The sequence below is a fragment of the Humulus lupulus genome, chromosome 3 (genome assembly GCF_963169125.1).
Source record: "Humulus lupulus chromosome 3, drHumLupu1.1, whole genome shotgun sequence".
In the NCBI taxonomy this organism is placed as follows: Eukaryota; Viridiplantae; Streptophyta; class Magnoliopsida; order Rosales; family Cannabaceae; genus Humulus; species Humulus lupulus.
The window spans coordinates 252,471,953-252,544,041 of NC_084795.1; the positions used below are offsets into that span (position 1 = coordinate 252,471,953).

Consider the following 72,089-nt stretch of genomic DNA (forward strand, 5'->3'; position numbering starts at 1 on the left):
AAGATATGAGAAAAAAATACCAAAAACAATCATATCTCTATTTCTTTAGGTTTTTAACTAATCTATGATATCCTTGTCCCGGTTGGCGAGAGTCAAAAATACCACTAGTTAAATAGAGTTGTAAACTCATTTAATAATGGACACCACTATTAACAACCTACTATTCGATCAAAATAAGAAAACAAAATCTCTTATTTTATGAGCTAGACCCACGGTTTCAATAATCATAGATTTAGTCCTAGTAGTCACCGTAGAGGTGAGTCTAGTAGAATTTGACCTATAATTATCTATCTTTCGAAATCTAACCTTGTCAAAATAACTAATGAACACCTTCTGTAGGGGGACGAATCAAAGCGCCTCGAGGCCCCATTAAGCTATTGACTATGTTAAACCAACGGTGGAGATCGAATAAAATTCTTAAAATAAGCTCATTATAAAATTAAAAATAGTATTTTTATTATTTATTTTTAGAAAATTAATGACTATGGTTTTCCAAAAAAAATTAAACAGATTAAAAATTTTAAAACCAAAGTCCTATAATTTCTTATTAATTCTAAAGTGTCACACTGAAACAAATTCAATTAATTTAGAATTAATTTGTTGCTAATCAATATTTAGGTTTAACTAATATAATGAACCTATACAATTAAGTCCAACTCAAGTAAATGGGTCTTAACAATTGGGCTTGTATGGAGGAGGGCTGGGTCCAGTATGTCGTTCCCACTACAAAGGAACCTTATCTTCCATACAAGGTCCAAAAGACAGGAATTTAAACCTTCGTTTTATTAATTGTTATTAATTGATTAGGCCCACTATAGTCATGCAAAGCAAATGAGCCTTCACAAGTGAAATCACCCACAAGAGAGGAATTTAAACTTTACATTTTCTAATGGGCCCAAATAAAACCTATCATTTTTTGAATATTTTATTTGGCAAAATACCATATATCTAACAAACATATGGGCCACTATATGCATCTAAGCCAAATTGCAAAATACCACATATAGTGCAAACATACATGTTATAATTGGATGGGCCTAATCATGTTACTAAATGAGCAATTCTATGAAAATATACAAAAATACCACAATTAATTATCTAGAATTTATAAAAAAAAATTCAAATTAATTAAATTTTTACAAAAATAAGTCAATTTAAATGAAATTTATCAACAATTAACAATAGTTAATTTAAATTTCATTTATCAACAATCAACTTGGTTTTAGGTTAGTTTGAAAAAAAAATATTAATTTAATTTAAATAGGATTTATCAACAATTAACCAAAGTTAATTTAAATCCCATTTATTAAAAAAAATATTTTATTAATTGGCTGAAAAAAAATGATATTTTTCAAAATTTAACCAATTTTAAATTTTAAAATCAATATCTAAACTATTTTCAAAAAATATTTTGTATTGTTACAACTATTATCTAATATTTTAACCATTTAAAAATAATAAAATACAAATAGTTATAACAAGCCTAAAATATTTCAAATAGTTAAACAAATTCAAATATCCATAAAAATATCTAACAAACAATATTAAATTTCAAATAATTTAAATATTAAAAACTATAGAATAAAAAGATATTTATATTTTCAAATAAAGATTTAATAAAAATATCAAGAATTTAAATGAAAATATCTTAAATATCTGATATCATAATTATAATATTTTAATATATTAAAAGATTTAAAATTAAGTTGTTAGTCTAATTTTAAATTTGAATTTGAATCTTTGCAGAAAATATCTAATTATTTAAATCTCAACTAACAAAAATATCTTCTTTTTTTTTTTTAAAAACAATTTTAAATGATAAAACAAAAAAAGATATTTTTAGTTTTGATTATAAATAATTTATTTCTACAAATTTTAACTTTCTTAAAAAAAAAAAAAAACGTAATGAACAGTACCGTCCGTACGGTTACTGTTCACTGCTGGCTGTTGGCTGGGCGTGCGCACGTGCGCGGGCGGGGCGCGCGCGCGCATGGGAGCCAGGCCAAATTTTTTCCAAAATTTTTTTTTGAGCAATTTTTCAAACCAAAACCATTTTCTAATTAATTTTTACCATGTTTTACACAAAATAAATCATATATAAAAATTAATAGCATAGAAAACACAAAAAAAATAACCTAAAAATTGTTAAAATTCACATAAAATCAATATGTTCATAAAAACATGAAAAAACCATCCAATTATTCAAACATATCATATAATCCAATTTTAAACATGTTCATGTATGAAAATAAATATTACCAAAGGCTCTGAGGCCAGTTGTTGGAAAAATCTTATACAGGATCTTTATTTATTTTCATGTATATCTAATATTAAACAAATTAATACGAGATAGCCTAAAACATGTTTCTCAAATTGAATTCAAAGAGAAACAAATAATATAATACTTACAGTATACGCAACGGAATTAAGGAGTCCTTCCTTCAGTTTCTCTAACTTTTATATCCTCTTTGTCGCAGAGTATTATCAAGAAACTGAACCGATCTTCTATTTTCTTCACGATCTTCCAATGTATCATTAGAACCACCTAGACTAGTGTGGGCAATTCTCAACACATGAGATAGATATAGAGAGAAGAAGAGAAAATAACAAAGTGGCTTAGAAAAGGACTTATGTTTAGAGATAATATAAACTATCAGAAAATCTGACTTGTGACTTATCAAACTTATGTTTTGACTTCTCTCTAAGCACTCCTTTTATAGACTCAATTAGACCATTTAATTTAATTAAAAAATCAATAAAATAACAGCCATTTTGAAGCCCTAGGTCGAAATTACCATGGGCTATAGGCCCGTGAAATTTCCCATTTGATTATAAGCCCATTGGACTTAAAATCAAGGCATGTATTATTTTCTATTGATTTAATTAATTAAATAATTATTTAAATCCTTTATCAAATTAATTATTTATAATTTGAACCTTGATTTAAACTTATTTATTAATTTAGATACCAATTTATCTTAATTAATAAATCTGCCATAATTTCTCTTTTCTTCTCAAAATTACACAACTCTGTAAAACTATCCAAAATTGACCTGGTCAACTTTGATAATTCTAATTGATGATTAAATCAATTAATTGAAACTATCTAGATGATTTTATCCAAGGTACAATGGGGACCATGGGCCTATGAAATCAAGCTCCAATAAGTTATCATAAATCTAACAAATAAATTTACTAACTTATTAATTCCTCGTGACTCCACTATAGACTCGGAATTACACTCTTGAATTCATAGAACGCTCTATAACAAATATATATACGCTATTAATTATCCATTGTTACAACCATAATTGTCACTCAATCCACTATAGACTGTCTACAATGAGATAGGACTAAAATACCGTTTTACCCCTCATTGTATTTTATCCTTAAAACACTTAGTTCCTTGTAAATGATATTTCAGTAAACTAATTTAATTACTGAAATGAGATCTCTATCATTTATCACCTTGAACCAAACTAAAAGGAAACCATCGTTTCACTTCTTCATCAGAAGCTATAGATGTTCATATCTATGATTAACACTCCCACTCAATTATACTACTGAGTTCCCAAGATGTAAGTATTGGCTAGTCCGTAGGGTAAGCTGGTAACGAACAAGTCAAAGAACTCAAATAATACAATCAGTTAGAATACTAACCACTCAGAATTGAGATTGAATTGACCTATGGTCAACTATATGATATGACTAGAATAGATAATAACGGTATGTTTACTTATCTTATCAACTATCAATATCGGTCCTGTCCGATGTAACAAATACATCCGATCTTATCTACTTTGTTAATGTTCTGGAAAGAACATAACATTGTAATGTGTAAGTAGATCATATCGTAGATTGGCAAGTCAGTGTAAATCCGGTGCACTGACTAATCTTAGGATTAACTTATTTTGAACATATAATCATATTTATATTCCACTGTGATTACGTCACTATAAATAAGATTAGCTATATGCTCAGGATTTAATAGAAGTTTATATTAAACAAATAATCATGAAAATAAAACATGTGAGCAAAGTGATTGACCAAGTCAAAAAATGATATATATTCTTTTATTGATAATAAAATGAGATTACAAAGAATTTGGGTTTTAATTAGGGCATAAAATCCCAATAGAAACAACTCTAAATAATTAATACAGTTGTAGGCAGTCTAAATGGAAAAATACAAGTTTGAGCTATAGTCCTTGTAATTCCCTCGACCGTGGTGGTCGAGCAGCTGTCAATGTACACTCCGCCCCCAAAGCTCTCCAACTCATGGTTGGTCCAACTTTCCTTTGCCTTTACCTGCACCACGTAGCACCCGTGAGCCAAGGCTCAGAAAGAAAACCATAATCAACAAGCATAGACAGCAACAAGAGTATATAACAATCTTCAATCCATTTAATTCAATTAATAAGCAAAATACGAGTATTAAGCTAGGCAATGATAAACATATACTTTCAAACATATAACTCAATTTGTAATACAAATATTTAGGTATTGGTGCCCTTAGGCCGAACCCTCTAGTTATTTAGCTAATCCCGACTCGCTTAGGCCTAGCTGCATTCAGTACGCTTATCATCAGTCCCGGCACCCTTAGGCCGCACTTTTACTTCACACATAACAGATATATAATGTTAGAGAATATATTTTTATACTCAATGGAAATATGGAAAAACCAATTTACAACTCTATGCAAAAAAATATAATAGACAAGGTAATTGATTAAATAAACATTACAACTTAATTGCTCAAAATACAAGTAAATATAAAGAGGTAGAAGAAGAAGATTATAAATTCAAAACAATAATAATACAAGTAAATAACCGAATGAAAAGATCAATGGAAAAAACAAACTCTCATACAACCAAAGTGTAGAGTAGTGAGGATCACCAACTTGAACAAGGTTCAAAACCTTTGTCCAAAATCTTATTTCCCCCTATTCTCTAAGCACTAAGAAATCTCTCTAGAAAATAGCTCTCTGGAATTATCAAGCCTCTATGGTGTATTTTCCAGCCAAGTGCTTTGTGGATGGAGAATGGTGTGTCTTACAAGTGAGCATTAGGCTCCTATTTATAGAGGTTAAGATATCCCTTTGAATTTCAAATTCCACCAACCCCATGGCTGTTACCAATGTTTAATTGGATGTTTATGGAATTAAAATGGAGATTTGAGAGTTATTTGGGATGTTAGAAGCGTTCAATTTGGAAAAAACTGAAAAATCATATAGGTTGTCAGCCTCACTGACCGCGCCCAGGACTTTTCAATGGCCGCGGCCACATGCCATTTTCAGCACAAAAAGTCATTTTTCCAAAACGTTCCAAAACGTCCCAAATCCTTTCCCACATGATTGTGTAACCTCCAAACACCTTCCGGGAGTTAAAAACATGTCTCCAACAACCATATTTCATCATGGCTTTGTGAAATCCAATCTCAAATGTGTAACATATAATATACACATTATTTGGTAATATTTGGGAGTTACAAATTTGTAACTAATTTTGTAACCCCAAAATATGTCACATTTGGGCACACACATGTGTCTAATTTTTGTGACTCTCAATAATATGTTACAAGGTGTGATAAATCACATTTTGTCACATTATTTAATCTAACATTATATTATATAATAATATAACATTCCCCCACTAGATTAAATAATCACTTTTTGTAACACTTATTTAATCAATCAAAATGATATTAAAATATAATATTCCCTCACTTGATTAAATAATCACTCTCTATAGAAACCTTTGCATTGGTGCATAAAGTAAAATGTCTTTCGACTTGAATTTTACCTTAGTGTAATTATCACAAAGTTTGTTGAAATTTTGGTTGCCGAAGCATTGAACCACTATAACTTGATAACAAACCGGTGATAACACACACACATTTGCTATGTTCACTTGAGACCTCAATGTCTCACTTTTTCACCGTTAATGGTCATGTGCACATTCCATTCATAGACTTTTCTTGATAATGACTCCCAATTCTCATGAGGGGCGGCACCACCCCTAGGTCTATATAGGTAGAACTCTTACAGTATTTTTGTAACAATAAAATACTTATCTTTTCAAGACTGAGCTCTATTAAAAAACATTTCGGTTTTAACCCTTATATTGGTAACACACTAGTACTCATATCTCAGATGGGACAAAATTTGAGTACTACTACTATTCACTTGATTGACTTGTTATTACCTATTGAACCTAATACTAGTTTGGTGACTAGTATTGAGATAGGTTACCATCAACCGTGAATCTCTTTAGGGAGTCTAAGTCCCACCCCTTGAGATGTAGAAATGATTCTATTTGAATCATTTCTTTTCTCCTGTATGCATACTTTAAACACTCTCTTTATTTTATTCAAACTTTGTTACTAGCCATAGTTTGATTAAAATAGTTACCCCCTTAAAATAGTGATTTTGACCATAGTCAACACCCCCACTATTTTATAGTTTAATATCCAAGATAAACATTTGAATATTAATTCTAGAAACCTATTTTGTTTCTAGAATTCTCATTTATGTTTTAAATTGATTCCTTCTTGAATCAAAATATTACAAAACAACAACTTTAGACAACAAGCATGTCTAGATTTGTTCATCTATACACATATAGCCAATGTGATTTAGAATGTGGAATTCCAAATCACCTATTTGATATGATGACCAAATTAATCAATTATTGTCAAAAAAAGAAATTGATTAATTTTGGAGTATCACCCCCACATTTCTCACATAGTGATAATAAAATATCACTTTTAAAATAGAATTCTCTTCATTTCTATTAAGTCATTTATCTTCCAAGATAAGTCTAGACTTATAATTATCAAAGTTCATCATGAGTCCTCTAAGCCACATGATAAACTCTCAATGGAAATATGGAAAAACCAATTTATAACTCTATGCAAAAAATATAATAGACAAGGTAATTGATTAAATAAACATTACAACTCAATTGCTCAAAATACAAATAAATATAAAGAGGTAGAAGAAAAAGATTACAAACTCAAAACAATAATAATACAAGTAAATAACAGAATGAAAAGATCGATGGAAAAAACAAACTCTCACACAACCAAAGTGTAGAGTAGTGGAGATCACCAACTTGAACAAAGTTCAAAACCTTTGTCCAAAAGCTTATTTCCCCCTATTCTCTAAGCACTAAGGGATCTCTCTAGGAAATAGCTCTCTGGAATTATCAAGCCTCTATGGTGTATTTTCCAGCCAAGTGCTTTGTGGATGGAAAATAGTGTGTCTTACAAGTGACCATTAAGCTCCTATTTATAGAGGTTGAGATACCCCTTTGAATTTCAATTTCCACCAACCCCCATGGCTGTTACCAATGTTTAATTGGATGTTTATGGAATTAAAATAGAGATTTGGGAGTTATTTGGGATGTTAGAACCATTCAATTTGGAAAAAACTGAAAAATCATATAGGCTGTCAGCCAAATTGAAAGTCAGTGGTCGTGACCACAGGCCATTTTCAGCACAAAAAGTCATTTTCCCAAAATGTTCCAAAACGTCTCAAATCCTTTCCCACATGATTTTGTTACCTCCAAACATCTATAGGGAGTTAAAAACATGTCTCCAACAACCATATTTCATCGTGGCTTTGTGAAATTCAATCTCAAATGTGTAACATATAATATACACATTATTTGGTAATACTTGGGAGTTACAAATTTGTAACTCCAAAATATGTCACATTTGGGCACACACATGTGTCTAATTTTTGTGACTCTCAATAATATGTTACAAGGTGTGACAAATCACATTTGTATGACAAATCACATTTTGTCACATTATTTAATATAACATTATATTATATGAAATAATATAACATATAATTCACAAAACACATATGTTCAATTACAGGGAATCTCAGTTCCGTTTGCAACCTATTGGGTGTAGTTTTCTTACCTCGAGTCCCAAACGATGGATAAAGAACGGTTTCGAGCATGATCCTCAGTCCTGAGCCTTAACTGCAATGTCTCAAATTCCCTAATGTGGCTTAATGGCTGGATTAGGGGGCCAGGAAGACCATAATTGATTTAATATGAAATTATGTGATTATATGCATGATTATGTGAATTATATTATGATATGATGATAATTTCATGCATGTGGACCCACTTCTTATTAGAATGGCATTTTCGTAATTTTGACCTATTAAGGGCATAATTGTATATTTATGTGCATGTGTTGTGATTTATGGGTGAGACCACATTATTATGTGGATATGTTTGAGCTATTCGGTATGAGACGATCCTAGAATGCAAGTTAGCAGTTTGGTCATAACGGGGCTAATTACCGGGCTCGGGGTGAGTCTGGTGTAATTTTGTAATGCCCTGAATTTCCTAATAAGGGTTAGGACCTTGATTAGGAGGCCAGGAGGGCCATAATTAAGTTATGATGCTATTTAATGAACATATGCATGTTTATGTGAATTATATTATTATATGATGATAAATGCATGCATATGGGTGTATTTATAATTATAAGGGCATTTTGGTAATTTGACCGCTGTGGGCGTAATTGTGTATTTTAGGTGCATGTTTGTGATTTATTAATATAGCCACATTGTAAGGTGGATTGGTTCGAGCTATTCGGCGTGAGACGATCATGAAATGTAAGTGTTCGATCTAGTCATAACGGGTTTAAGTTCGGGGCTCGGGGTGAGTCTTGGGGTCATTTTGATGACTTAAGCATTACCGGGTATAAAAGGGTAATGGGATATGGTTTATTGGTGTTTGATAATTTTGAGATTAGCGGGAATTGGAGAGCGTTAATTATGATTAACGGTATAGGTTGAAAAGGACAATTTTGCCCTTGGGAAGGATTTAGAAACTTTTAGTGACCTAGGGGCGTTTAGGTCATTTGGTTTGGATTTATATTGACTTTGAAGGCTGTAGAAACCTTTAGACCAAAACAGAGCATCATCCTCATCACCTTTTTTCTCTCCCGTACATGTTCTTCCCTTCATTCTCTATGGAATTTTGAGAACCAAACCGAGGCAACAAGCTAGAAGAGCAAGGCTTGAGGACTTAGGACCTTGGTTCAATCAGTGAGGGGCGCCTAAAGCAAGATGGAGGTAAGTTCCAGCCATTAATTTTATGGTATACTCTGTTTTGGGCTTTAGTTTTCAGCTTGTTAATTCTTTGTGGAAAGTTGGAATTAATGGAAGCTAGGTTGGTGTTTGACTTGAGTTTTGATGAGGGTGAGTTGTAGATGAAGTTTAGTGGTTGAATTGAGTGTTTGAATGATGTTTGGGACTGGTTTAAGGGATTGGTTTCAAGGAAAAACGCAGGGGAAGAAAGCTGGTGGCTTGCTGGTTTGCATAAAGGGCAGCGGCATGGCTAAGGAGGGCCGCGGCCCATAAAGGCATTTTTGGCCAGAAATGGGTTTTTGACTTGGGGATGCTGGCCTTAGGCCTCGGGGTCGATCTTACTACCCGGTTAAGTGTGGATTGATGTCCCGGAGGCTAGATATTGGTTTGGGAACCTATGTTGATCATTTTTCTTGATGGTGTCCTATATTTGGTTATGACTATGTGACCGCTAAAGGAATAAAAGTTTATCGTTCTCAAGGGTCGTTCTTTTATTCGTTCTAGCCCGAATCTGAGGTAAGAAAATTGCACCCTGTGTATATGTGACATGCATGGCTATTCTTGATGCATGTTGGTTGCTTATTAAATGTGGCATGCATGGCTATTCTTGATGCATGTTGGTTGATCATTAAACGTGACATGCATGGCTATTATTGATGCATGTTGGATTGTTAAATATAATGCATATGATGCATGAGAAACATGTGGTTAGGACATGCTTATATACTGAATATGGTATCGTTCAGAGCTTGAGCCTCTGTGTTCGTGCATGGTCCTAATTGTACTTGTACCTATTGAGTAAGCATGCTGAATACCTTGAATATGGATATTGGACATGTGATATATGTTTGGTGGCATGACTTACTTGTGTATGGCACTGACTTATTAGTCAGATTCGACAATGGTGTTAGATCCATCTGTGAAGCTGTGATTTATTAGTCAAGTTCACAGTGAGTTGAACACTGGTCGTGTTTTATTGACCTAAGAGTCAGAGATGGCATAGCGTCATGAACGCTGAGCCAAATGAAGATTAGATCTAATCGATATCAGCAAGAATGACTCATATGGGGTATTAACGCTGGACCAATCCTAAGGTCGACGAACTTATAAGCGCTTGGCTAGTCTGAGACTAGTTATTCAGAGCCAGGGCATATGGCCTCGGTGACTGTTTGTCACATGGCTAGGGAACGCTGTTCCACAGTTATGACTCTAGAGTCAGGAAGAAGGTTATGTTGGTGACTAATCACCATGCACCTATCCTGTTAAAGCTAGTGAGATGCTCACTTATCTATTAAGCCCTGGTGATCCTATCGTCACATGGCTAAAGGGTGTTGTTCCCATATTAGTGACTTTTGATATCTGTTAAGCCCTGGTGATCCTATCATCACATGGCTAAAGGGTGCTGTCCCCATATTTGTGATAGTCACCTATTTGTTTGGACTGTTGGTCCTAAATAATTAATACAATCACTGTTGATATTATATCATGTTATATTGTGTTTTCTTGCTGGGCTTCGGCTCACAGGTGCTATGTGGTGCAGGTAAAGGCAAAAGAAAGTTGGACCATCCTTGAGTTGGAGAGCTTAGGTGATGACGTGTACATATGCAGCTGCTCGTCCGCCACGGCCGAGGTTTTAAGAGGAACTAGGGTTAAACCCTGTTTTACCGCGTAGAACGGGCTGTTGTAAATATTTTCTTGTAATAGACTCTGAAAATATAATTTTGGGATCCCGGCATATATATTAAACTTTCTAATGAAACGTTACATCTTAACCAAAATTTTTAAATCCCTAAACCACTAATCATACCTAGTTACACGATTTTGGCCAAATAACTCGATTAGCGAGTTTAGCAATGTTTACAAGGCACCCCATAACGGTCCTTGGAGTTGGGGCGTTACAAATTTGATGCTTAGTACATTACCAAGAATGAACGGGCAATGGGATATGATTTAATAATTATTTGAGGATATTGGGAATAACGAGAATTGGAGGACGTTAATTATGATTAACGGAATAAGTAGGAAATGACAATTTTAACCTTGGGTGGCTGTGAAGGTTTTAAATGACCATAGGGGCATTTTGGTCTTTTGACCATTAGATGTGTTTAAGGTTAGTGGTTGTAGAAGGGTCTAAGGCTGAAGGAAAATAGAGTTCTTTATTTCTCTCTCACTTTCGATCTTCTCTTTTTCTCTCTCTCGGGTTGGGACTTTTGAAGCAAACTTGAGGATTAAGGCTTGTGAGATTAGGATCTTAGTTCAACAGCTGGAAGGGTTCAATCTATATCTGAGGTAAGGTTTTTAGATTGAAGTTTCAAGGTTTGCTCTGTTTTTAGTTTGGTTTGTAAGCTTGATAGTTTGATTGAGTAATTGGATATGTGGTGAAGTTTTGAGTGGTTTTAAGGCTTGGGTTTTGTTGTTTAATTGGTGGTAATGTTGTATTGATGTTTGATGGTGATTTTGGGATGGTTTAGTTGAAGGTTTCGCTGAGTTTGAATTGAGAAATATGTAAGGGAGCTGGGTTCGTGGGGTTAAGTCGCGATCGAGTTCATGCAAGTCGCGACTTGAATCCATTCCAGAGCCTCCCCTGGTTTCTCTCAAATAGGCGCACCGCGACACTCTAGGTCAAGTTGCGGCTCGCCCCTGGCACCCCAGACATGGGCTCTTTGTCTTGGGGGCGCGTCGTGGCCCTTGGGGGGCAGGTCGCGGCCCACCCCTCCCTTTTGTGCTAAGATGGGTTTTTATGAGTTTTAAGCGCGGGTTTTTATTTCTTAAGGCTCAAGATCGAATCTACTAACCGTTTTAGTAGGATTCGAGGTCTCGGGAGCGGGGTTTAGACCATGAACCTTATATTACTTATTTTATTGATGGGATTTCATATTTAGTTATGACTGGGTGACCGCTAAGGGACTTAATGACCAATCGTTTTCAAGGGTCGTTCTTTTATTATTTCATGCTCGAACCAGAGGTAAGAAAACTGCACCCAGTATGTGACATGCATGGTTATTGATGAGGCATGTTGAGTGCTCTATTTATGGACATTGGTTGCATTGTAAATGCTTGACAGCTTTGCTTACTTGTGAATGACACTGACTTATTAGTCAGAAACGACATTGGTGTTTAGTATGGGTCGTGAAGTTCTGACTTATTAGTCATGATCAGCAGTAGTACTGAACACTGGTCGTATGGTATTGACTTATGAGTCAAGAGCGGCATTAGCGTATTTAACGCTGGCCAAACTGATTAGATCTAATCAGTATGAGCATTAAATGCTTGACCGACCTATTGGTCGAAGAAAACTAAAGCAATTGTCTAGTCTAAAGGCTAGTTACTTAGAGCCAGGGCCAAAAGGCTCAGGTGACTGAAACATCACATGGTTTAGGGCGTAGAGCCCCAGAGAGAGACTTATTAGTCACATATCCAGAGAGTGACTCATTAGTCACCTATCCAGAGAGTGACTTATTAGTCACCTATCCAGGGAGACTTATTAGTCATCTACCCAGAGATACTTATTAGTTATCTACCCATAATGACTTATTAGTCACCATCTGATTAGGGCTACAAGCCCCATAATGATTTATTTATATTGTATACATGCATTAATAAGTTTTCTTGCTGAGCCAGGTGCTATGTGGTGCAGGTAAAGGGAAAGAAAAGCTCACCCAACCTTGAGTGGAGAGCTTAGGTGGCGATGTGTACATATGCGGCTGCTTGATCACCACGGCCAAGGTGTTTCTCAGGGGAACTAGGGTTTAACCCTATTTTTTCCGCTTAGGTCGACGGGTTGTAGCTTTTACTCTATAATGACCATTTTGGATTGTAAATAACTTTGTAAACACTTTTATGGGCCCATGTATAGTTTAATGTTTTAAATAAAATATATCCATTCCTTTTGACCAAGATTTTCACCCTAGCCTATTGATAATACCTAGATGCATGTTTACAACCTAATGACTCATTTAGCGAGTTAAACACTATTTAAAGTACACATAGTAATGGTCTTGGGTTATCCATGGCGTTACATTTATGGTAACCCTTAGTCATAAGCAACAATTGATAACTATCAAATTCTAATCCAATTAAATGTTTTGGAAACAAATACTAGTCTTTGGGACCTCGAATTCTACTAAATCGGGTAGTAGAATTCATCCCGAGCGCTTAGATTTAAATCCTCGAGCCTCCCCGAGCTTAAAAACCAACCTAGGCTATGGCTTCCTAGGCAGGGCCGTGACCTAGCCCTAGGGGTCGCGGCGCACCTTAAGTCACAGGCGCAGCCTCTTGCTTCTGGGGGGAGGCGGGCCGCGACTTGCCCCCTAGGGTCGCGACATGCCCATAAGCCAGCAGCCCTCCCAAGGCCTTCTAGGCACACGGGCCGCGACACCCATGAATTGGGTCACGGTGCGCCCTCGTGAACCCAGAAATCCCTGGGTTTGCTCAGCATTTCTCCCAGCTACAACCTCAAAATCCAACCCAATTATACACCAGATTAAGAATTCAACCACCTTATCACAATAGCCCACTCAAAGCTTCACAACCTCCTAAAATTATAACCCAAAGCCCTTCTAATAACCCATAATTCATCGAAATTTCTCTAGAACTTAGAAGCTTAAAACACTTAAACTAACAACAAATTCTACCTTTCAATCACAGCTGAGTCCTTACCTTAATGATGCTGATGTTGTTCCTGAGCTGCACCTTAGAGTTCTAGCCTTAGTTTCCCCAATCCTCAAGCTCAATTCCCTGGCTTTATCCTTAAATTTTCCCTTAGCTTCAAGACACAAGAGAGGAAGAGAGAGAGTACGTGAATGAGAGGGAGAGAATGTGATGAGAGGTTCTGATATGTTCTACCCAGTTCTGATCACCTCCTAACTATACTTCTTTATTTAGAATGACCAAAGTGCCTTTTGTACAACCCAGCCTCCTAATTGCTCTTAAGGGCAAAATGGTCATTAGCCCCAATTCTCGCTAATTCCTCGAATCATCCTACAAATTCCCAATTAACCCGTCATGTCCAACTAATTACCAAATACTTACCCATTACCCGATGTATCCCAAATATATGTTAAGTTTCCCAAAAAACCCCCAGGCTCACCCCGAGCCGGTATTAAACCCTGCTGTGACCATCCCGCTAATCCGCTTACTAGAATCGCCTCGAGCCATTTACTGCAAATATACCCACGTAATAATGTGGTCTCAACCATTTAACACATATAATCACATTTATGCCCTTAACGAGCCAAAATTACATATATGCCCTTATAAACAATAACGCGCCCACATGCATATTTAATACTTATAAACATGCATGCCACATAATCACGCATCTAATCAATTAATCACATACATATCCAATTATGCCCTCCTGTCACGCTAATCAAGGCACCAAATCCTATTAGCATTTTTGGGTCGTTACAATATAGTTTTGAAAACTATATAGTTAAGTAACGAACTAATTCATAATTAATCAATTGCCTATAACTATCACATATTTATTTCCTTGTCATGGAAAATTAATTCATTTGCAATTAAGTCCTTCTCTTTACAAATCTTTCTTTTGACATCCTTACCATTGACAGTGTAGGACAGGGGTGATCTAGGGACCATGGACCTATAATACGAAAGTCCAATAAACCAGATTATTAACTAAACCCTTTAATCTAATAATCTTATTTATTAATTCCATGATTACTCCACTATAAATATGGAATTGCACTGTACTTATAGAATTATATTTACAGAGTTTTCTCTTGTAGTCCATTGATATAATCAATAAATGCAGTTCTGTCCTCCATTTATTGGTTCGTTAATTAGAGCTGGTCAATATTACCGTTTTACCATTCTAATTAACTCAATTATAGATATGAGTTTAATAACTATTCAGTTATAGAATTAACCCTTAAGGGAACCAATATTCGATCCGTTAGGAAAGTATGGATCCCATTATTGTAAATCATGTTCTCAGTCATTCATGATATTGAATCTCCAAAACAAAAGTCATTAGCCTCATTATACTAAGAAACCTTAATGAGTGAATCAAAAGATCCAATAAACACAAACAGGAGTTCATGAATACTCAGGATTTAGACTGGCCTACAAATGATCATCTATTATGATAAGAATTAAATATTTATGTCAAACGGTAAGTTTATAAAGATAATTAATTCTCATCGGTCCTGTCATATATAATCTCTATTATATACAACACTTTTACTAAGATGTCTATCCACATCAGCAATCTGAATCTAGATCACTTGCATCTCGTATGTTTAGTAAATCGTACTTGTAACCGTTCATTAAAGATTCTTTACTTTAATATGTTACTGACTATTTTATTCGTTATATATGATCTTAATTCTCTCGTACTAATACAAGATCATATTCTCATGAAATAAGAAATTTTCTTGATATTATTATATAATTAATTCAAACAATAATTATAACATTCAAATATAATAAAATTGTACTTTTATTTAAATAAATAAAATGTCTTTACATGCTTTTAGGGAAATCGGCTTGGACCCTTTTCTTCTTACAATTAAAGTTGGCGTGGCCATTTGGGGATCATTTGGCTTCACGTGATGGGAGAAGTAGGTCGGCGTTGGCGAGTCCCGCCTTTGCTTGCGTATTGGGGGAGTGGCGAGGGCCACTCCTTACGGTGGCTGGTGGTGACCGTGGTGCCCCGACACTTTGTCTTGACATGTCATCGCTTCGCGGGCCGCCATGTGGAAGTGCCAAATTTCAGGTATAACAACCAATATAAAGTTTTTTGTAGAAAGGTAACTAATTAATGTCTAATTGGTACCGTAAGCAACCAAATAATTACTTTTGATTTTGATGATGGCGAGAAACACATATGATTCCCACGTATCAAAATGATCATTTTGAAGAGTAGGTCGCGATGATACTACTCTTGAGCCCAAACGACTAGTGGTGTGGTGTGGCGAAAATTTTATTATAAAGTGGTAGAGAAGAGAGAGAGAAAAGAGAGAGAAAGAAGCAATATTATTTGGTAGGTGATTCAAATCCCATATTTATTAAGGTGGATAATTTTGAAATTAAGATAATAAAAAATGTGAAAAATGTAAATTTCTCTAATTAATACGTGAATTAATGGGCCAGAAATGAAGGCCCAATCGGCTTCAGTGCATTGTCGACCACCCCGCGTCAAACTACACTGACATCCCATACCGCCACGTGTAAAGTCCCGTCACTGCTGTCTTTATCGTTTGCTTAACAAAGAAGCGTTCAATGGAGGGCCTAAACCGTCATTTCCCCGCCATTCCGCGTTGGCATGATGTTGTAAAACGGCGTATCTTCTGGTTTTATCTTTCTCTTTTCCGTTTGTATAAAACTCTTTCCACCGCCCTATCAAAGTTTTCCCGGAAAGAAATTTCACGACTAAAATTTGGTGATGGGGCTACTCTCTAATAGGTATTCTTTATCATAAATATATATGTTTGCTTTTTGATTCTGTTCGGTTGGGGAGATTTGATAGGAAAGTGAGGGAAAAACAATTAGCATAATGGTAGATTGAGATTTAGTCTTTTATTTCTCCTGGATAAAAGCCAAACTGGGCTATGGGGTTTTATGATCGTTGGATTTTGTGGATATTGATGTGGAAATTATGGGTGCAGAGTGGCTAAGGAGTCTCTCAAGCCAGGGGATCATATCTATTCTTGGAGGACTGCTTATATTTATGCCCATCACGGTTCTCCTCCTCTTTTAGTTCTCATTTGTTTCAAATAGTTTGTGTTATAAGTGTATTTAAAAAAAGTTCTTATATATATATTATCAACTACATTTGTTGATTTAACTAATAATATACATGCAAGTTGATGGTTTTTGACGTTTCTACTTCTAGTCTTGCATTGATCATTATATGTATCTATATGTGAGCAGCTTTGGTTGAAACGAGTTGGGGCTTGTACAGTTAGTGTAGTAAGGCTCTACATGTTTCAAGTAGAAAATAACTTTTAATTATGCAAGTGGTATTATGGTTCTGAATTATTGGAACATAAGATCAAGTGGTTATTGCAACATGGGTAGTATATGAAGAACTGAAACATAGGAAATGGATCTTATTGCTATATTTGCTGTGCGCTTTAGGAAGTTGCCAAGGGTACTGACTACCCACTTCCACATTTTGTATCCATTCATTATTATTATTTGTGTTGGATCATAGCAAGTTTATATTAGTTTTACAAAATGAATTGCTGAAGTTATGGAGAAGAAGATAGATACATAACAGATTGAATCTTCCTTTTTTTCTAGTAATCATTGAGGTGAAATGTAGCTGTAAGCATCATCTGATAAATTAAAGAGTTATCCTTACAGAATTTATGAATGGGAACACCTTTCTACTTTTGCTATCCCTGCAATTTTCAAAATATTTGGTTATGAAGTCAGTTTTTATACTTGATCAAGACTGAAACTTTTTTATTCTCATTATTCTATTTACTATACAAGTAATATTAGGGAGACACACAAATGACCACGTGTGTCAACACAATTTAAAATGGTGTGGTTTCACCGAAAAATAGTTGTTTTTAATGACATCACTGTATATAATTTTTAGTGTAACTTGTAACAAATATTATATTGTATATGTAACTTTGAAATTAATTTTTCCCTTTTTGTTTAGAAATATTCTGAAAGTGAGATAACATTCCTACAGGCATCTATGTTGGAGATGACACAGTGATTCACTTCACCAGACGTGGCCAAGAAGTGGGAACAGGGACTGTCTTGGATCTCCTCTTGGTTAGTTCTGGACCGGCTCGATCACTGGAGCACTGCCCCGATTGCACTTCACCTGATGAAGGCAGCGGGGTTGTTTCCTCATGCCTGAAATGTTTCCTTGCTGGAGGCATCTTGTACCGTTTCCAGTATGCTGTTAACCCAGCTCTTTTTCTTGCAAAAGCTCGTGGTGGAACTTGCACCTTAGCTGTCTCAGACCCAGCTAACATTGTGGTACATCGAGCAAAGTACCTACTTGACAATGGATTCGGCTGCTATAATATTTTCAAGAACAATTGTGAAGACTTTACTATCTACTGCAAAACTGGACTGCTTGTTGTTGATCAAGGAACAATCGGGCAAAGCGGTCAAGCTGTGTCGATAATAGGAGGACCTCTAGCTGCTGTCCTGTCCACGCCTTTGCGTCTTGTTACCACCAATATTTATGGGATGGCGGCAACAGCTGTTGGAGTCTATTGTGCTAGTAGATATGCTGCTGATATCGGAATGAGAAGGGATGTGGAGAAGGTACCTGTGGAGGATTTGACTAGAAGGCTGGCGACTGGCTTGCTCCAAGTTGTTGAATCCCAAATTTCAGCATCTCCACTCCAAGAGTCATCCCAGATTGTCACCCGATGACCACGGAGTTTGATGGTTGCTATTTGGTTCGTGCTTTTCACATGTGCGAATCAAGTTTCCCTATAATATGCATTGGTCTTTTCCTGGAGTGATAATCTCTAATACTATTGAATGCTTATTTCTATTGGAAATGTTTTCATTTCTTATCTGTTGAGAAGTGTTCAAGAGCTTCGAATATGTGTATTTATATATTATATGTATTCTAGGTGACTGCTTATGGTCATAAACCTAGCAGTTACCATAGTTTGAACCCAAACTTAACTCGGGGTTCTCACAACTTTGAGTTCAAACTTGTATTTGAATCAGTCGACAGAGATACAAAATTGTTGTTGCTGTCTTCACTTCTTTTTTTCTTTCGTGAGAAGCTTTTGTGCAGGACCTATCTTGAAGACAAAATGGAGGATTGCTGTCTATGGAGAGAACACTTCAAAACGAATTTTTTTAATATTGATTAGTTTATCAATTTTAATGAAAATAATATTTAGAAGCATAAAATTTGAGTTGTAATTTCACTAATGACTAATAATTTTGAATTGTAAATTATTTATGTTTATATTTTATTTCTATTTTAAGTCACAAATAAGGCAAATACTTCATAACAAGTAACTTTGGTAAGTTAGATTTGGTAGTCTTGGATATTGTTTCACTTATAATAACAGGTTAATATTTATATATTAATATTAATTATAGATGATAATGTTTACACTTCAAGAATATATATAATACTAGTTAAAAGTAAAGTAAGAATATATAGGGAAATTTTAGACAGAATGTATAATAACATACTTAATTTTTTTTTAAATGCCACCATAAAAAAATCTCTCATATATATGCCATTTTAAAATTTTGGACAAAAATACCCATATCAACCGAGACCTCTCACCTTCTCTCTTCCCAGCCAAACCAAACTCTTTCCTCTTCCTAGCCAAACCAAATTCTTCCCTCTTCCCAGCCAAACTCTCTCATTTCTATCTCATTATTTTCTCTCGGGTCACATTCTCACCATCTCAGGCGAAGCTCTCTCTCTCCCCACAGTCGCCGTTGCCACCGTCTTCTCGATCTCCGGCCACGGTAAGGTAAGACATTCGGATTTCATGTGTTTTTTTAAAAAAAAATTGAATTGTAATGTATAAATCGATGAAATGGGTTTGATTGTTAATCTTTATTTTGCAAAAAATGTAGCTTAAAATGGGTTTGATTCTATGTGCATTCTGCAAATTCTGCAAAAATTTTGTGGGTCGATGTTCTTTCGATTCCACATCGATGCTCCATCGATGACATACAGTGAGTAATCGATGCTCCATCGATTCTCCATCGATGGTATATCGATGCCATGTCGATTCTTTCATAATCGATGGTTTATCGATACCACATCGATGCATAATCGATACTGAAGTATAATCGATGCCACATCGAGTCCATATCGATGCTGAACATATATGGCATCGATTCGACATCGATACACCATCGAAAATAACATCTCAATTAGATGTTCGCATCAGCATCGACATGGCATCGATGGAGCATCGATGGAGCATCGATGTGGACTCGAAAGGCCATCGATGGTATATATCGATGCCATGTCGATACTGATGCATAATCGATGGCAAACGATGGTTTATCGATGCCACATCGATGTCATGTTGATGCTGAACATATATGGCATCGATTCCATGCTCCATCGATGCTATTTCGATGGTACATCGATCCCATTTCGATGACAACAACAGATTGAGTATTTTTTATAAATTCAACTAATTCTTTTTTTTTTTTGGATATTTTGCAGATGCCACCCAAACGTATCCCACCACTTGAGATCCCTATGGAGGATCATTATGTCGGTCGTTTGACCTATAGGGGTTCCGGGAGGTTAACAAAATTGAAGAAAAGATTTGAGGAGCATGGATTGTTGGGGAGGGTGAATGAGTCTGTTTTTGGACCATTCTTCACAGCCCCTCCCTTTTCGTTCTCTGGGGCATTGGTTCACACACTACTTTTGCGGAAGGTCAAGTCTCCGCGTGGCGATGAGGTGTACTTCTTGATGGGCCCAAACTTATGTAAGTTTGGGGTGCACGAGTTTGCCATTATCACCGGCCTGAGCTGCTCCTGTCCACCACTTGCCGTTGACATTGAACCTCACATTACTTCCTCCCGCCTAGTTGATACATATTTCAGTGTGGAACCCGAAAAAGACATTCGGTTCAGTATCTTGGAACGAGCTTTTAGTATGTGCGATGTACCTGATGATTTGTACAAGCTCGGTTTGGTTTACTTTGTGGAGGGGATACTATTGGGCGCTGAGAACGACAATGCTATTTGGCGAGATTCATTGTCGATGGTCGAGGATTTAGATTATTTTGAGAAGTATCCATGGGGATCCCTTTCATTCGATACAACTGTGAAACAATTCAATAGAGATATGAAAGCGATTGGTGGTACAATACCAGGTAAGAAGGCGAAGAAGATCACTGAGGTGGAGTCTTCTAAGGGTTTTAAGGTGGAGGCAAAGTACACTTGCAAGGGGTATCCACCAGCCTTGCAATATTGGGCGTACGAGACAATTCTTGATTTACAGAAGGAACACGCCAAGCCCTGTGGATTCAAGTTCCCTAGGATGCTACAGTGGGAGAGCATAGGCCAGCCAAAGCATTTGCATTTGAAGGATGTACTTGCGAGGAGACATGTAAGTTATAATACATTTAAATAATTCAAGAAATTTTGAATTATACTAATCAACTTATGTCATTTCTAATTTGATTGTTGTGTTTCCATTACAGTTGTCATGCATTTCTATCCTAAGGCCTCGACCAAATGAGCGAGACTTCTTTGATGCCGTATATCAGAGGACAGAGGGGGATGCTCCTAGGTATGCGATGCTGCAGAATATGATCCAGCCTGCACCAGAGGATGGAAGACCTTACGATCCTGAGGCAGAGGCTGTTGCGGTGGCTGAGATAGCCGTTGAGGCTGGCATATTTGTGGAGGATGCCCCGACAGAGTCTGCTCCAGATACTAGTACAGAACCTACTTCTGCTCCTGCTCCTACTCTTGCTCCTGGGGCTTATGAGGAGGTGTTGGGTGAGATAGCCAGACTATCAGGTGCAGTGGACGATGTTAAGGCCACTCTAGGTATCGTCCTTAAAAATCAAGAAGTCATATTAGAGAAGCTGGCAACACTAGGTGGTATACCTACTCCTGCACCTACTCCTGCACATACTCATGCACTCACTCCAACAAATGATGTAGAGTACGACATTCTCCCCTCATGTTACGAGCCTTCTGTTGGAGAAGCCACACCTTCTCAGCCAGTGCAGACGGTCTTAGGTACGACTAATCCATGAGTTTTTTTTTGTTTTAAAAAGATTAGATACTAATTGCTCCTTTATAGGTAAGCGTACTAGACAGAGACCAGTAAGGTACGAGGACTATACTCCAGCAGCCAAGAAACCAAAGTTCAAGGACCCAGTTACAATCCTTCCTTTAAAGGTGTTGGATCAAGATATGTTGACAACTTTTAACCGATGGGTACTCGGTGAGATTGATAACAGCAGACCGAGGAAGTTGGAATGTTGTGATGGGACCCCTGTTTGGTTCTTGAAGTTGAAGGTGGCAAAAGAATGGCTGGCAGAAACTGTAAGTCTCTTATGTTTGTTAGAACATTTATCTCATTTTAACAATCCACTATTCCTTAACGTTACTCTATTTATTTGCAGCATCTCGACGCTGCGAATTATCTTATACAGAGACGTCTTTTTGAGTTGCCGAAGACGTACCCCGTGAAAGCCACCGTACTTGATTCATCATTTGCACAATATATTCCTGCCAGATACGAGGAATTCAAGAAAAATGGCAGGACTTACCAATGGGACTCGGACATTCTTGATTTCCTGAAAGGAGATGCCAAAAAGTACAAGAAGCCTTGGGGTGATTGCAACGAGGTCTACTTCCACTGGTGCATGGAAAATCGGCACTAGGTCCTTTGCGAAATAAATTTCGCTGATTGGATGATCACTGTATTTGACTCAGATCATTCTAACTTTAGCCATAATAAGTTGTCTGAGTTGATGGAGCCTTGGACTAGGATGCTTCCATCTTTACTCAACGCTTCTGGTATGTTTAAAGGACACCCCAAGTTGAAAATAGCTAGACCGAAGATCACCGTTCCAAACTTTGATTGGCGGCGCATGTCCACTGATATTGTCCCACAGTCTAGAACCAGGTAGACGTACTAAATTCAGATTTTCAATAATGTTCTCCTTTAATTTTCAATACACTCACAATAAAGATTTCTTGGTTTCAGCGGAGATTGCGGTGTATTCGCCATCAAACACTTGGAGTTCATTCTTAGAGACATTCCCTTATCATATGCCATCGAGGACAACATTCAGTACTTCAGGGATAAATTATGCATCGACATTTTTTATGAGAATGTGTACCCTTGATGTTAGAACATTTATTTTGATTTCGATGACACACAATAGTATATTTCTCCTTAGTATTGTATATAAAAAATGTCGTTTCGATTAACAAAGTCCATTAATACACAAATATAAAGAGTAACAAAGTCCATTAATACACAAATAAAAAGAGTAACAAAGTCCATCAATACACAAATAAAAAGAGTAACAAAGACCATTAGTACCCAAATAAAAAGTTTAACATTGATGCCATAAATTTCAAACACGAACTTTACAAGTTGCCCTATTATGGCCTAGACCTCCACAAGTGCTGCACTTGCGTGGAACAACCAATTTATCTCCATTGGAAGGATGGCGTTTCGTCTTAGGCCTACCTTGTTTCTTCTTTGGACGACCAACCGGGTTTTTCTGCGCAGGTGTTCTCACTGTTATTGTCATAATGTCATGTGGAACAATCCACTCTTCCTCGTTACCAGTAGGATATATAGATTCTGTGTAAGAGGACCTCCATGTCTCAATTTTATAGTAATCTGAACACAACGAATAAAAGTTCACCCCTTGCTTAAGGGATCCAGATAGTGCATGAGCACATGGGATACCAATAATCTGAAACACGCCGCATGTGCATGTCTTATTCAGGAGGTCGACTTCACCATTCAGCTCACCATCTAACACATGGAACTCATGCCTCCCTATTGCATAAGGAATCAAGAATCGAGCTTTCTCAGCCATATCCACCAAATTTTTCTCATAGGTCGGTGCAAGAGTGGTAGTTGTCTTCTCGCTAGTTTCTTTCCTATTACAGAACCAGGACTGTAGTGTGAAGCGAATAAATTCGACGAATGTAGATATCGGAAAGCTCCTAGCGTCCCGGGTCTTATTGTTGAAACTTTCAGCGTAATTGCTTGTCATTATATTATACCTAGTATCCAGGAAAACTAAAATTTAATAGTAACATACATTTAGAAGATTTCATACATTAAAATACAATTGACAATGACATACCTATTTCCAGGAAAGTAAGCACGGGACCACTTATCAAAACCCATTCCTTCTAGGTATTGAACAATGGCTGGGTCTTTTGATTTGATTTTTTCGAAGTTAGCGTGGAACTCGAATTTCCTAAAAGCATATGTCGCATTATACATCAACACATGACAATGATCAGTCTTGAATTTAGCAACCACATTCATACTAATGTGGTGGTAGCAAGCACCGTGATAGGCATCGGAGAAAATAGTTTCCAAGGTATGTGTAATACTTGCATGCCTGTCAGATACAAACGCCAGGTCCTCGACTTCCCCAATCGCTTCTTTTAGCTTTGACATGAAATACTTCCAAGAATCATGATTCTCACTATCCACAATACCAAATGCAACTGGATATAGATGGTTATTTGCATCCAGCGCGACTGCACATAACATCTACCCACCGTATTTTGTCTTTAAAAAGGTACCGTCCACACATAACACAGGACGACATGTACGAAACCCTCTTCTACTAACTCCGAGTGAGAAAAAGCAATATTTGAATCGATCTTCCTCAGTGACAAAATCTGTCAACGTCCTGGGATTTTTCTGTTGAAGCATGAACAGGTACGATGGTAACTTCTGGTAGGATGCTTCCAGTGTCCCTCTAACATAAGAAAGAGCATTCTCTCGGCATCTCCAAGCTTTTCCATATGACAACTCAATGCCATAATCATTCTTAATGTCCTCTCTTATGTTGTTTGCCATGTATGCATTCGATCCAGTCTGATATTTTTTCTTTATGCAATGACCAATAACCCAAGGTGCAGCTTGGCGATGGCCTTTATGTCGGAGGTCAAGTGAGCAAGTGTGTTTGTTGGTGAAACGAGTTATCTCGAACATATCAGATTTAGGAATTCTCTTCCCCCTCAATCTCCACCCACAATCAGGATCCTTGCAAGTGATATACCAAACTTCAGTACCTGAATTCTTCACCACAAACTCGAAGTTCTGCTTCATTGCATACAAGTGTGCCTTCGTCTTCAACTCTAACTTGTTCTCAAAAACTTTCCCAACTTCTATTACTCCACAACTCACCCCAGATAACGTGGGGATAACATAAGAGGGGCATGGGATATCTTCAGCAGTATACGCTGGAGAACTCCATCTATTTCCATCATCTTGTGTAGTTGGACGACTGCTCTCTGATCCAGCAGTCCTCCGTCCTTGGCTTTCTTGACGACTTGGCAATGGTCGTACATTTAAATTATCTACTTGAACCACATGTAGCATCGACAATTGATCCTCTGAGTTATCATCAGAACTACTGCACCCCTCAACTCTTTCATCATCATCACCAAAAAGGGCAACTGGATCGTCATTGACATAAGGCTCATACTCATACCCATCATCATGCGGGAGATTTGTTGGGGGAAAAAAAGTTTCATTATGACTAGGACCTCCCATGCATACACTTGGCCCAGTAGCTGTTTGTGGAATAGCCGTGCATGATTGATTATGATTTTCCATATTAACACTCGCTCTAGGAGATGGATCAATAAGAGCAATGTTCTTTGCAATCGAACTAACGCATAAAGGAACCCGATGTTTTAAGGACTTTGAATTTCAAGAATAAGAGCACTAACTCCTTCATCATCTGTGATTTCAATGGGATCTACACTAAAATCATTGCATGTAAACGGCACTTCCAACTTTAAGTCAAACAATGACCTATCCACTTTCAACTTTGAATACAACTTCTCCAATAATTCTATGTAACCAACATCAATTGGTACATGTATTATAGTGTTCGAACTAGCTTTGAAATTCCATTTTTCTCCTTTTTGTTCCCAAACACCATTGTAAGAAACAATTATATTAACTCTGGAACCTGCAAATTTACAAAAAAAAAAACATAAGAAAATTATAAAAATAAAGTGTAATCTATGAAGAATCGATGGTAAATCGATGCCTATGAAAATCTGTATTGTAGTTCAAAATCGATGCCACATCGATGACATTTCGATGCATCATCGATGCTGATGGTTGCCATTTCGATGCGATACCATTTCGATGCCACATCGATGCCTTACCGACGCTGAACCAAATAAACATATATGGCATCGATTCAACATCGATACATCATCGATACCACCATCGATACCAACATCGAAATTATATATTTGCCTCAGTATCGAAATGGCATCGATGTACCATCGAAATGTCATCGATGCCATATATGTTTATTTGGTTCAGCGTCGATGTTACATCGATGCCACATCGATGCTACATCGACGCTGAACCAAATAAACATATATGGCATCGATGGCATTTCGATACACCATCGATATTACATCGATACTAACGTCGAAATTCGCCTCAGTATCGATATGGCATCGATGCTAATGGTTGCCCTATGTATGCGATTCAATTTCGATGTAATATCGATGCCACATTGATGCCATATCGATGCCATATCGACGCTGAACCAAATCAACATATATGACATCGATTCAACATCGATACACCATCGATATTACATCGAAAATATCATCTAATTTAGATGTTCGCATTAGCATCGACATGAAATCGATGGGGAATCGATGGAGCATCGATGTACTATCGATTTTGGAAATCTCAGATCCGAAGAACAGTTCAAAAGTTGCAGAAAAAAATACAAACTCAACTGCAGAACAGTTCGAATCTAATATCTAACTATGACATTTCATATTCATAAGTAAATTAATGAAATGATACTTACCCATGATTTTTTCTCTTAAAAATGCCAAGAAACTTCCAATCCGTTCCACCTCCGAGCTGTGAAAAAATGGTTGTAAATGAGGGATGAGAGAAAGAGATAGAGAGAGTGAAGTGTTAAATTTGAGTGAGGAGGGGAGGAGGGTATTTGTGTCCAAAATATAAGAGGGGGCATAATATGGGGAGAATTTTTATGTTGTCATTTAAAAAAAATTAAATATATTATGATGCATAAAGGGTAAAATTTCCCTATATATAATACTAGGTAAAAGTAACGTAGGTCCGTTTGTTTAGTTTTAAAGTTGTACATATTCTTTATAATTTTAATAAAAACTCGTTTATTATTTTAAAAAATATATATATATATATGTAATAGAATAAATTATAGTTCTATAGTATATACAAATATTTATATAAATAATTTCTATATATATGACATCTAAATACAACGTTGATATTGATATATATTTACATGACTATATGACATATATATAAATACTATAATATTTAAAAATAAATTAATAATAGAAATAGAAAAAGTCATAGTGTAGACAGTAGTATATATGCATCAACTATTTTTTGTTTCTAATATATCTTGCAATGTTCTTTGGTGAATTTGATGAAGAAAAAAAGCTACAATCACTTGATAAAAAATAAACTATCACACAAATAAGATAAAAAAAAATGATATTTATGCCTTTATTATTTTTAAATAAATATGATTTAATTATTTAAATTATAATAAAATATCACAAAAATATACTATTTTAATTAATTCATCAATTTATTTTTGTTTAAGTTTATGTTTGTTCTAGTTTTTGAATTTGGCAGTGACAACAAAAGATTATAGATTATATATTTAATATAATATTAAATTTTATTTAAGTTATAAAATATATAGTTTTATTATTTTCAAATAATTATCATTGTAAATATCTCAAAAATATCATATTTTAATTTGTTTAATTATTTATTTAGTTTTATTTAAGTTTACGGTTAAATATAAGGATATTTCGTTAAAGTTAACTGAAAAAAATTAAAAACCGTTAAAACAAAAAATTTTCTTTATCTACACATTTTTTATATAGAAGAGATATAGACACTCCATTCATTAAAAAAATGAGATTAATTTTTGTTTAATTTATCCTTAACACTTTTTCTCATTTGATATTCTTTAATTTAAATTATTTTTTTATCTTATCTTCGTAATTTTCTAAAAATTAATGTATAATTTTTAAAAAAATTTTATTTTAACAAAATTTTTTTTTATTTTATTTTTTATGTCTAAATATTTAAAATAAAACGATGCAAATGTAAAACAAGCCATGATAGATGAACTAACAATGCCACATCAAACCAATGATGTGACAAAATACTGATTAAAAAAAAGTCTAATACAGGTGATGATAGAGGCAATAGCAATGCCGCATCAAACCAACAATGTGACAAAGTACTAAGAAAAAAAAGTCACTTAGAGCACTTTTAATGTATATTCTACTCCTACTTTTAAAATATTTTCTCAAAAAATATATTTTTTTATTTTACCTCTAAATTTTACATTTTACAATATATCAGTTTCTCTATATATTTCTCTATATCATTTAAATATTATATCTTTAAACATATTTTATTAATTAAAGTAAAATAAAATAATTAAAAAATAATAATAAATATATATACTAATGGGAGAAAGAAAGTTTATAAAAAAAAAAATAATATTAAAATATTATATAAATGATATGTAAATGTAGATATGAATTAATTGGAGTTTGTGTATATCTATTATAAATATATGTATAAAAGAGCTGATAGAAGATGTTTTGTGAGTTTTAGCTAAATATTATAGAGAAAGTGCATTACAAAATATACCATCAAAACATATTTTTTTTATAATTTAACTCAAACTTTTACATTATACCATATATCAACTTCTCTATTTTTTATCTACATCATTTAAATATTATATTTAAAAAAAATATTTTATTCATTTTAAGTAATAAAATAATTAAATATAATAGTATCACACTCATATATATATATATATATACAAAATTTTATAAAAAAATAATAAAATATTTATAGCTTGATGAATAGTATTTCACTATATATAGAGAAATACTATTCATTTAGGTAAATAAATATAACTTTACATCACCCATTAAAAGACTATTTAACAAATTTTTATCTATATTATAAAGAATTAGACATTTTATCTCTTCCATTGAAAGTACTCTTAGACAGAAAAAGGCTAAAGATAATCAATGTTGAATAAAAGATGAAAAATTAAATAAGTGTCAGTATTTGGTGTTATACGTCTTATTATCTCAATAAAGATTAATTAGTGGCAAAATTCTCTCATCTTTACATTCTTATACACTTAACCTCCTATTCTTTTTTTTTTTTTCGCTCGTGAAACCTCCCAATTTTTTATTCCGTCGGCAAATTTAAAGTAAAGTTCATTCCAGTCTGTTAACTGCTATAGTGGACAATCCATGTGTACATAATGACACATGTGGCACGTTTTTATTAGTCCACGTTATTTATTTATTTAAATATTGTAAAAATTATTTAAAAATAATAAAAAAAGATTTAAAATTAAAAAAAAAATCATAAATTAAAAATTTTATAAAATTAAAAATTGTTTTTAATTTTTTTTGCTTTCTTTTTTCTTTTTCTTCTTCTTCTACCCAAATCTCTCTCTCGATCAATCTCCCTCTACCCAAAACTCTCTCGATCTTCCTCCTCTCTCTCTCTCGATCTCCCTCCCTCTCTCTTTCGATCTCCCCAGTTCTTCTTCTTGCAACTTCTCCATTCGCAAGGCTGGGCGGCGAAGATGGTAGCTCGGAGGTCGCGGTTGGGGTTGCGTGGGTGGAGTCACAGGTGGGTTGTGTGGGTGGATTTGCAGAAAAAAGAAGAAATATAAGAAGAAGAAGAAAAAGAAGAAGAAGAAGTGAAAGAAAAAAAGAGGAAGAAGAGAGGTATCGGGGGAGAGAGAGGGGATTAACTTTCTTTTTTATTTTTAGTTTTTAGTTACTTTTTAATTTAAAATAATTAGTAGAGTATAATATGGACGAAAAAGAGATCGCCACATACGTTAATGCATATTTACAACAGTAGATAACAAAAAAAATAAAGATCTTAGATTTGCTAATGGATTGGAAGGTTTTATCAGCAAAAAAAAAAAGAATGGGAGTTTAACAGTAAAAAATGTAAAAATAAGAAGTTTTTACCAATAATCATAAATGTATATTTATTTATGAAGAGTGTGCCTATACCACTATAAGATAACCATTGGATCTTGTTATTCTTACTTTTATACGGCAATGAACGAGAGACTATAGAATTTGCCCCACAAATAATATTATAATTTAACTTCATATTATTAAAAAATTATTTTTTAATTAAGAATGTCAAGGATGTTTTCATTTTTTTAATAATAAATTATAATGGCACTTAAATAGTTTTTAGAAATGCTGGAAGAAATCGAATTTATGAGAAATCTATTATAAATAATGGACTACTTAAAATATAGAAGCACCCTAAATTTTATTTGTAAATACATTGTTAAAGATTCAAGGTTTTTTAACTTTAAGACCTTCCAAAGCCGATCACACATTCTTTTCTCCAGTCTCCACTATGATATCTTACAAATGAAATCAAAGTGTCAAAATCTTCTTTGGTTAAATGGACATTGGTTTAACGATGTCATATTTAAAATTCAAATTATAACGCCACAGTACGAATCTTTCACCTTAATCAGCACAATAGGAAAACATTTCTCCACGAGGTCATACCACATTTTTGTTTCAACTAGAATTTTAAACGTATTGAGAACAAAAAGAAATAAACAAGCTTTAATGTATTACTTGATCAAACGAGTTCTTACATTAGCAAATAAAAATGTATTAAGACAAAATTTTGTGGTCCAGACGAGAATCCATCATATATATAATCACATTCTCTAATTCAGGGGTGGAACAGCCTAAAAAAAATTATGTGACTTAGTCGTTCAAAACAGGATTAGTATTTCACCAAAACATTTTCAAACCTTCCTAGACGAGCAATACTGCATTTACACAACCGTCGTTCTCTGGGTTGTTTGTCACCTGAGCGTATTTCCCTATATCCAAACACATGCGAGTAAGAAAAAAACAAATATAGAAAATGACTGAAGGTCTACAATGGTACCGTTAGGAGTGATAATCACAGTTATATTGGAATCTTACCCCATACAACTTTTCCTGCTGGAGTTACTAAACCAAGCTCACTGACATTCACCTGAAGTTCTCAGAAGAACAAGCAAAACAAGGTTAGACACAACACTGGTAGCAAAAAAAATCTATTAGAGAGACAATTGGCAACGGAGGATGGTACCTCAACAATGGTACCCCTTGTCAAGACACCAAGAGAAGTGTACATTTGTCCATTAGGATTTTTCTTTACTCCAATTATTTCAAGATTGAAAGTGCATTTCAATTCAGGGTGTGTTACATGAGCCTTTGTGAATCGAAGTCCACTAGGACGAATAAACCGTTCGTACTTTGGAGGCTTCCTTGTAAAACTAGGTCCCACAAATGTGGCTTTTGTAATCATCCTCTTCCATTGTTTAGCTATAAATAAAAATACACAATCGTGAATGTTAATGGAAGTGGCACTAATCATAACCAAAGACGCATTGAATTGAACAACTACAATGAAGATAGAATTATTAGCACAGCCCAAAGTTTTTGAAAAAAGCTTCTGCGGCATACAACATGAGAAAATCCTAAACACAAAAGTTCACTACTATCTTACTCTTGCGTTTTCCAGTTCTGAGCACTTTGAACATCTCATCTTCAGCCACAGGCCTTACCTAAAGAATGGAGGAATTTACAGCCAAAACCAAATGATTAATATATCAAGTAAAACGAAGAGCCTAATGGATGTTAGGTCCAGAAAGAGTCAGAAAACAAACATTAATATTTCTAGCACAGACAATAAGTTATGGTAATGCAAGATTTGACCTTACCTTAGGTAGAGGGACTTCCCATTTCCCAGCTTTCTCTTTTCTCTTTTGCTTAATGGTATTGCTAAGAACCTATTTAAGACATAATGTTAGAACTCCATATTGAAAAACACACACACATATATACATCATTTTTCCGTATTCCAAAGATAAGAGAAGAAAACATACCTTGGCCCGTGTTGTGTTTTCACGATCCAGCAAATATGAAGGAATAGCTCCCTCGTGAACATCATCATCCACCTTACGCCTGCTTGATGACTCCTCGTGCATAGCCAATCTGATCACACACACAAGCTTAAGTATTATCAGAATCAATTACAACTAGAATGTCAAACAATACAATAAAGATAATACACCACATAATACAAATTCCAAATGATTCACCAATTCCATCCTCAACAAATAATACAAATCATTTGTCCAAAAAAAAAGCAAGCTTGGTTACAGTTTTCATTATTATAATTTGTTTTCAAAGGGGAAATAAATATATCATGAAATTTTTCCAGGCAGCATTTTATTTATTACACATAAATTTTCTCAAACAAGCTCAAAATAAAGAAATATACAATTCCACTACTTTTCTTTCAGAGTTTACAATTGAACAGATTAAGAAAGAGCAAGGTGCATAGAATAAAATGTAAACAATTAACAACAAAAATAAAAGTGATAGAAAGCTCACGTTCTTTTCATCTGAGCCTTTTCAGCATAGCGCTTCTTAGCGAACATCTTACCCTTAATACCCAATGCCTGTTCCATAAAAATTGCAGAATAAATGACGAAAATCAATATATTTACGAGGAAAAAGTTTGTTGAAATGAACTAAAAAAAAAACATGGAGAAAACCTTCTGGGCAATGGAAGAGCGTTTGTGGACTTCACGCGCCTCCTTCTTGCGCTTGCGTTCGAAGTGGTCAGGGCGGTAGCCATAGCGCTTCCGGTGAAGCTCAATGTAATCTCCCTGAGGCTGAAATTTCACAAGCAAAGAAGAAGAAGAAGAAGTACAGAAATCAGTCTCAGATTCAAATTCACAATCAGTACGTAAACGAAAAGAAAAATCCCAAAGAGAGAGTGAGTGTGTGAGAGAGAACCATAGCTGCAGAAACTTGATTTCAGTCGCGAAGTTAGAGTAGCAGAAAACCCTAACGTGAAGTGAAGGGGTTTTGGAATTTGACTTGGAGAGCCTTATGTAACACTGTAATTTCTGATGGGTCAAACGTGAGCCCAATGGAGCCTATACGGATATATGAATAATGGACGTGTGCTGAGTCCGTTATCCAATGGAAATGGGCTTTAAAAAGAATGACAGGAAAATAAGAGAATTTTTTTAAAATAGGGTTTTTATATTATTAATGTACAAAAATATGAGAGTTATACTCTTCTTAATTTGTATGAGAAATTTATTAAAAAAAAAGTTAAAGTATGGAAAACACAATTAGTAGCTAACTAAAATATAGAAATGTGACATTTTTTTTATCATAGTTATGTTTTCTTTTTTTTTTGTTTTTGAAGGGAATTTTATTTATTTATTTTTTTACATCATTTATTTTTATTATTTTTCCTTACTTGTTTTTTCTACCAATTTTTTTCCAAAATCTTTTTTTCTTTCCATTTTTTCATTCTTCTTTTTCTTCTTTTTTTTTTTTCATTTTTATTCATTTATTTTTTTTCTTCTTTAATTTGTATTGTTTTGCTTTTTTTTTTTCCATATTTTTTTTCAGTTTTTTTGTTCATTTTTGTATTTATTATTTTCTCCTTCCATTTTTTTTTCCTTTTTTCACACATATAAGCTTTTTTTTTTCTTTTTTTTTTTTTCATTTTTTTCTACCAATTTTTTCATTTATATATTTTTTCTTTTCATTTTTCCATTATTTTTCTTCTTCTTCTTTTCATTCTTATTTATTCATCTATTTTTTTTCATTCATCATTTCTTTTGTTTTTTTTTTCATTTTTTCACTTATTCTTTTCTCATTCTATTTCTTTTTTTTCATTTTTTTTCACACATAGATTTTAACATTACATAATTATTCTACTATTTTTTTTATTTATTATCTTTTATTATTGTAATTTTTTTTATAGTTTTTTCCACTATATATAAAAAAAATTCAAATAAATTTTTTCAGCATTTTTTTTTTACTGTAACACTTATAGGAATACCAAAATTTAGAAAGAAAACTAATAAAAATATAAAAACGTGAATGGGTAACTGGTTACCTTCACATTCTTTGTGTGTATATTTCTGAGGGTAACTGGTTACTTTCACGTTCTGGTGTGTGTATATTTATGGTTTCTTTATGGTAACTCGTTGCTTATGTTACTAAAATCATAGTTACTTCTTCTTCCTTTTTTAATGAAGCGTTCTTCCATTTTTCCCTTCAAATTTGATGTTTCTTTTTATATTTTATATGATTTACTCGTCACCCCTCTTAGGTAACTGGTTACCCCTCTTATGGCAGAAAGTTACTCATCTCAGGATAATTGGTTACCCCTTCTGGTGCATGTCATTTAACCTAGCTCTAGGATTTTTTTTTAAGATCAATCAAATAACTGGTTACCCTACCCAGGATTTGAAAAAAAAAACGTACAATCTTAAAAAAAACATGTTTATAATAAATAAATAATATTTTTAAAAACAATTCATATTACAAAAAAAAAAAATTGCAAAACAACCAAAGAAAAATTTAATATAAAATTAGTAACATAAAAACAATATAAAAAAATAAATAACCTAAAAAAAATAATAATCAAATTACAAACATACCATTCCAAATTTGATTAAGAGTAAAACTATGGCATAAACCAACTTTTATACAAAAATATGGGAAAATAAACCCATAAAAGTGAAAATTCTTAAAAAAGCCATAGATTAACTTTTTTTTGAAAAAAAACCATATTTTTGCACATTCTATTAAAAATCTCATATAAAATGTAATTTCCTCTGAAAATAATTGGAAAACTTTTATATATACGGAAAATAACAAAAAAAATTATGATATTCCCAATTTTTTACAAATTTATAGTAAAATCTAAGCCCACAAGCCCAAAACCCAATAGCACATATATGGTAAACCCCAACCCACAAACCAAATCGATTACAACCCCAACCTATTTTTGTAACATGTTGTCTTCATCCCAATTTCAGAGATCTCCAAAACATCCGAAAACCCATAAGCAAATCAAAAACTGATTCAAGAGCTTACAAATTCATGAAGTCTGGGTAAAATCAGAATTTTTCTAATGCAATCTACTGCGAAATTTTCGAAATGATGTGTCTACAAAAACAACTACATGAAATCTATTATATGGTAAGTTACATTGTTCTTCTATTTTGTTCTTGATACATGTTGCATCTATAATAGATAATTAGTTGGAGTTTAGAACTTTCGAAACTCACTAAGACAATCTAGCAAAATCATATATTTTGTCACAGTTCTCCACAGAATCATTAACAAATATTACCATGGTAACAATTGTAAAACATGAAAACCTTTTATAAAAAAAATGTTACAATATTATAATGATCTTTCTTAGAATTTCTCCAATTTATTGTAAACATTTATTAATCTTTAAGTAATTTGCTCTTGCTTGTGCAAAATTTGGTAGTTTATAACCCATAATGTGAGGAGTTTATATGTTAAATTCTCATTTTAATTGGTGGATGTGTTAATGAATAGCTTTTGTTGACTTTGAGATCATTCTTCTTTACAGCAACAAGGTATTTGTTTTTGCTAAATCTTTGCTGCTCCTATTTGATTTTGTAATGAAAATATAAAGAATCTTTACATATCAATCTAATTTTTTCTTTTTATTCATTTGCAGACATGAATCCAATAACATCTTTGGTATATTATGATGGTCATTGGAATGAAAATAATGTGTATGAGGATTTCAAAATGCTTGGAGTGTTAATACCATTAGATTGCTCATTTACAACACTAATGAATATCTTGTCTACAGAGTTGTCTACCATTTTGTCAACAGAAAATGCAACAATTAAGTACCAGATTGCAGAAACATTGCCTCCATTGAAGATCAATAGTGATAGCTCTATACAATTCTTCTTGGAGTGCAAAAGAAATGACAGATACTCACAAAATACCCTTTGACTGTAACAGAGAACAACCAAACAATCACCTGTGGAGCACTTCAAAGGATGAGTTCTATTGTTGGTTCAAGTAGTAATAATATCTTTAATATAGTGAATGATATTTCAGACACATCAACATTGTCTATAGATGAACCTCAAGAACTACCAAATTTCATTCAATTGGCAAATCAAATTACAGATTTGATTTTGGAGAAGGGACAACATGAATCAATTCCTGAACACATCGGAACAGAAACTACAGTTATAACTCATGCGATTTATGATGGAATAAGAGAAAAACAGGTATACAAAAACAAAGAGGTCCTTACAACAGTAATTAGTCTTTATGCCATAAAAAAATTTCCAGTTCAAGGTCCACAAATCTTGCAAAAAAGAATATAAGTTGAAATGCCTTGATTCAGAATGTACGTGGTCATTTCGTGCTACAAGATATGGAAAGACAGATATGTTCCAAGTTAGGAAGTTCAATCATGCCCACACATGTTCCTTGGACATTATTCTTAGAGATCACTGCCAAGCTTCAAGCAGTATGGCTGGGAACATTGTGAAGACCAAGTTCACAGATCCAAAAACAAATTATAGACCTAAAGATATAGCTAAAGACATGTTGGACAGATATGGAGTTTCCATGAGTTACCAAAAAGCATGGAAATCTAAGGAAAAAGCAGTTAATTTTGTACATGGGTCAAGTCAAGATTCCTACTTAGACATTCCACGATATCTGCACGTTTTGAAGCACAAAAATCCAGGTACTGTAATAGATTTGGAAATTGATAGTCTAAACAGATTCAAATATCTTTTTATGGCTATGGGACAATCAATTCTAGGTTGGAAACATTGCATTCCAGTAATTGTTGTTGATAGAACATTTCTAAAAGCTCCATTTGGGGTTACACTTCTCATAGCTTCAACACAAGATGCAAATAGACACATCTTCCCATTGACTTTTGCTATAACAGATTCTGAAAACAATGATTCGTGGGAGTGGTTCTTCAGAAAAATAAAAGAATGTTATGGAGAAAGAGAAGAGTTGTGTATAGTTTCAGATGGACATGAAAGCATAGAGAATGCTATCAAAAATGTCTATCCAAATGTAACTCATGGAGTGTGCTCCCACTATCTTTTATGCAACATAAAGACCAAGTTTAGAACAGATGCAGAAGCAACCAACATGGCATTTCATGCTGCTGCAAAAGCTTATAACATGGAAGATTTTGAGAAATACACGAAGGACTTGGATAGTTTACATGAAGGAATTCGCCCTTTTTCTGGCCAATGAGGTTAAATATGAAAAGTGGGCAAAAATCTACTCCAAAAGTCGTAGATATGCAGCTATGACTTCAAACATAGCTGAATCCATTAATGCGACACTAAAAGAAATGAGAGAGCTTCCAGTAACAACATTACTTGAGTGCCTTAGAAACCTCATTCAAAAATAGAGCTACAACAACAAAATAGAAGCAGAAGTAACCTTTACATACTTGCCAAAGAAACAAGAGGAATACTTAAGAAAGAACTTTGTCAAGTCATTAAGAATGACTGTAAGTATAACTATTTTCATTTATAAATACCACTATATTAATATACTTCCTTATTCATTATTTATTATTTCATTGCAAGTAGAACCAACTAACACACTCATTTACAGTGTACACAGTGGTTTAACAACAAACATTGTAGACATTGCAAAGAAATCATGCACTTGTAACAAGTTTGATTTGGATGAATTACCTTGTGAACATGCCATGGCAGTCATTAGAAAGATGAAACTTCAGTATAAAAATATTGCTCATATTATTTCACAAAACAAGCCATGTTGAACACCTATAATGCATCAATACATCCACTGGGAGATCTAAAAACATGGAGAGTTCCACCTAATGTTGAGGAAATAGAAGTACTACCTCCAAAGGGAAACAGAAAAAGTGGAAGGCCAAGGAAAAAGAGGTTTGTTTCAGCAAGAGAAGGGTCTTATCAGCTTAAATGTGGAAGGTGTGGAGAGCTTGGGCACAACCGGAAAACCTACACAAACCAGCCCCTATTGAGAACAAAAAAACAAAAAAATACTTGAAGCTTATAGATTGAAAATACTTATTATTTGAATTTTGAAACTTTGTATGTTTCAGAACAGTGATTGGAATACTACTTATCACTATTACTTGTGATAAAGCTTTATGGAATTTTATTGAATATATGGAATATTATAAAAACTTATTAAAAAATTTGCATCAATATATGAGGATTAATGTTCAAGGCGTTATCTGTAAATTTTTGTTACAGGTCTGTCTGAAATGAATATTTTTCATACGTTTTTTTTAACATAAATTATCATAAATATTAATGAATGTTCAATGATGCAATGTGTAACGACCCAAACTCCAAGGACCGTTACTGTGTGCCTTGTAAACAGTGCTAAACTCGCTAACCGAGTCATTTGGCCAAAATCGTGAGCTAAGTATGATTAGCGGTTTAGGGATTAAAAACTTTGGATAAGATAGAACGTTTCACTAGAACGTTTAATTTATACTTTGGGATCCCGAAAATATAATTTCAGAGTCTATTACAGAAAATATTTACAACAGGCCGTTCTAAGCGGCAAAACAGGGTTCAACCCTAGTTCCACTTTAAACCTCGGCCGTGGCGGACGAGCAGCTGCATATGTACACATCATCACCTAAGCTCTCCAACTCAAGGATGGTCCAGCTTCCTCTTGCCTTTACCTGCACCACGTAGCACCCGTGAGCCAAAGCCCAGCAAGAAAACACAATATAACATGATATAATATCAACAACGATCATAATAACCATTCAGGACTATCAGTCCAAACAAATAGGTGACAATAGCCAAAAGTCACAATAATGAGCTCAGCTTCCTCTAGCCATGTGACGATAGGGTCACCAGGGCTTAACTGATGAGAGATTCTTTCATAAGTTTGATCAGGACAAGTGCATCGTGAATGGTCACTAACATAACCTTCCTCCCGACTCTAGAGTCGTGCTATGGACAGCGTCCCCTAGCCATGTGACAAACAGTCACCGGGGTCATATACCTTGGCTATAAACATCTGGTCATAGACCAGGCAAGCGCTTATAAGTTCTTCGACCTTAGGGTCGGTCCCGCATTAATGCCATGGAGTTATTCAATGCGTGATCATCGACCTTAGGGTCGATCTAGCATTAATGCCATAGAGCCATTCAATGCATGATTCTCGACTTTAGGGTCGGTCTAGCATTAATGCCATAGAGCCATTCAATGCATGATTCATCGACCTTAGGGTCGGTCTCTGACTAGTCAGTGCCATACACAAGTAAGTCATGCCACCCATTATATATCACATACCCAATACTCGTAAACAAGGTGTTCATCATGCTTACTAAACAGATACTAGTACAATTAGGACCATGCACAACCACAGAGGCACAAGCTCTGAATAATATCATACCCAGTATACAAAGCATGTCCTAATCACAAGTTTCTCATGCATCATATGCAATATATCCAGCAATCCAACATGCACCAATAACAGCCATGCATGTCACGTTTAATAGTCAACCAACATGCATTAAGAATAGCCATGCATGTCATACATAATAATCAACCGACATGCATCAATAATAACCATGCATGTCATACTCAATAATCAACCAACATGCTTCGATAATAGCCATGCATGTCACATATACACAGGGTGCAGTTTTCTTACCTCAAAGTCGAGCTAGAACGATTAAAAGAACGACCCTTGAGAACGATCAACTTTTAGTCCTTTAACGGTCACCTAGTCATAACCAAATATAGGATACCATCAATAAAAATGATCAACACAAGTTCCCAAACCAATATCTAGCCTCCGGGACATCAATCCCCACTTAACCAAGTAGTAGGATCAACCCCGAGGCCTATGGTAAGCATCCCTAAGCTAAAAACACAATTTTGGTCAAATCTGCCCTGATGGGTCGCGGCTCACCACAGCCATGGCGCGGCTCATCTCCCTGACAGAGGCATATTTTCCTCAGAAGCCACCTTAGGTCGCAGCACACAAAATCCAGGCCGCAGCTCATTACCCAGATCAGCCAAAAATCAGCAACGCACCAGCTCGACCTCCCCTGCATATTCCCTTAGAACCCAGCCTCCAAACTAGTTCCAAACCCTCTCCAAACACTCAATTCAACCTCTAAACAACATCTATATCAAACCCTCATCAAAACCCAAATCAAACATCAACCTAACTCCCATTAATTCCAATTAACCACCAAGAATTCACAAGCTGAAATCTTAAACTAAAATAGAGTATAAACTAGGAACTAATGGTTGAAACTTACCTCAAATCCGAGTTTGAACCTCCTCCAATGGCTGAACCAAACTCCTAAGCTTCCACTTTAATTTCCTAGCTTAACTCCTCAATTTGGGCTCTCAAAATCCAAAGGAAAAGTGAAGAAAGAAGCTTGTACGGGAGAGAAAGGAAGAAGGGATGCGGATGGCTCTATTTTATTATCATTCCACAGCCTTCTAAAATTCCCAAGGTTGATATAAATCCTTAAGGCTAAAAGACCATAATGCCCTTAATCCAAATAAATCCCTCTAAAAGCTTCCGAGGGTAAAACCGTCCTTTCCCGCCTATCTCGTTAATTATAATTAACGCTCTCTAATTCCCGCTATTTTCAATATTCCCAAATACCGATAAATCATATCCCATTACCCTTTAATTCCCGGTAATGCTCTAATCATTAAATTCACCCCGAGACTCACCCCGAGCCCCGAACTTAAACCTGTTATGACTAGACCGAACACTTACATCTCATGATCGTCTCATGCCAAATAACTCGAACCAATCCACCTTATAATGTGGCTATATTAATTAATCACAATCATGCACCCAAAATATACAATTATGCCCACAGTGGCCAAATTACCAAAATACCCTTATAATCATAAATACTCCCGTATGCATGCATTCACCATCATATAATAATATAATTCACGTAAACATGCATATAATCATTAAATACCATAATAAATCAATTATGGCCCTCCCGACCTCCTAATCAAGGTCCTAAACCTTATTAGGAAATTTGGGGCATTACACAATGACCAAATTAAACACATAAACTTATGATACAAGTTTCTAACAGACACTTCCAACATCAAATACATAGGAAATAAGTTATTTTATTAACTTATGTTACAAGTTTGAAACGTAAGTATTCGATTTTCATTTGTAAGTTTTTAGTCCGTTAACAATGATTAACTTTAAAAGTTTGTAATGATTTGATACATATTTGAAACTTAAGTTATCGTGACTATTAATAAACGTTAAGTAATGCTAAGCAAAAATTATTGCATAAACTTAGGTTACAAACTTTTAACAAAAGTTACCTAACACATACATATAAAAATAAAGTTATGAACTCAAGTTACAAACTTGAGACACCTCTATACTAAAAAAGTAAACAAAAAGAACAACAACATTTAAAAAAGAACATTCCACATAAAAAAGAGCTAATAGCAAAATTCATTGATATGCCACAGTATGCAAAATATTCAAACATGATACTTGCTGAAAAGTTTACAAGACAAACATCGCAAAAGTTATCTTGCCATAAGTGTGTATCATCTTTACAAGATAAAAGGTAAATGTTAACTACTTTGATCCTCTCATACTTCCTTTGCATTAATATTCAAAATCTTCTTGCTCATTCTACCTCTGAACTCCCCATCAGATACATAGCCTTCATCTTCCTTTCTTTTAGCATGGACATATAGCGCAATTACAATTTTGTTTCTCTGGAAACCAACATTAAGAGGATTGGGGATATTTTCAATAAGTCCATGCATAAGAAATTCAGCAAACTTTATGACAAATATTCCACAATCTCTATAAAAAAATACAAACTCAAAATCAGTAATACATAAATGCATATAACCAAAATCATGCAATCAAAAAATAACAATAACAAATAAAAACCACTTACTTGTTACTCTGTTGTGGAACCTCATCATCAAACACAATGTCCAACGGGTGATACATATCAATGCCCTTGAATTCTTGTGCATTTAGATCAATATCTTTTCTTTTAATTATTTAAAGAAAGAAACAAGGGCAACAAAGTAGAATATGCTTCAACAACTTTCAACACTTTCTTATCCATAACTCTACTCCTCATTGAGTTGTAGACTTTAAAAAATCTCAGCTTCACTTTGAACTCACCAAGAATCCAATGATTACAGTCAACAACAGTCATATTAATAGGGAACAAAACAAAATCTACTAGCAACCAAGGGGTGTTACAAAGCATTTTATACCCACAAATATACTCAAAAACTAAATTGTTCTTTGATATAGCAGATCGATCACAGTCACTTGAAAGATACACATCATACAATGCAGTGATAACTTGATCAAAAGAGTTATCTGTAGTAGTAACTCTAACCTTTATCAACTCACAATACTTGTCTTTTTTTTCTAAGGTAATAAAAAGCCATATTAATATGCTGAAAAAACAAGAAGCAGACCATAATAAGAATAATGAAAACAATACAACTAAAACAACAAAACAACTTAATATTATTCAGGGAAAAAAATACCTCATTATCCAAATCCCTCCCATCTTTAACTAAATCATAAAACCATATTTTTCTCTCAATCTTAGTTACACAAAATTGAAATGGCTCCTTAATGATACTATTATTATCATCAAATTTCTTATACCTATAATAAATATAAACAATAGAAAGTCAATTATATTGTAACAGAAACTGAAATACAAAATAAATCAAAAAACAAATAAAAAAGAGAAGCATGCTTATTATTTTTTCTCAGCCCCAGAGAAAACCACTTGTTAAAAGAGTCTTGGTCATTTTGATTTGGCATATAAAAAAGATTGTCTTCAAATGCATATCGTCCCACAACTTTCCTTTTAGAGTTCACAACATTCAAATGTTTCATATCCTCAGAAGAAGATGATCCAAATTGGTTCACAAAAGGAGATTGCAAAATTGTAGTAGGCTTTGGATTTCTTTTGCCAACAACAGGAGTAGAGACAACTACTGGATTCATCAAAGAACCAGCAATGGGTGTTACCATAACAACTTCCTAAAAACAAAAATAATATGAAAAACTCAATAAAATAACTATTGGATACATATTGCAAAAAGAAAAAAAAATACAAAATCTGCCTTGTTTACTTACCTTTTTCTTTGCCAAATCACCAACAGCTGCATGAACAACTTTATAAAAAATCTCCACATTCATGTTGTTAAACATATGAGCCTCTTCTTCTATATTTTTAACAACATCGCCACATCATCATGAAGTTTGGCAATATTCTATGGAAAAACAGAATTTAAGAAGTCAATAAAGAATTACATGAATACACCACCTTGAAAAAAATACATATGATGAAACAAAAATAACCTGGTCATTGTTGTCTTCATCAACAAAATATTTCTTAATAATATCATCATATGCAACATCCTAAAAAATTGTACAAATATAAAAATTAAAAAACATATATAAACATAACTAACCTATTACAAACACCACAATAAAAAAAAGACAAACTGTAAAAAAAAAAAGTTCAAGATATAATAAAGAAGAATAATTGCCAAACAAACATTCCAAAATACATAAGTTTACAAAAACATCACAGAGTTTATAGAAACTCAGGAAAAGTCTTGTACAAAACTAACTTAGAAATTTAAAGTTTACAAATTAATAACAAAAGGTTTACAAAACAATCATTTTAAACTTTCTCTTCCACTTCTCATACTCCAATGGAAACAAAATCAGATTCCTATCAAAAAGGAAAAATAAAAATTAATAACAAGAAAACATTAATTATATTTATTAACAAAAATATAAACATTTATAAAATATAAATTAAATTAAAAAAACAACCAAACAATTAAATTAATATTTAGATAAATATAAATACCTTTGTTTCTTCAATATCATTCATAGTAGTCTTCTCATTCTTATTTACTGCAACATTCTTGTCATCTTCAATTACCATATCTCCAGTAGCATCTTCTTGCATTGCTTGAATGCATTCATCAAAAATTGGGTAAAACTTTCATTCTCAAAAAACTTATCATTTTCCTTTAAAACAACACCACCACCAGAAGTATCACCAACATCATCCTTCCTCCCAAATAAACCATTCACACCAGCCTCAATGCCACTTATTCCACCAGAACAGTCAGCTCCCACAAAACCACCATCAACATGATCAATATCATTATTAATACAACATGATTTTGGCCTCAACTCACCTAAGATTTCCATGACAACCTTGTGTCTTATATCTTGATCATTTTTCAAATTAACCAACATCTCCATCAATGCCCCATGTTTAGATTCACTATCAGACTTAACATTGCAATTTCATTAGACATATTGTTACACTTGTTTTAACAGCCATCCACAATAATTTCCAGATCAGAAAAGCCAAACGTGACACAAGGAACATAAGATGATGAAGGAGCCTCACTTGTTGGTTTCTTTGGAGGAGCAACAAAATCATCATCCTTAAAGTCAGCAACATTCAATTCCTTGTTGCATTGGAAAAAACCTTCAAGCTTGAAGGCATTGTTCTCTTTATTAGTGAGCAAAACTTTAACAATTTTGGTTTGCAAAAAAAAATTAGTAACATCAGTTTACAACATAAAAAAATCAAATAAATTCATAAATATAGAAAAACAAAAAAATTAAAAATTTCCTTATGTAATGAAAACACATTCCTCTCAAGCTCCTTGTGAGATGGAATTGCAACAGATGACCAATTTCTAATCCTAGACAAACCACAACTAACCTTCTCACAATAAGTTCCCTCTAAACTAGGAATTGATTCGTAAATGAAAACTTGAAAAACAAATGGCAATCCATTCAACTTATAGGTTGGGTAAGAACCTTGTCTAGTAATAACAACTTCATTTTGCCTTAAAGCATCTCTCAATGATGAGAGAGTCACATTAAAAATATTCTTACCCCATGGAAAATGATTAAAACCACCACTATCATAAAGATACAAGTCAGTTTTTTCAATGTTCTTCTCTTTTTGCCAAGCATACAGAAAGTTAGTGATGAGGTAAAGTACAACCATCCAAACAGCCTCATCATCATTATCAAAATTGGCAGCCTTAAACCTTTCTTCAATAATAATTCTTGAAATGCCCCTTGTATGGTCACCAAAAAATTTAGAATACAATCCAATAGGATTACTATTCTTAATTCCACCTCTATCAATGTCACCAAACACATTTAACCCAGTCAATAACCCAAATTCACCCAATAAAAACATAATCAGCTTTCCACAAACTTTAAACCACATTTAATTTAAGTTTGGATGGTTAACTTCCCTCAACAATACATGGTGAACCAGTTTAGCTTGATTAGCATAAGATTTAATGTTTAGAAAATGACCAAAACAAGTCTTACTAAACAAATCCTTTTGAGACTCAGTCAATTTTTCAGAGATCACATTGATCTTCTCAAAACCACAATGAAAATTGACTCTTGCTCTATAATGATCTTCATGTTTGATAAAACAATCCATAAGCTGCATAGAATAATAGACAACCAACATTAACAAACTTGTAACATAATTTTACAGAATAATAAAATATATCACCAAACTTGAAACATATAATCCACATCTACATAGAATCAGATCAGGACATTAACAATGTAACATATATTTACAAAAACATAACACATGTTAACAACATCAAAACAAATATAACATTGTATGAATAGAACATAACTATTCTTTTACTACTTAAATAAACAAAAATTGTAACAGTTATTAAAAGAGCAATAAAACATATTTCAAGATATAGAACCTATTATCTATAAAACCATAAACTACCAAATTAGGACCTGTAACATATATTTACATAAAACAAAAACATGTTTACAACATCGGTAATAACATTAACAACCCTGTAACATATCGTTACATAAACTTAACAAATATTAACAAAATTGAAAACATAACTCAGATCAGAGAATCAAAAAAATTGAAAACATATATCGAGAATATAGAACCTATTATCTATAAAACCATAAACTACCAAATTAGGACCTGTAACATATATTTACATAAAACAAAAATATGTTTACAACATCGGTAATAAAATTAACAATCCTGTAACATATCGTTACATAAACTTAACAAATATTAAAATAATTGAAAACATAACTCAGATCAGAGCATTAACAAAATTGAAAACATATTTCAAGAAGATAGAACCTATTATCTACACCCTGTAACATATCGTTACATAAACTTAACAAATACCAATAACATCAAAACAAACAGAGCCATTATCTTCCAACTAGAACAATTAAATTAAAAAAAATTGAAACAATTTGAAACAGAGCAACAAAACATGTAAATAACTCTGAAACACTTTGTTGCTATATTATATAAAACAATAACAAGAAAGTTTGGGAAAATAATTAAAAAAATTAAAAACATATATTTACATAACCATAAAAAACATATTCAAAACAGATAACATCAAAAAAATAAAATAAATGAAACACCAAAAATACCTTCGGTTTATCCAGTAAACTAACATTCTTCTTCAAAAAATTTCTGTTAGCCTTGCACTTTACTCGACTAGATCCTCCAATCGTTAGTTTCTTTGCTTTCTTTGCACTAACTTTGCTCTTTGACAATGGAACACATTTTCTCTTCAACTGTTTCCCATTAAACTCAGCACTCACCACATGCATGTCAGCCTCCTTCAACTAATCTGAACCACCAACATCACCATCGTTCGCATTAGGAAGGGAATAATCCGATGAATACTTCAAAACAACTTTGCCTTTAGACAACGGAGAAGGATTACTCTTCAATGCTTCACCCTTTGACTCGACAGACTCTTGATTCTCGGCTTCCTTCGACGCACCTGAGCCAGAAAATGCACCACCCTTCCGAGCAAGAGATGTAGACCTCGAACGAGTAACAGCCATTGTTTCAATAAGCAATGGCAAACGATTTTGAAAAAAAAGAAGAAACCCACTTAGGTTTTCTGATGAAGAGTATGAAAAATAAAAAAGGGAGGATGATGAGATGAGAGAGAAAGAAAATCAAATATAACCAAAAAAAAAAGACAAAAAGGAAGGAGAAAAGCTTCGGTGATTATTTTAATATAAAATTTGTTTTAAAAATGCTTTAAAATAATAATGATGAATACCGTAAATTTGGTATAAAAAACCGTATAAAAGTAGATAACCGTATATTTCAAACTTTTTTGCTTTGTACAGTGTATTCCGTAATTTTCTCAAAATAATTTGCTAGAAAAATATCTATTTTTTTATGATAAAAATAGCATCAGTCAATAATAAATTGCAATTATAAGTTTGTATATATATATATATTTTAACACATAAATTTGATATATAATATATAGGGAATTTTTCATATATATGGGAGGAAATTACATTTTATATGAAATTTTAAATAGAGTGTGCAAAAAAATGACTTTTAAAAAAAAAAAAAAGTTAATCTATTGTTTTTTTTAAAGAATTTTCACTTTTATAGGTTTATTTTCCCATGTTTTTGTATAAAAGTTGGTTTATGCCATAGTTTTACTCTTAATCAAGTTTTATTAATTAAGAAGGGTATGTTTGTAATTTGATTATTATTGTTTTAGCTTATTTGTTTTTTTATATTATTTTTATATAACTAATTTTATATTAAATTTTTCTTTGGTTGTTTTGCAATTTTTTTTTGTAATATGAATTGTGTTTATTATTATTTTTATTTATTATAAACATTTCCCCTTTGTTTTAGATTGTACGTTTCTTTTTTCAAATTTTGTGTAAGGTAATCAGTTACTTGATTGATCTTTGATAGTTATGTAAAAAAAAAATCCTAGATCTAGGTTAAATAACATGTACTAGGAAATGTAACCAATTACTCTGAGAGGAGTAACCTTCTGCCATAAGAGGAGTAACCTTCTGCCATAAGAGGAGTAACCAGATACCATAAGAGGGGTGACGGGTTACTCATATTAAATATGAAAAAAAAAACGTCAAATTTGAAGGAAAAAGAGGAAGAACACTTCATTAAAAAAGGAAGAAAAAATAACTATGATTTTAGTAACATAGATAACCAATTACTATAAAGAACCAAGAAATATACACACACATCAGAACGTAAAGGTAACCAGTTACCATAAAGAACCGAGAAATATACATACACATCAAAACATGAAGGTAACCAATTACCCCAAAAAATATACACACAAAGAACGGGAAGGTTACCAGTTACCCCCAGAAATATACACACAAAGAATGGGAAGGTAACTAGTTACCACAGACCTAAAGATAGAAGAAAAAAAAATAGATCCACCCCCTTTCTCTCTCTCTCCCATCTTCTTCTCCTCCCTCATCAAGAACCCTAGCTGTTGCCTACCTCTCATTGTCGAACCTCCACTCCAACCACCTCCTTGCATCACCTCGAAAATAGAAAAAAAAATTAAGATATGAAAATGGCTGACAATCGAAGCTGGGACTCACCTATGTGTGATGAGGCTAGGGTGGAACTTTCGGGTTCTTAGTTCTCGGCTTGGAATCTGGGTTCGAGGTCGGGTTGCAGAGGGGTGGCGATGGATATCAGAATCGATGACGGAGATGGAGAAGAGAAGGGTGGTTCACGTCTAGGTGTGGGTTGTCGTGGGGATGGGCTCGGAGTTACGCCGTGGAGGAGGTGTGAATTCGCACCTAGATTTGAATGGTGGGGCTTGGGCGGAGCTGGGGTCTCGAACTGCTGGGGCTCTCAAACGGAGGGTCATCGATGTTGGATGGGTCGCGGTTTGGGTCATCGGAGCTGGAGGGGATTGCGCTAGCCAGAGCTGGAGGGGATGGTGCGGCTGGGTTTTGGAGAGAGAATGGGTTTGTGTGGCTGGGGTTTGAGAGAGAGAAGAGTGGAATGCTAATTTTACAATAGTACCCATGTTTGACTGATGTGTTTTGGTTTTAAATTTAACTTCCATATTTACCTAGCTTATAATTTTGTTTCCCATAGTTTTTTTTTCTTTAATAAATTTTCCCATACAAATTAGCAAAAGTATAATTCCCATATTTTTATACAATGATGACATAAAAGCCATATTTTTGAAAAATTCCCTATATACGGTTTTTTATGGTTTCCTTTTAGGGTTTCATTATTTTGGTTCCATTTTTAAATATTATTTTTAATTTATATTACATTACAATTTTGAAAATTATTTATACGATTTCCCTAACTTCCCCTTCTTCATGTGCTCTCTTCTCCTCACAGCTTCGGCAACCAGCCAACATTCTTCATAGCTCCCCATTGCTCTTCGGTAACCGCACACAACTATCCCCATATTTTTGTACAATGATGGCATAAATGCCATATTTTTGAAAAATTCCCTATATACGGTTTTTTTATAGTTTTCTTTTACAGTTTCATTATTTTGGTTCCCTTTTTAAATATTATTCTTTATTTATATTACGTTACAATTTTTAAAATTATTTATACGATTTCCCTAACTTCCCATTCTTCATGTGCTCTCTTCTCCACACAGCTTCAACAACCAGCCAACATTCTTCATAGCTCCCCACTGTTCTTTGGTGACCACACTCACCAGCGACCACCCACATCGAGCCCAAGCTTATTCACTTTCTTCCCATTTGTTCGGCAAAGCCACACCCATATATAGGGAACTACGATTTCTCTCCTTCTACCCCATGCCTCGCCAGTTTCTCATTGGCAACCACATATGATCACTCCACCACGTAGAACCCAGAACCGTGCAACCCACATTCTTCCTGGTTTTGGAGAAGTCAGCAATCCACACACTCACAAGGTTTGTTTCTAACCTTTTTGTTGACTATTTTGGATTTTGTAATGTTGATAACCACTTGTTGCTTAGTTTGGATTTTGAATTTTGGATTTCGTCTTTAACCCAACAACCTACACACTCACATTCCACCCCACGTTGCTTTATACATATTTTTGATAACATGTTTGCTTTGAACAAAATTTTCAAACTCAACTTTTGGCTTTTATGATCCTAGTATGCTAAAACCTATTTGTTTGCTATTATGGGATACCAAATGCTTGTTGAAATGTCTCAGTAGATAATGTTGTACATTTGAGTTCTTTTGGGTGCAAGTGGGTTTTGCATAGTATTTTTGTGTTTATGGCAGTATCATAATGTTCTTATTCTGTTGTGGAATTCTAGTGTAGCTTCTCACCTACATGTGTTTAGCCTATTTATTTGCCTTCATGAAATGGGTTTAAAATTGTTACACCCAAATTTCGAGAATAAATAAACAACCTCGAAATGTAGGTTCGTAAAGTGTAAACTCGGGATTAACCAAGTGTTGGCATTATACTTGTACAAATTGTCACGAAGCTCTAGAGCTACATCATCAGCACTTGAGCATGAGTTGCAGGCTCGAAAGCGTCAGTCTCCTCCAAGAGATGAGTTCGACAGACTGATTAAGCAAGGAGGCGGCGACAACTGGAATGGTGAGCTCGAGACTATGAATGATCTTAAAAGGGCGTTAAACCAGTGTTCAAGCTCGAAGACGTGTTAAACATACACACGAAAAGGCAGTTAAGAAATCCCTATTTATTTGGGATTAGGTTAAACCGTGTATTGAATCCCTATTTTTATGGGATATTTATTTAAATAATGCAGTTAAATTGTATTATTATTCAAATTTTCATTTGAATTTAAATTTGAATATATGTTGTAACTTCCCTAAACTTGTGGGAATATATTTTTGTAACCAGGTCAATAAATAATCTGGATCTGGTCATCTTATACTCACACACAGGTATTGAGAAACGCTCTGTGATAATTACTCTTTCTTGAAGCTTTAACACAAACTTTAATAAAAGTGACTCGTGGACGTAGGCAGATTTTAACTGCTGAACCACATAAAAATATCTTTATTTTCTTTTCTTCCTATTTGATTGTTTAAGTGCTCTACATAATTAAGCTGACAAAAAATGGCATCAACAATTTGATGCTTTCATGAGAGCATTAAGCAATTCTTCTTGTCGTTTAGCAAAAAAACACTCCTCACTTAGCAGCAATGGCTGCCATAAATATTCCTAGAACTAGTGGGCGACCACTTCCCAAAATCCCTGAGGAAAATATTCTACATAGTGAGGAGCATCCTCGAAGGCGAGGCAAACAACCAATCGTGGAATGGAGTCCCGATGAGGGGAAAGCCTTATTGTCTCCCAAGAGGATTTTCTGGTGAAGTTCTAGACCTAATGAGCATGATTATTATAATCCAAAGAGGTATGTACCAGTAGCTGAGCTCGAAAATCGAAGGTTCCATGAATAGTTAGCTGAGGCAACACGGCTAAATGAGGAGATGTCAAGACAAGCCACCGAGACCCAGGCACCCCCGCGGAGAACCAGGGGGCGACCTTAGGGAAGTATGGTTTCCAGGATGGCTGAACAAAGGGCCCAACAGGCTTAACTGAGGCTTAGGAAAAATACAGGAGAAAACCTCCCAAGGGGGTCATCACAAAACCTTATCAGGAACAACCCAGCCAGGGACATTCCCGCAAACCCTAGAATAACCGAGCTCCCCCAACATCTCGGAGTGATAACCCAGGACCTGCCAAGAATAATAATAACCTTGAACTTGCATGGCCAAACAATGAGAGTCTGTCACCATCTCCAATCAGGCATCCTCCATCACCAATTAGGCATCCCTCTCCAGCTCAGGGTGTTCCCCAGAAAGCTCCCAGCTGAAATCGAGTTGATGAAAGACCACCCCAGAAGTGGAACTTGGGACAGGAGCCATCATACTCGACCCGAGCATAGGAGTGAATGCGAGGTCCCACTAGGGGTCACGTAGGAACATAGACAGGCTAGACAACCCCAACTATCTTCGAGTTATGTGTCGAGGTCACAAGCAACCAGAGTTAGGGTGCACTTGAATAACCCACCTCCCAATCAAACCCCACAACAACAACAACCAAAAAGAACTGTCATCTTCCTTGATGGAAGTCGAGATTACAGCAGGTGAGTGAATGTCTATAACACCGAGCCTAGATATTACGAGAAATATTCGAATGATTATCCTGATATTCGAGACCACCTGAACCAGAACTGGGGGCAGTTTAATCAACTGAAGGGCACACTTAAATGCCTAAAGGCAGCCTCTACAACCAGTATATGGAAATCAATACAACCCTATACTACGGCAAGGATTTGGGGTTTCTACGAACCATATCCAGCTCCTAGTAGCGCAAGCTCCCCTTCCAGTGGATTTGGTTCAGGAGAGAATCAACCAACTTGAGGAAGCGTTCAGGCTCCTTCAAGAAGAGAAAAATAGAGAAAATGCCTACGATTCTGATGAGGAGCTCGAGTCTTTGGCTCCCCATATCTCGAGCACACCATTCCCTAATGGTTTCAAGATTCCCCACGCGGCGTCCTACGATGGGACTACCGACCCGAGCAACCACTTGAGCACGTTCAATATTGTGATGCGAGCCAGCAATGTTGGATATGAGCTTAGATGTATGCTCTTCCCCACCATACTTACTGGACCAACAAAGAACTGGTTTGACAAGTTTTGAAGACACTCGATCTCGTCTTGGGATCAATTTTCTAAGGAGTTCAAAAAGCAGTTCCAAGCTTCGAAGAGTGTCAAGTCCGAGGCTTCCACCCTAGCAAATGGTAGACAACAACTAAGAGAATCACTGAAGAGCTACCTGGTGAGGTTCAATATAGAGGCGGCCCGAGATTGCAATGTTGATGACAACGGTCATCTTATGGCAGTACGAGCTGGAGTACTGCCAGGAATTCCTCTTTGGGACGACATGCAGAGGAGGCCAGTGAGGACAATATCCAAGTTCACCACTCGGGCCCAGAGGTTTGTCAATGTAGAGGAGGAAAGGTTAGCACTTAAACAAGCTCATTCCCCCTCAATAACTACAATGATGAATGTTTACTCGGCCACTACCTTGGCTACGCCCTCTGCGACATAACCCACATGAGACAATTCTTTCAAGAGAAAGAAGAAGAAGGGAATAACCCTGAGGCTGACGGTGGTAAGAAAAAGAAAGAAGATAAAGACATATCCATTTACACAGTTTATACCAAGCTCACAGATGCTCGGGAGAATATATTTGTTGTGAATGAGAATCAGGTCCCCTTTAGTGCGACCCGATGCAATGCGCATCAGAGAACCAAGAGGGATTCAAAATTGTTTTTGCAGATTCCACAGGAACGTAGGTCATACAACTGAGGAGTGCAGACAGTTAAAAGATGAGATTGAGGGTTTAATCTCGAGAGGTTACCTCGAACAGTATATCCAAAATCGGAATCAAGTCCAGGCTCCGCCTAGTCAAAAGGTCGCTCCGACTCAACCTGCCCAACAAGCTGCAGCCCCACCTGCAAGGGAGGGTAGTCGACCTCCCCCAAGCGAGGGAGAAGATGTAATAACCATCGTGGGGGGACCAAACATTCCAGGGTCAGGAAAAAACTCTCAGAAGAGGTATGTTCAAGAGCTTAAAACGGGAGATCGATCTCCCTATGTGCCTGAACCGCGAGCTCCGAAAAAATAGATAGTTGAATCCCAACCTATCACTTTCACTAAAGAGGGCAGTTTGCACGTACAATTTCTGCATAATGACCCCCTAGTCGTATCCTTCCAACTCACCAATAAGAGGGTGCGCCGAGTCCTGATTGACAAAGGGAGATACATTAACATCCTATATAAAGCGACCTTGGAAAAGATGGGCCTGTCTGTTCGAGACCTTAAAGCACGTGCAATGATGCTATACGGATTCTCAGGAGAGGGAATCGCCAGTATAGGGTCTATAAAGCTTCTAGTAACCTTGGGAGACTACCCAATCACCACAACCAAGATGCTGGAGTTCATCGTGGTAGACACCCCATCTGCCTACAATGTCTTGCTTGGGAGATCAGCCCTATTCGGGCTGAGGGCAGTTACATCTGTCAGGCATTTGGCCATTAAATTTCCAACTCTCAGTGGTATCAGGACACTGAAGGGGGATCAATTAGTAGCTTGAGAATGTTATAGCATCTAAATGAGAGGAAAAGGCCAAGCTAGTGCGTAGGCCCTAGTAATCATTGAGGAAATGGATGAGGTGGTATACGAGGTCGGCAAAGAGATTGACCCAAGAGTAGAAGAAGACAGAGTTGATCTCAGTCCAATCGAAGAGCTCGAAATTATTCAGCTCGATGAAAAGGACACCACCAAGATGATAAAAATTGGGAAGAACCTCCCAAAGGACACGAGATAGCTGTTAATTCGCTTCTTGAAGGAAAATCAGGATGTATTTGCATGGTTGCACTCAGATATGATTGGGATCAGTCCCAATGTTATAAGCCATACGTTAAACATCGACAAAAACTTCCCTCCAAAATAGCAGAAGAGAAGACTCCTCGGCTATGAGAGGAAGAAGGCATTGAAAGAGGAGGTCAATAGATTAAAAGCAAATCGGTTTATCTGAGATGCTTTCTACCTAGAATGGATTTCCAACCTAGTGCTGGTCCCGAAACCCAATGGAAAGTGGCAAACTTGCATCGACTATTCAAACCTCAACAAAGCCTATCCAAAATATTGTTTTCCTCTACTCGAATCGATCAACTCGTGGATGCTACCTCAGGTCATGGCATCATGTCATTCATGGATGCATATTCTAGATATAACCAGATAGTCATGCATGCACCTAACCAGGAGCATACAAGCTTCATGACCGATAAAGGGTTGTATTGTTACAATGTGATGCCCTTCGGGCTAAAAAATGTTGGGGCTACATATCAGAGACTGGTAAATAGAATGTTTGTCGAACAGATAGGAAATAACATGGAGGTGTATATGGATGGTATGCTGGTCAAGTCAAAGCACAATAATAACCATGTTGATGACCTCGTAGAGTGCTTTGCTATACTTCAAAAGTACAACATGAGACTCAACCCACAAAAGTGCTCATTTGGAGTATCTTCGGGAAAGTTTCTCGGATTTATAGTAAACGCTCGAGGCATCTAGGAAAAACTAGATAAAATAAGGGCCTTAATTGACATTCCCTCACCTCGAAAGCATAAAGATGTCCAGAGTCTAACTGGACGTATGGCGGCTTTAAGTGGGTTCATCTCGAAATCTACGGACACATGCTTACCATTCTTGAATCTTCTAAGAGGGGGCAAAAAGTTCGAATGGTCAGATGAATGCGAGCTTGCTTTTCAGGCTCTCAAAAAGCATCTCGCTGAACCACCTATCTTATCCAAACCAATTATGGGGAAATATTGTATTTGTACCTTGCTACAACCGAGCATGCAATCACTGCAACACTTGTTCAGGAGGATAAAAAAATAGAAAATCCTATCTATTACGTAAGTAAAATATTACTGGGGCATAATCGAGATATGCACTGATGGAAAAACTCGCATTGTGCTTAATACATGCATCCCGAGAACGGATCAACCGTTGAGACAAATATTATCGAAACCTGAAGCATCTAGAAGACTATTGAAATGGGCAGTCAAACTTGGGCAGTTCGAGATTATGTATCACTCGAGAACGACAATAAAGGGCCAGACCTTGGCTAACTTTAAAGTCGAATGTATAGGGACAACCAACGAAGAAGTCGTAACCCCAACCCGCGAGCTTTGGAGACTATATGTTGATGGATCCTTTAACGAGAACGGATTAGGGGCAGGCATTATCCTAATAACCCCATCAGGACACATGTTTCATTTAGCCTTAAGGTTTTGCTTTGAGGCCTCCAATAACAAGGCTGAATATGAGGCACTATTAGCAGGGCTTCACATAGCTGTTGAGCTAAAAGCTAAAGCAATTCATTGCTATAGTGACTCTCAGTTGGTTGTCAACCAAGTCTTAGGAGAATACTAGGCTTGGGGCATTAAAATGGCAGCATACTTGGAAAATGTCAAAGCAACATTTGGGCAATTCGAGTTCTTCGCAATTGAGCAAGTTCCACGAGAACATAATTCGAATGCAGACACTCTAGCTCGACTCGCAACGACCAAGGAAGTTGATACACTTAATGTGGCACCAGTAGAATTTTTTCCAGAACCGAGCATAATCGAGCATGACGAAGTCGAGGTCGATATGATAGACTCTCAGCCTACTTGGATGACACCCATAATCGAATACCTCAAAAACAGGGGCCTTCCAGCAGATCGGACAAGGCTCAAAAACTAATGTACAAAGTACCAAGATATATTATGTAACACCCTGGTTACTCCAATAACGTTACTGTGAACTTTGAACCGTGCTTAACTCGCTAATTGAGTTTTTGGTTATAAACGTGCATCTAGGTGTCATTAATAGGTTAAGGTGAAAAACCAATCAAAAGGAAAAGATATATTTTATATAAACATAAAATTGTTCATGGGCCCATAAAAATGTTTGCAAGTTATTTACAATACAAAATGGTCATTACAATTTAAAATTTACAACCCACTGACCTAAGCGGCAAAAGTAGGGTAAACCCCCTAGTTCCTCTAAGAAACTCCTTGGCCGTGTTGGTCAAGCAGCCGCATATGTACACATCACCACCTAAGCTCTCCACTAAAGGCTGGGTGAGCTTTTCTTTCCCTTCACCTGCACTACATAGCACCCATGAGCCAAAGCCCAGCAAGAAAACTCCATACTGCATGCATATAATATCAAATGATGGTCATGATAATCATACAGAGCTTATAGCCCTGAATAGATGAGTAAATATCACTTTGTGGTTACGTTAACCATGAAAGAGCGTATAGCTCTAATCAAATGAGTGATTTAACACTTGAGGTTCTGTTAAACCATAATGAGTGACTGATGAGCAAGTCACTACGGGGCTCAACACCCATAGCCATGTGGCTAAACAGTCACTGGACATTCTGGCCCTGGCTCCAATCAAATGAGTGACTGATGGGTAGTCACTACGGGCTAGGCACCCACAGCCATGTGACGAAGTAGTCACCTTGGCTCTCTGGCCCTGACTCTAAGTGACTAGCCATAGGCTAGACAAGTGCTTTTAGTTTTCATCAAACTTGAGGTCAGTCCGACATTGATGCTCATTTGAGTCATTCAATGCAGATGTCGATTAGATCTAATCTTTGTCAGCTTGCGTTAAACACGCTAAGACCGTTCTTGACTTACTAGTCAATACCATATGACCAGTGCTCAGTACTACTGTCGAACTTGATTAATGAGTCATAACTTCACAGTTAATACTGACACCATTGCCAATTCTGGCTATTTAGTCAGTGTCATGCACAAGTGAGAAAGATTTGCTAAGCATTCGATATGCAATCAATGTCCACATTTAAACACTCAACATGCCTCATGAATAACCATGCATGTCACATATGGGGTGCAGTTTTCTTACCTTTGGTTCGAGCGAGAATTAATAAAAGAACGACCATTGAGACCGATTAACCTTTTAGTTCTTTGACGGTCACCTGGTCATAACCAATTATAGGATTCCATCAATAAAATGAAGAACAAAGGTTCCCAAACCAAAACCTAGCCTTTGAGACATCGAATCCTACTAAACCGGGTAGTAGGATCGATCCCGAGGCCTAAGGTTTGAATCCCCAAGCCAAAAACACAATTTGGGCCAAAATGCCACAAAGGGCCGCGACCCTCCCTCACCATGCCGCGGCCCGCCTCCTCAACCAGAAGCAGCCCCCTTTCATTTCCCCAGAACGGGCCGTGGCCCTTTTTCTCCATGCCGCGGCTCAACGACCCAGCAACTTCTCCCTTCCTCTTCCTCAAGCTTGGGCCGCAGTGCTCTAGAACAGAGCTGCGGCCCCACCTGAAACTCAGCCAAAAACCCCTGTTTTTCCCCTTCGAACTCATTTCAAAACCCCATAAAATCTCTCCCAATATCACCAAGCAAAACCACTAACTGTTACCACAACTTATCTACCATATAAGCATCAAAACCCAAGCCTTACACCAATCAAAACTTCACCAAATTCCCATTTCCATGATCTAAACTCCAAACCTTAAAACCAGCACAAAAATAGGGCAAGGTACTAGAAAATGGAACTAAAACCTTACCTTAAGCTTAGGTTGAATCCTCTTCAATGGCTGAACACTAGTCTAAGACCTCAAGCTTCAATCTCCAAGCTTGAATCCCCAAACTTGCTTCAAAATTCCAAGGAAGGAGAGGAGAAAGATGATGATTGTAAGGAAGGATAACAGGGCTTTGTTTTGGTTCTATTTTCTCCAGCCTTCACCTTATATATAGCGTAGGTCAAATGACCAAAATACCCTCCATGCTTAATTCATCCCTTAACACCCCCAAGGGCAAAACCATCATTTTCCACCTATCTCGTTAATCATAATTAACACTCTCCAATTCCCGTTATTCTCAAATACTGATAAAATCATATCCCATTACCCTTTAATTCCCGGTAATGCTCTAATCATTAAATCACCTCGAGACTCACCCCAAGCCCTGAATTCAACCCAGTTATGACCAAACCGATAACTTGTTACTCATAGATCGTCTCATGCCGAATGGCTCGAATAAATCCACATTATTATGTGGCCTCAACAAGGATTCACCAACATGCATGAAAATACACAATTACGCCCTCAACGGGCCAAATTGCCAAAATGCCCCTATAACGAAATGTGGACCCACATGCATGCATTTAACATCATATTATAATATAATTCACATAAACATGCACGTAATCATTTAATGGCATAATAAATCAATTATGGCCCTCCCGGCCTACTAATCCAACCATTAAACCACATTAGGGATTTTGGGGCATTACATACTATCTTGGAAGGAAGATTGTACAGAAGAGGGTATTCCATGCCATTACTAAGATGTGTAACTCCACCCAAGGCTAAAAAGATCCTAGAAGAAATTCATGAAGGGTTTTCTTGAGATCACACTGGGGGGCACAATTTCTCAAAGAAAGTAATTAGGCAGAGATATTTTTGGCGTACTATAAAGATAGACTCATTCAAGTACGTCAAGCGTTGTGATAAGTGTCAATAGTTTGCTTTAGTACCTCGAGCTCCACCAACTAAGCTCACCATGATGAGCTCTTCGTGGCCATTCACAATATGGGGAATCTACCTCATAGGATCTTTACCAACGGGAAAAGGCGGAGTCAAATATGATGTGGTTGTTGTGGATTACTTCACCAAATGGATCAAGGCTGAACCTCTGGCCACAATCACTTCGAAAAAAGTCTTGGATTTTTTGGTAAAGAACATAGTTTGTAGATATGGGATACCAAGGAAGATTGTCTCAGATAATGGGACCTGGTTCGACAGTGAGCTGTTCACACAATTCTGCAAGAAAAATGGGATAATTAAAAGTTTCTCCCCAGGAGCCCATCCACAAGAAAATGATCAAGTCAAAGCCGTAAACAAGATTCTAAAGAGATCCATTAAGAAAATGCTCGAAGAAGCTAAAGGAAGGTGGCCAGAAAGAATTACCACAAGTCCTATGGGCTTATAGAACGACAACTCGAACCACAACCGGGCATACACCCTTCTCCTTAGCCTACGACTACAAAGCGATGTTGCCAATCGAGGTTGAAGTTCCCACTATCAGACGAGTAGCAAATAACCAGGACTCAAACCAATCTCAACTTGAAGATGCCTTATATTTAATTGAAGAAAAGTGAGATGAAGCCCAACTTAAAAACACTGCATACCAAGATACTTCAATAAAAGGGTCTGAGATAGACACTTCAGATAGGGAGATTTGGTGCTTAGAAGAGTATTTTTGGCCACACAAGACCCCTCCATAGGTGTTCTTGGGCATAATTGGGAGGGACCTTACAAAATCGAATCCATCATTCGACCTAGAGTATACAAACTAGCGAGATTGATTGAAGAGATGGTTCCATGAGCTTAGAATGATGAACATCTACGACCTTATTATCAATAATGTAGGAATGTTGTTTATTTAGTTATAACCAAGTTTGTATTTTTCGCTTTTATTATTAATAAAGCACAATTTCTTGTTCAAAATTTATTTTTATTGTTATATTTTTCGCAAGCTCTCAAAATTCAATAACCTAAGATTTCACAATCGTAAGAATTTAAGGTGGCATAAGTGGTATACAATCATGCCATAGGCTCGAAAAAATATAGCATAAATAAAAATAGAAGCAAAAACAATAATAATTAAAGTGCATGGATCATCAATAACTAAGCATAACCAGGCACGACCCTAACATAACTACTAGTCTGGAATAACCAGCACTACTAGTCTATAATAACCAACACAAACAAATCAATACAAGAATAAAGTGGGAATTTTAGATTAACCAACAATATTCATAAATCGAGACAGAGCTGGAATTTTTCCCAAAATAGTTTCAACCTCGCAACCTTGAGACCATACTTGAGGATGAGGAAAAGTTACTATTGCTAAGCAAGAAATAACTAGACTAATAAGACTACACACCGATAAGTGTTTTAAATGCAAAAGTTCATGATATAAGAAGTATTCGAACTTGAATATAAAGAGGTTGAAATTGTGCACACATTAGCATCAAGGTTGCTGCATGATTGGCCAGTCCTAGACAATAAGTCAGAGCACAGGTCGACTCCTAAGGCTTCAGCCTCGTTTGCCAAAGGATATTTTGGCATATGCAGAATGGCAGAAGATTTGCGGACAACAGTTGGAGTGGGAGCACCCGCTGGCCTCGAAGCTTCGAGGTCAACAACCTTTTTACCTTTATCCCCAGCAAGGACTTTGCTGGCGGGAGGAGGAGGAGTTTTTCTCTTTGGGGGAGGAGTTTTGTTTCTTGGGTCACCGGGGGTTGCCTTAGAGATCACCATAGGCGGTTCCTCAGGGACCTTTGTGACCTTAGAAGGATGCGCATTCTTCGAGGACAAGCAGCCTCATTTTCCACCTTGGCCCTTAGGCAGCATCCCGAGAATGCTGTCGAGTTCTGAATCCATATCACCTAAAAAACAAGAGAAGGAATATTAGTAACTGGTTATCGTAGCGAGTGTAACGTCCCAATTTCCCTAATGAGGCTTAGTGCCTTGATTGGGTGGCCATGAGGGCAATAATTGAATAATTATGTGAGATATATTATAATATGACTATGTTTGCATGTTTAGGTGTATTAAGCATGCATGTAGGCCCGTTTCTTATTAGAAGGACATTTTTCATAATTTTGACTCGTTGAGGGCACACTTGTATCTATATGTGCATATTGATTGAGACTACATTATTATGTGGATATATATATATATAAATATTTGGGTTGTTCGGCACGAGGAGATCCTAGCAAAAAAAGTAGTGGTTTAGTCACAGCGGAACAAAATACCCGGCTTGGGGTAAGCCTAGGGGTATTTTGGTAATTTAGTACATTACCAGAATTTACTGAGTAATGGAAAATTATTTGATGAATGTTTGGGTGTAATGGAATGAATTGGGAAATTATGAGGTAATTTGTAGATTAGTGAGAAATGGTGGCAAAAGACCATTTTGCCATTGATGGCACTAAAAGACTTAAGTTTGACCAAAGGGTAGTTTGGTTTTTTTTAGGTTTTGGGGTGACTTAATTGAGTGGAAACCCTCAAAAAGTGGTAGAAAAACACATAGGAGCTCTCTCTCTCTCTCTCTCTCAATCACTTGGGGAGTCTTTGATTTTTAGAGAAGATTTGCTTGGGAATTGGAGGCTTGAAGTTGAGGATCTAGTTGGTAGTAGCTTAGGGGTTGAATTACATAACTAAGGTACTGAATTCTCCTCTGATTTTCTGAAGTTTTTCTTGAGATCTTCATAATGTTGTAGTGTTCTTGAGGAAGGTTGAAGTGTAAGATGGTTGGGTTCTTGAGTCCAGGAAGTTTAATTTGATGTTTAGAGGTTGTTAGCTTGTTTGAAACTAGTTTGGGAGGTCTGGTTGTAGCTGGAAATCTGCGTTCCATGGTTTAAATTTCAGATTTTGAAGAGGAGTTGAGTTCTTGGAACTCAAAGGGGAAGTTCGAGGTTCTAAGTGTTTTTGGTTGAACCTTGGGTGTTTTTATGTTGCTTGGGGTGTATTAATGTGATTTTGGGACTTAAATCTGGTTGGGGTTGGCCTTTGGGGCGAGTTTTGATGGCTTGAGTTCGGAGAAAATGCAGGAGGAAAACCCATAATTTCTGGGTTCGCAGGGTAGGGCGCCCCTACGCTATGCAGAGGGGGGCTTAGGGCTCTCTGTTTGGGTTAGGGCTCCCCTGCCCTTGTGTTGGGTGACCCTACACTATGCAAGGGCGGTCCTAGGGGGCTCCTTGACTTGCTTGGGTGCCCCTGCCCTATCCTTGGGCGCCCCTGACCTATACCAACTTCAGCAAGCCCTATTTTTTTAGAGCCTGGGAAGAACTTGGGGGCTCGAGGGATGGTTCCACCACCCCGTTGGGTGGGATTGGAAGTCCCGAGAGCACGAGATTGGTCCCAGAGTTTGTTTTTGGGATTAAATCTTAATATGGATATTATTTATGGTTGTGACTAGGTTACCGCTAGGGCTCGGGGCAGGATCGTGCTCGAGGGTCATCTTATCTATCCGGTGCTTGGACTAGAGGTAAGAAAATTGCACCCAATACGTGATATATGTGATTAGGGCTTGGCTAGATTGTGAGATATAGTTATGGTTAGGGCTCGGGCTCGGGCCCCTATTAATGCGCCTGATTATGATTATGCCTATGATTGTTTGATGAAGCATGCTTGAATGCTCTGTATCAGGATGATTGTTAAATGGTGTATGCTTATTTGCATTATTTGATTGAAAAGCATTGACTTATAAGTCAAGCGCGGCAGTAGTGCTGTAACGCCCTGGATAGCCAGGACCGCTACACTGTGTACTTATAAAGTGCAAGACTTGCTAATCAAGTCATCAATTTAAAAATGTGTCATTAGCTTAAGTGTTCTAGGGTTAAAAGACATTTTGTCTCAAAAGATACGTTTTATAAGTTATAAACAGTTTACAGTAGGGATCCCCAAAACATCAGTGTTCAAAAGCTAGTTACAAAACGCTACAGTTAAAAGTAAATACTAGCCATACTAAGGAAAAATACAAGGTTCTGGTCCTCTTGTCCCTGTAATCTCCTCAACCGTGGCGGCTGAGTGGCCTGCCATGTACATTCACCTTGCACAGCTCTCCAATCAGGGCTAATCGGCCTTGCCTTTGCCTTTACCTGCACCATGCAGCACCCGTGAGCCAAGGCCCAGCAAGAAAACAACATACACAATATATACAACAATCTTACACAGATATTCTAGTAAGCATGTTCAATTATCAAATCCATGGTATAAAAGCATATTTCAAGGTACAAGCAACTTCAACCACGCTTAGATTATTCAACAGCTTCATCTATAGCCAAATACAGTATTCAATTTACACAAGTGCTAGGGCCGACACCTTAGGTCGCACCCTTTGTTTAACCCACTGACTCCGGCCCGCTTAAACCGAGCTCAGTGTATTAATAAGCTGTATACCAGTGTCCGAGCCGTGCCAATTGCACAAGTTAACCGCGGCTCGCTTAGGCCATTGGTTACAATTTACATGGCATAATACCATTCTTTCAATTATTTATATTAGGGAGCCCTTAGTCCCGTTCAAATATTCAACCGGGTGTAGTTTTCTTAACTTTAGTCTGTACGGTTATTGAATTACGAGCAACGCCCCTCAAGCACGATCTGTTCCCGAGCCTAAGCCTTTATCACCTAGTCACAACCATAGTATAGGGTTCCATTAATACTCGAGGATAGGTTTCCAGTTACAAAACTAACTCTCGGGAATCCGAATTCCACCAAGCTCGGTGGTGAAATCAATCCCGAGCATACTAGACCACTTTCCTATGCCTAAAACCTCAAAAGCTCATGTGTCCAACCAAGGGCTGCGGCCCTTGAAGCTTAGCCGCGGCCCTTGCCTCAAAACAGAACCAATGCCATCTTAAACAAAACACGCGCCGCGACCCTTGCTTTGGGCGCCGCGGCGCCCTCGCATGGTCGAGCCTCCTTGGCCCTTTTTCATCCTAGGGCCATAACGCTCTAGAACAGAGCTGCGACCCTTCCCTTCGTGCCCAGAAAACCCATCATTTTAAAGCCTAAAACCTCAACCAAAACCACCCCTAAGCTTCCTACTTCAAGACCCAACAAATCTCCAACTCATGCCACACTATTTCAACAGAAATTCAGCTCAATAAACCATAGAAGATTCACCTCCAACCCTTGAGACTCTAAGAACACAAACACCCTGTTATAACCAGTCAAAACTCAAACTCAAATCATCAATTCACTAAACAAAGCTTACCTTCTTGATTGAACTCCTTCCTTAGCCAAAACTCAGCTGATTCCAAGGATTTCCCCTGCTCAATTCCAACCTAATCATCAATTGAACAACACCCTCAATAATCCAGCTGAAGCTTAAGGTTGAATTTCAGAAAAACAGATGGATTAAACCCTTACCTTAGTCTTGATTCAGTCCTGGTTTATTCACTGAGCTAAGCCTCAAGATTTACTCTATAATCTCACCAAACTTCCAGCAATTCTTCAACTCCAATCCCCAATTCCCTTGAGTGCTTCCAATTTAGTTCCCTTTGTTTTTCTTGAGAGTGAAAGTGAGAGTAACCAGTTGAGTAAGAATTTTAGGTCGGTTTATTTTTCCCTAAAAGCTTCCTAACTTTTGTCTTACTTGTTAAGCTAATCCCAAGGCTCGAGGTGCCGAAACTATCCCCGAGGCCAAAACGGTAAAATCCCCCAATATTCCCGCCTAGACATCGTAACCTCAAATATATCTCCATATATTTATTTTTATGACTCGATAGTTCAAATCACTACCCGATACCTAAAATACCCCTGACTTGTCCAAAGTCATATCTTAAGTCCCGTTGTGACTTTCCCCGCTATCTGACCCTAGGATCATCTCGAGTTGCGCTTTATGAACCTGGCCACATAATAATGTGGTTCTCACATATATCACATAAATATTCATATTATCACATAGTATCATTAATTATCATATAATCATCACTAATCACATATGCACACATTAAAGTCAATAATATTCACTCTAATCCCAATTATGCCCTCCCGGCACACTAATCAAGGCCCTTAAGCCTTATTAGCGAATTTGGGTCATTACAACTATCCCCTCCTAATGAGAATTTCATCCTCGAAATGTACCTGAATAACTCGGGATACTGATCCCGCATCGCTGTCTCCAGCTCCCAGGTCGCTTCTTCGACCTTGCTATTCCTCCATAATACTTTCACTAATGGAATTGTCTTATTCCATAAGACTTTGTCTTTCCGATCCAAAATCTGAACTGGTCGCTCCTCATAGGACAAATTTGTCTGCAATTCTAAGTCCTCATACTTCAACACATGCGTCGCATCAGAAACATACTTCCGCAACATAGAAACATGGAACACATTATGAACTCTTGATAGCGACTGTAGCAAGGCCAGCTTATAAGCCACCTGCCCAACCCTCTCTAGGATCTCAAAGGGTCCAACAAATCGAGGGCTCAACTTACCCTTCACTCCAAATCTCCTTACACCCCTCAATGGTGAAACTCACAGAAACACGTGGTCCCCAACCTGGAACTCCATGTTCCTACGCTTAGGATCAGAGTAGCTTTTTTGTCTACTCTGCGAGGCAAGCATCCTAGCTCGAATCTTCTCTATGGCCTCATTAGTCTTCTGAACCATATCTGGGCCCAAATACCTTCTCTCACCCATCTCATCCCAGTGAATGGGTGACCTACACTTCCTTCCATATAACATCTCATAAGAAGCCACTCCAATCGTGGACTGATAACTGTTGTTATATGAAAACTCGATCAATGGGAGATACGTACTCCACGAACCTTCGAAATCAATCACACATGCCCTAAGCATGTCCTCCAATACCTGAATCGACCTCTCAGACTATCCATCAGTCTGTGGATGAAAAGCTGTGCTAAACTTTAGTTGAGTCCCCATGGCTCTCTGCAGAGCTCCCCAAAACTTAGAGGTAAAGATAGGGTCTCGATCAGATACAATAGACTTTGGAACCCCATGGAGACGAACTATCTCCCTCACATATAGCTCTGCATACTGCTCCACTGTAAAAGTCGACCTCACTGGTAGAAAATGAGCTGACTTGGTGTATCTGTCCACTATCACCCACACTGAGTCATGATGTCCAACTGTCCTGGGTAATCCTCCCACAAAATCCATCGTAATATCCTCCCATTTCCACTCTGGGATACCCAAAGGCTGAAGCAATCTCGCTGGTCGCTGATGCTCAGCCTTAACTTGCTGACATGTCAAACATCTGGACACATACCGAACTACATCTTTCTTCATCTCGGGCTACCAATATAATGTCCGCAGATCTTGATACATCTTCGTGGTACCCGGATGAAGTGAGTATGGCGTAGTGTGAGACTCATCCAATATCTCACGCCTAATCCCCTCATCTGCCGGAACACATATCCGTCCCTGATATCGGAGCAAACTTGTCTCAGAAACTGAATAATCCTTAGCTGTCCCCGCTAAGGCATGCTGCCTGCTTTCCTGCAACTGCGCATCCACTAACTGACCCTCCTTGATCCGCTCTAGCAGGGTCGACTGTAAAGTAATATTGGCTAATTGTTCCACTACCAGTTCTATCCTTGCCCTGACCATCTCATCAGCCAATTCTCTCGAGATCTGGGTAGAACTATGCAACTGCCCTGGCCCCCTCCGGCTTAGTGCATCTGCCACCACGTTGGCTTTTCCAGGGTGGTAAAGGATATCACAATCATAATCCTTAACCAATTCCAACCAACGTCTCTGCCTCATATTTAGATCCTTCTGAGTAAAGAAATACTTCAGACTCTTATGGTCAGTGTATATCTCGCACTTTTCCCCATACAGATAATGTCGCCACACCTTTAGTGCGAATACCACTGCTGCTAACTCCAAATTGTGAGTTGGATACCTCTACTCATACTCCTTCTGCTGTTGAGATGCATAGGCTATAACTTTCTTATTCTGCATTAATACACAGCCTAAACCCATCCTTAACGCATCACAGTAGACCACAAACTTCCCTTCCTCCGAAGGAAGACTCAACACAGGCGCAGAAATAAGCCGTCGCTTCAACTCCTGAAAGCTGTTCTCACACTTCTGTGACCAGATGAACTTCTGATTCTTCCTTGTCAACTCTGTCATCGGTGAAGAAATCTTCGATAACCCCTCTACAAACCACCTATAGTAACCAGCCAACCCAAGGAAACTTCGCACCTCAGAGGCATTCCTCGGCCTTGGCCAATCCCTAACTGCTTCTATCTTGGACGGATCTACCTTAATCCCTTCTGCCCCAACTATATGTCCAAGGAAGGTCACCTCTGGTAGCCAGAACTCACACTTCTTAAACTTGGCGTATAACTGATGCTCCCTCAACCTCTGCAAAACCTGTCGGAGATACTGCTTATGTTTTGCCTCTGAACTGGAGTATACCAAAATGTCGTCAATGAAGACAATGACGAACTGATCCAAAAAGTCCTTGAACACCCTGTTCATCAGATCCATGAAAGCTGCTGGGGCATTGGTCAGACCAAAAGACATGACCAAGAACTCATAATGCCCATACCGTGTCCGGAAGGCCGTCTTCGGTATATCCTCATCTTTAATCCTCAGCTGGTGATAACCAGATCGAAGATCAATCTTTGAGAACACCGTCTTACCTTGTAGCTGATCGAACAGGTCATCAATCCTTGGTAGAGGGTACTTATTCTTGATAGTTCAATTCTCTGTAATCGATGCACATCCTCAAAGTCCCGTCCTTTTTCTTAACAAACAACACTGGAGCGCCCCATGGAGAGTAACGAGGCCTGATAAATCCCAAATCCAGAAGTTCTTGCAACTGTATCTTCAATTCTTTCAATTCTACTGGTGCCATTCTGTATGGTGTCCTTGACACTGGTTCTATCCTTGGTGCCAACTCAATCTCAAACTGAATCTCCCTGCGCGGCGGCAACCTTGGTAGATCCTCAGGGAAGACATCCAAAAACTCACACACCAATCTGGTCTCTCCCGGCCCTGCCGTCACAACTCTAGCGATATCCACTACACTAACCAGAAAACCTATGCATCCCACCTGCAACAAGTCTCTGGCTCTCAATGCTGAAATCATGGGTACGCGGGGTCCAGACACCGCACCCACAAAGACAAAAGGGTCCTCGCCCTCGGGCTCAAAAGTAACCATCTTCTTCCTGCAATCAATCGTAGCCCCATATCTAGCCAACCAGTCCATCCCTATAATCATATCAAAATCCTCCATATCTAGCTCAATAAGATCCACCGAGAGTTCCCTACTATCAACCATCACTGGCAGTGCCCTAATCCATCTCCTAGAGACTACCAGTTCCCCTGTAGGCAACAAAGTCCCAAACCCTGCGGTCCGATACTCACTAGGTCTACACAATCTATCAATCACTCTACTAGAAACAAAAGAATGTGTAGCACCAGAATCAATCAATACTATAAAAGGAAAGCTAGCACTAGAAAGCTGATCTGTCACCACTGAGGGACTAGCCTCAGCCTTCGCCTGAGTCAAGGTGAATACTTGAGCTGGAGTCAAGCTATCCACCTTTCCCGCTTCACCCTTCTTCACCGTTGGGCAGTCTTTCCTGAGATGCCCTACTGCCCCACACACAAAGCATGCCTTGGCCCGACACTCGCCCAGATGGCGTCTTCTACACCTCGGGCACTCTGGATAGGTCCACCATGCCTCACCGCCACCCTAACGGCCACCCTGACCACCCCGACCCCTCCTATCAGGTCCAGGAGCGGTCGAAGTGTCAGGAGTCTTCCTCTTGAAGTCACTGGGGCCTCTGCCCCTACTTGTCTCTGAACAAGGAGGCACCGCTCTACGGCCCTCATGCCTCACTGCGCTCCCCTTCCATATCTTGTTTTTCGCTTCCTCAGCGGTAAGAGCCTTCTCAACGGCCTGGGCATAAGTTGTTCCTCCAGGTACCGTTGTGATTCTGACATCCCGGGCTATCATAGCATTAAGCCCCCTGATAAAACGATCTTGCCTAGCAGCATCAGTAGACACAAGATCTGGTGCAAACTTCGCAAGCCTATCAAATTTCAGGGCATACTCAGTAACAGTCATATTGCCCTGAGCCAAACTCACAAACTCATTAACCTTTGCTGCTCTGACAGCAACATTGTAGTACTTCTGGCCAAACAAATCTTTGAAACCTTCCCAAGACAAGGTAGTAACATCCCTAGTCTGCAATGCCACTTCCCACCAAATGCGGGCATCCTCCCTCAACATATAAGTGGCACATGCCACTCTATCATGCCCCTCAATCCTCATGAAATCCAAAATTGTAGTGATCATAGTTAGCCACTGCTCGGCTTTTAACGGATCCGGTCCACCCTCAAAGATTGGGGGTTGCTGCTTCCTGAACCGCTCATACAACGGTTCCCACCTGTTAGCAACCTCCCCAGGCTGCACAAACGGTACCACTGCAGGTGGTACAGTAGGGGCAGCACTCCCTGATGGAGCCTGCTGTTGCAGAATACGGATCTGCTCATCCTAACTCTGTAGTCGAGCCTGCATATCAGCCATTAACTACTGCCAGTTCTCAGGGACTGGCGGAGGGTTATGGCCCTGGTCATCATTCCTGACCCCAGACCTAGTGCCGGCTGGTCGTGTAGACTTTCTTGGACGCATAGATATCCAAGTCAATCTGCAAATAACGACTCGACAATTAGACCATGATGACAGGGTAAAAGCTTTTCCAAGATCCACCAGTAAAACACAATCACTCTCAAACAATCTTTATACAAGCATCCATTCTCATGCACTGGCTGCTAATAAGCACGCCTCCAATCTCACTACACAATAACTGTAAAACAAGCATTCATCCATGTACAACATATAATTAATCATCCATATGCTCATTTACATGCACGACGATGTTAATAAACATGCCCCAATATTTCCACACAGTAGTCAAGGGTCAGGCCCTATTAGTTTCTCATGCTTCCTAATAATCCAGTCATTAGCAGCATTCATAGCTCATCACAAGCACGAAAGCACATAAGCACATAAGCACATATACACATTACCGAACCCTGATTTGAGCTTGTCTCTAGCTGCGAATGTACATGTCTAGCTTGTCTTCAGGAACCCTTAAACCTAGGACGCTCTGATACCAAGTTGTAACGCCCTGGATAGCCAGGATCGCTACACTGTGTACTTATAAAGTGCAAGAATTGCTAATCAAGTCATCAATTTAAAAGTGTGTCATTAGCTTAAGTGTTCTAGGGTTAAAAGACATTTTGTCTCAAAAGATACGTTTTATAAGTTATAAACAGTTTATAGTAGGGATCTCCAAAACATCAGTGTTCAAAACTTGGTTACAAAACGCTACAGTTAAAAGTAAATACTAGCTATACTAAGGCAAAATACAAGGTTATGGTCCTCTTTTCCCTGTAATCTCCTCAACTGTGGCGGCTGAGCGGCCTGCCATGTACATTCACCCTGCAGAGCTCTCCAATAAGGGCTAATCGGCCTTGCCTTTGCCTTTACCTGCACCACGCAGCACCCGTGAGCCAAGGCCCAGCAAGAAAACAACATACACAATATATACAACAATCTTACACATATATTCTAGTAAGCATGTTCAATTATCAAATCCATGGTATAAAAGCATATTTCAAGGTACAAGCAACTTCAACCACGCTTAGATTATTTAACAGCTTCATCTATAGCCAAATACAGTGTTCAATTTACACAAGTGCTAGGGCCGACACCTTAGGTCACACCCTCTGTTTAACCCACTGACTCCGGCCTGCTTAAACCGAGCTCAGTGCATAATAAGCTGTCCTCGGATACCAGTGTCCGAGCCGTGCCAATTGCACAAGTTAACCGTGGCTCGCTTAGGCCGTTGGTTACAATTTACATGGCATAATACAATTCTTTCAATTATTTATATTAGGGAGCCCTTAGTCCCGTTCAAATATTCAACTGGGTGTAGTTTTCTTACCTTTAGTTTGTACGGTTATTGAATTACGAGCAACGCCCCTCAAGCACGATCCGTTCCCGAGCCTAAGCCTTTATCACCTAGTCACAACCAAAGTATAGGGTTCCATTAATACTCGAGTATAGGTTTCCAGTTACAAAACTAACTCCCGGGAATCCGAATTCCACCAAGCTCGGTGGTGAAATCAATCTTGAGCATACTAGACCACTTTCCTGTGCCTAAAACCCTCAAAAGCTCATGTGTGCAACCAAGGGCTGCGGCCCTTGAAGCTTAGCCGTGGCCCTTGCCTCAAAACAGAACCAATGCCATCTTAAACAAAACACGCACCGTGACCTTTGCTTTGGGCGCCACGGCGCCCTCGCATGGCCGAGCCTCGTTGGCCCTTTTTCATCCTAGGGTCGTAGCGCTCTAGAATAGAGCCGCGGCCCTTCCCTTCGTGCCCAGAAAACCCATCATTTTAAAGCCTAAAACCTCAACCAAAACCACCCCTAAGCTTCCTACTTCAAGACCCAACAAATCTCCAACTCATGCCACACTATTTCAACAGAAATTCAGCTCAATAAACCATAGAAGATTCACCTCCAACCCTTGAGACTCTAAGAACACAAACACCCTGTTATAACCAGTCAAAACTCAAACTCAAATCATCAATTCACTAAACAAAGCTTACCTTCTTGATTGAACTCCTCCCTTAGCCAAAACTCAGCTGATTCCAAGGATTTCCCCTGCTCAATTCCACCATAATCATCAATTGAACAACACCCTCAATAATCTAGCTGAAGCTTAAGGTTGAATTTCAGAAAAACAGATGGATTAAACCCTTACCTTAGTCTTGATTCAGTCCTGGTTTATTCACTGAGCTAAGCCTCAAGATTTACTCTAGAATCTCACCAAACTTCCAACAATTCTTCAGCTCCAATCCCCAATTCCCTTGAGTGCTTCCAATTTAGTTCCCTTTGTTTTTCTTGAGAGTGAAAGTGAGAGTAACCAGCTGAGTAAGAATTTTAGGTCGGTTTATTTTTCCCTAAAAGCTTCCTAACTTTTGTCTTACTTGTTAAGCTAATCCCAAGGCTCGGGGTGCCGGAACTGTCCCCGAGGCCAAAGCGGTAAAATCCCCCAATATTCCCGCCTAGACATCGTAACCTCAAATATATCTCCATATATTTATTTTCATGACCCGATAGTTCAAATCACTACCCGATACCTAAAATACCCCTGACTTGTCCAAAGTCATATCTTAAGTCTCGTTGTGACTTTCCCCGCTATCTGACCCTAGGATCGTCTCGAGTTGCGCTCTATGAACCTGGCCACATAATAATGTGGTTCTCACATATATCACATAAATATTCATATTATC

General features: G+C 36.9%; 5 protein-coding genes across 5 annotated transcripts; 3 read left to right on the forward strand and 2 right to left on the reverse strand.

The window, feature by feature from the left end:
* Window positions 1–16,371: 16,371 nt before the first annotated feature.
* LOC133823605 (protein LEAD-SENSITIVE 1) lies at window positions 16,372–18,827 on the forward strand. Its single transcript, XM_062256468.1, has 3 exons — window positions 16,372–16,542; window positions 16,746–16,819; window positions 17,786–18,827. Exons 1-3 carry the CDS (start codon window positions 16,523–16,525, stop codon window positions 18,484–18,486), a joined length of 795 nt encoding a protein of 264 aa, XP_062112452.1. The 5' UTR covers window positions 16,372–16,522; the 3' UTR covers window positions 18,487–18,827.
* A 506-nt stretch (window positions 18,828–19,333) lies between these two features.
* On the forward strand, window positions 19,334–23,017 carry LOC133823606 (uncharacterized). The gene is made up of 5 exons (XM_062256469.1): window positions 19,334–19,562; window positions 20,273–21,169; window positions 21,264–21,810; window positions 21,875–22,119; window positions 22,200–23,017. The coding sequence occupies exons 2-5, from the start codon at window positions 20,273–20,275 to the stop codon at window positions 22,458–22,460; spliced, it is 1,950 nt and encodes a 649-aa protein (XP_062112453.1). The 5' UTR covers window positions 19,334–19,562; the 3' UTR covers window positions 22,461–23,017.
* Window positions 23,018–23,162: 145 nt separating this feature from the next.
* Window positions 23,163–24,328, reverse strand: LOC133825566 (uncharacterized). The gene is made up of 2 exons (XM_062258492.1): window positions 23,910–24,328; window positions 23,163–23,826 (listed from the first exon to the last, which is right to left on the reverse strand). The coding sequence occupies exons 1-2, from the start codon at window positions 24,326–24,328 to the stop codon at window positions 23,163–23,165; spliced, it is 1,083 nt and encodes a 360-aa protein (XP_062114476.1).
* Window positions 24,329–30,469: 6,141 nt separating this feature from the next.
* Window positions 30,470–32,869, reverse strand: LOC133823608 (uncharacterized). The gene is made up of 9 exons (XM_062256471.1): window positions 32,722–32,869; window positions 32,478–32,597; window positions 32,314–32,381; window positions 31,803–31,911; window positions 31,633–31,706; window positions 31,424–31,476; window positions 31,004–31,239; window positions 30,856–30,907; window positions 30,470–30,749 (listed from the first exon to the last, which is right to left on the reverse strand). The coding sequence occupies exons 1-9, from the start codon at window positions 32,722–32,724 to the stop codon at window positions 30,682–30,684; spliced, it is 783 nt and encodes a 260-aa protein (XP_062112455.1). The 5' UTR covers window positions 32,725–32,869; the 3' UTR covers window positions 30,470–30,681.
* A 2,027-nt stretch (window positions 32,870–34,896) lies between these two features.
* LOC133825567 (uncharacterized) lies at window positions 34,897–37,017 on the forward strand. Its single transcript, XM_062258493.1, has 5 exons — window positions 34,897–34,935; window positions 35,339–35,345; window positions 35,450–35,668; window positions 35,845–36,020; window positions 36,085–37,017. Exons 1-5 carry the CDS (start codon window positions 34,897–34,899, stop codon window positions 37,015–37,017), a joined length of 1,374 nt encoding a protein of 457 aa, XP_062114477.1.
* Window positions 37,018–72,089: the final 35,072 nt, after the last annotated feature.

What these genes read in the sequence shown, in the direction of transcription:
- LOC133823606 (XM_062256469.1), top strand. Translation starts at nt 20,273, where the DNA reads ATGCCACCCAAACGTATCCCACCACTTGAGATCCCTATGGAGGATCAT. An exon ending in ATGTACTTGCGAGGAGACAT is followed by an intron (nt 21,170 to 21,263) that starts GTAAGTTATAAT and finishes TTTCCATTACAG; the next exon opens with TTGTCATGCATTTCTATCCT. An exon ending in AAGAATGGCTGGCAGAAACT is followed by an intron (nt 22,120 to 22,199) that starts GTAAGTCTCTTA and finishes ATTTATTTGCAG; the next exon opens with CATCTCGACGCTGCGAATTA.
- LOC133825567 (XM_062258493.1), top strand. Translation starts at nt 34,897, where the DNA reads ATGTGTCTACAAAAACAACTACATGAAATCTATTATATG. An exon ending in GCCTCCATTGAAGATCAATA is followed by an intron (nt 35,669 to 35,844) that starts GTGATAGCTCTA and finishes ATGATATTTCAG; the next exon opens with ACACATCAACATTGTCTATA. An exon ending in ATGGAATAAGAGAAAAACAG is followed by an intron (nt 36,021 to 36,084) that starts GTATACAAAAAC and finishes AAAAATTTCCAG; the next exon opens with TTCAAGGTCCACAAATCTTG.
- LOC133825566 (XM_062258492.1), bottom strand. Translation starts at nt 24,328, where the DNA reads ATGTTATGTGCAGTCGCGCTGGATGCAAATAACCATCTATATCCAGTT. An exon ending in GCTTACTTTCCTGGAAATAG is followed by an intron (nt 23,827 to 23,909) that starts GTATGTCATTGT and finishes CCTGGATACTAG; the next exon opens with GTATAATATAATGACAAGCA.
- LOC133823608 (XM_062256471.1), bottom strand. An exon ending in GCTCTTCCATTGCCCAGAAG is followed by an intron (nt 32,382 to 32,477) that starts GTTTTCTCCATG and finishes TTTATGGAACAG; the next exon opens with GCATTGGGTATTAAGGGTAA. An exon ending in AGCAGGAAAAGTTGTATGGG is followed by an intron (nt 30,750 to 30,855) that starts GTAAGATTCCAA and finishes GTTTGGATATAG; the next exon opens with GGAAATACGCTCAGGTGACA.
- LOC133823605 (XM_062256468.1), top strand. Translation starts at nt 16,523, where the DNA reads ATGGGGCTACTCTCTAATAG. An exon ending in ATGGGGCTACTCTCTAATAG is followed by an intron (nt 16,543 to 16,745) that starts GTATTCTTTATC and finishes TTATGGGTGCAG; the next exon opens with AGTGGCTAAGGAGTCTCTCA. An exon ending in TTATATTTATGCCCATCACG is followed by an intron (nt 16,820 to 17,785) that starts GTTCTCCTCCTC and finishes ACATTCCTACAG; the next exon opens with GCATCTATGTTGGAGATGAC.